The sequence below is a fragment of the Triticum aestivum genome, chromosome 5B (genome assembly GCF_018294505.1).
Source record: "Triticum aestivum cultivar Chinese Spring chromosome 5B, IWGSC CS RefSeq v2.1, whole genome shotgun sequence".
Lineage (NCBI taxonomy): Eukaryota > Viridiplantae > Streptophyta > Magnoliopsida > Poales > Poaceae > Triticum > Triticum aestivum.
Window position 1 is genome coordinate 467,022,907 of NC_057807.1, and position 72,089 is coordinate 467,094,995.

Consider the following 72,089-nt stretch of genomic DNA (forward strand, 5'->3'; position numbering starts at 1 on the left):
TCAGGTCTGGTTCATCTGGGTGATGGGCTAGAGTGAAATGTTAATGTCGGTAATGAGAGTGGTGTGGTGAACACGATTTGGTAAAGGTATCGATGAGAGGCCATGTAGGAGTACATGGTGGGTTGTTTCATTAAAGCCGACCTTAAGCACTGAGATCTGTATGTGTGATTTAAGAATCAGCTACTACCATGCATTGGGCCCGAAACCAATGGACCCTCTCGGCTTCTTATTCACCCTAGTTCTCCGTCCAGGAGTTGCAAGTAGTTTCTGGTGTTTGTAGCCTACTGGAGGCCGTGGACAGCGCTGACCGTAGGGGTGGGCTGTGATGCGGTAGGTACGTGGCCGGGTGTACCGAATACCCGTTAGGTATCTCGGGAACCCTGTTCACATCGTTCGGGGCCGTATGGGAAACCTCGGCCGGACTCCCTGCGGATGGAACCTGAATAGGCGATAAACCTGGACTGGAGGCTTAGGTGATTAGGTAGGTCGTGGCCGACACCCACGTTGGGCTTCCGCTTGAAGGTTGCCGAGTACATGTCGTGTAAACGACGGTAAGTGGTGAGAGCGTGTATGAAGAAGTACACCCCTGCAGGGTTAACATGATCTATTCGAATAGCCGCGTCCGCGGTAAAGGACTACTTGGTTGCCTATACAGTTCATAGACAAGTAAATGGAAACTACTAAAAGCCTCAAGATAAGTGTGAGTGCCGAGGATGGCTCTTCCGTAGGAAGACGGAGGTGGATCCTCGGTAGTGTATTGAAGTGGTGAGTAGTGGACTCGTGTGCGCAAAACCATTTCAAGTTGGAGTATCGTAGGATAGCCTAGCCAAGAGTCAAAGCTGGCTTGCTGCAATAACTCCACCAACCCTTCTTGATACTATGCATGTATGTAGGATCTGATGTAAGTCTTGCTGAGTACCTTTGTACTCATGTTGCTACAATCTACATTTTTACAGAAGACACTGCAACCCCTTCTGATGGGTTCTATGTAGACGTTGACATCAACGAGTAGGCTAAAGACCCAGGTGGTGACCCTGAGCTTGTGAAGGACCACGTAGTATAGCTAGGCTTTCCAAGCCTCTTTTATTTTACTAGTTGTCTGTACTCAGACAAGTTACTTCCGCTGCTGGTTTGTATGATTGTATGACTTATATGTTGGGTCATGAGACCCGTACCTTTGTGTATGTTGTGTATGGCTCCCTGAGCCCTAAATAAAGTACTTGTGTCATAGAGTCATGTTGTGATGCTTCGTTGTATTTGCACATATCGAGCATATTGTGTGTATGATTGAAATGCTTGGTATGTGTGGGATCTGACTATCTAGTTGTTTATCTTTAGTAGCCTCTCTTACCGGGAAATGTCTCCTAGTGTTACCGCTGAGCCATGGTAGCTTGCTACTGCTCTGGAACACTTAGGCTGGCCGGCATGTGTCCTTCTTCGTTCCTGTGTCTGTCCCTTCGGGGAAATGTCACGCTTTGAGTACCGGAGTCCTGCTAGCCCAGTGCTACAGCCCGGACCCACTTGCTGATGACCGACACGTTCGAAGCTGGGTCATGGATGCCTGTCCCTATAAGTCTGTGCCACTATGGGTTTACGACTAGTCATGTCAGCCCGGGCTCTTTATCATATGGATGCTAGCGACACTATCATATACGTGAGCCAAAAGGCGCAAACGGTCCCGGGAAAAGGTAAGACGACACCCGTGGGAATACCGTGCGTGAGGCCTCAAAGTGATATGAGGTGTTACCAGCTAGATCAATGTGACATCGAGTCGGGGTCCTGACAGCGTTGGCATCAGAGCCGGACTGCCTGTAGGTTCTCCAAGCCAAACTGGTCGATGTTGAGTCTAGAAATTCTTTAGTTATATGTAGGGGAATTGTTTGTGGGTTGGAACGTAAGGCTCTTTTTACTCCTTATACCTTATGACATTCTGATCTGAGTCAGTCCATTCTTCCACCGGGGATAAGGAATTAGGATCTATTCTTTCTATCAGGATCACGTGTTACTAATCAGTAGTACCTTATAAGTTTGATGGTTACAAGCCTAGTTCAGTTCTACTACCACATTATGTAGCCAGAATGGTTCAGAACTTTGATATGATGATGTTGAGTGTGTACGAAATCCTTTGTCAAATGTCTCAAAATCCTTTTTGAGCATTTACAGCTGTTATGCTGCCGAAATTTTGCTAGAAATTCTAATGCCTTTGCATTATGATTGTGCTTTCAGATGGCCACTCGCGACCTCAATCAAGTGGTTCGCCTGACTCGATGCCTAGATGTACCCGGCCATACTACCAAGTTGGTCAGGGTAATGACTGAGGCTGGATATCGCTGGTATCCTGAGTACACGGTCGAAGAGCAATTCCGAGATTTTAATCAAAGCCAGTATCTCTGCACTGTCAGGATATTTCCATCTTATCCTGGATCCACCGAGCCTCTTCACTGTTCCTATGGACTCGGGGTTACCATTGAGATGGCTATGCAGGACGCCGCCTACTCTATGATGACCATTATGCGAGTCAGATCTGGGTTATTTCGGGACTTTGATTTCCGGTATATGCCAGGATCACTTCCGGGAGCACAAGGGTATCTCCAGGCTATCTATGCTGACCCCACTCAAGAGGATCCCAACGTCGTTCTCGGTACGCTTCTTGTTAATTGCCACCCGGCATCTGTTCTTTTCGATACAGGAGCCTCTCATTCTTTTATATCGAAAAATTATGCTCGTTTGCATAACGTTGCATTCTGTGACATGCCATCCACTATGGAAATTTCTACCCCTGGTTCTAGATGGCAGACCTCTAGGGTAAGTTATGGAAATGAAATCCAAGTCGACAGACTTGTTTTCCTCGCATCTTTGATAGCCCTTAAATCTTCAGATATTAATATCATTCTGGGTATGGACTGGATGTCAGCTCATCATGCCCAAATTGATTGCTTCTCTAGGACTGTTCAACTCACCCATCCTTCGGGGAAGATAGTCAATGTCTTGACCCGAATAGCCAAGCGACAATTATATTCTCTTAACGCCAGCCCTTTGCCAGACCTTGAGGACGTGCCGGTAGTCCGTGACTTCCCGGATGTCTTTCCAGAGGAATTGCCAGGTGTTCCACCTGACAGGGATGTTGAGTTCGTAATCGACCTCATCCCCGGAACCGTTCCGATTGCTAGAAGACCTTATAAGATGGCACCACTAGAACTAGCCGAGCTTAAGAAGCAACTCGATGAATCCTTGAAAAAGGGTTTCATCCGCCCTAGTTCATCTCCGTGGGCTTGCCCCGTCCTGTTCGTCAAGAAGAAGGATGGTACGGACCGGATGGTTGTAGATTACCGACCTGTCAATTTGGTCACAATCAAGAACAAATATCCACTTCCCACGATCAATGATCTGTATGATCAGCTCGCTGGATCCTCAGTCTTCTCCAAGATGGATTTGAGGTTGGGCTACCATCAAATCAAAATCAGAAACGGGGACATTCCTAAAACGGCCTTTGTTACTCGTTATGGCCAATACGAGTACACCGTCATGTCCTTCGGATTAACCAACGCTCCAGCCACCTTTTCTCGGTTAATGAACTCAATCTTCATGGAGTTTTTGGATAAATTCGTCGTAGTTTATCTCGATGATATACTCATCTACTCCAAGAACGAGGAAGAACATGCCGAACATTTAAGGCTAGTGTTGAAGAAACTTCGAGAGCATCGCCTTTATGCCAAATTTTCAAAATGTGAATTCTGGTTGTCAGAAGTGACCTATCTGGGTCATGTAATATCTGGTAAAGGTATTGCTGTTAACCCTGAGCGAGTTCAAGCCGTCCTTAATTGGACTCCACCCGAATCGGTCAAGCAAGTTCGGAGTTTTCTAGGCTTAGCGAGCTATTGCCGTCGCTTTGTCGAGAACTTCTCCAAAGTTGCTAAACCTCTAACCGAACTCCTCAAGAAAGATAAGAAGTTCGAATGGACTCCACAATGTGAGCACAGCTTTCAGGAACTGAAAAGACGCCTGACCTCTGCTCCCGTGCTGGTACCGCCAGACTTCTCCAAGGACTTTGTTATCTACTGCGACGCCTCGCGACAAGGACTAGGTTGCATTCTCATGCAAGATCGACACGTAATTGCTTACGCTTCACGGCAATTGCACCCACATGAGGAGAATTATCCTACTCATGATCTAGAGCTTGCAGCCGTAGTCTATGCACTTAAGACCTGGCGACATTACCTCCTCGGTAATCGTTGCGAAATATTCACTGATCACCAAAGTCTGAAGTATATTTTCACCCAACCGGATTTGAATCTCAGGCAGAGACGTTGGGTTGAATTGATCACAGACTTCGACTTAGGAATAACCTATACCCCAGGGAAAGCCAACGTCATGGCTGATGCGCTAAGTCGTAAATCTTATTGTAACAACCTGATGTTACAACAAAGTCAACCGCTCCTCCATGAGGAATTTCGGAAGCTTAACCTTCACATTATACCTCAAGGTTTTCTTTCCACCTTGGTGGCAAAACCTACCCTTACGGATCAAATTATCAAAGCACAGAAGGTAGATCCGGGAATCTCCCGCATCAAGAGAAACATTCAGAAAGGAATTGCGAATTGCTTCTCCATTAATGATCAAGGGGTCGTATACTTCGGGGATCGACTAGTGGTTCCCAAAGTGCGCAACCTGAGGCGATTGATCCTTAAGGAAGCTCATGAATCTCCTCTCACCATTCATCCCGGTAGTACTAAGATGTATCAGGACCTACGCCAGAGGTTCTGGTGGACTAGGATGAAGAGAGAAATTGCTCAGTATATTGCAAATTGCGACGTCTGTCGTCGTGTAAAAGCAGAGCATCAACGGCCTGCTGGCACCCTTCAACCCTTAGCTATTCCTGAATGGAAATGGGATAAAATTGGTATGGATTTCATTACCGGTTTTCCCAGGACCAAGAGAGGGAATAATGCTATTTTCGTCGTGGTCGATCGTCTTTCCAAGGTAGCTCATTTCTTACCTGTTCGTGAGAGTATAACCGCTAGTCAGCTGGCAGATTTGTACATCTCCCGAATAGTGTCTCTCCATGGTGTTCCTTTGGAAATTAACTCGGATCGAGGAAGTCTTTTCACCTCTCGATTTTGGGAAAGTTTCCAAAATGCTATGGGAACTCGTCTCTCCTTTAGCACCGCTTTCCACCCTCAGTCGAGTGGTCAAGTGGAACGCGTCAATCAGATTCTAGAAGACATGCTTCGAGCCTCCGTTATCTCTTTCGGAATGGACTGGGAGAAGTGCCTTCCATTTGCCGAATTCGCTTACAACAACAGCTATCAATCTAGCTTGGGTAAAGCCCCTTTTGAAGTTCTCTATGGACGACGATGTCGAACACCCCTTAACTGGTCAGAGACCGGGGAAAGACAATTCTTTGGCCCGGATATGATTCAGGAAGCAGAAGAACAAGTTCGTATCGTTCGTGAAAAGTTGAAAACAGCCCAATCTCGTCAAAAGAGTCAATATGACCGAAAACATAAGGCTATGACTTTCGAGGTTGACGAGAAGGCTTATCTTCGGGTCACCCCTCTGAAGGGAACCCATCGTTTCGGTATCAAAGGCAAATTGGCTCCTCGTTACATTGGACCTTTTCGCATTCTTGCCAAACGAGGAGAAGTTGCCTACCAGTTGGAACTACCTCCGCACCTCTCCAGAGTTCACGATGTCTTCCACGTTTCTCAACTCAGGCGTTGCTTCTCGGATCCTATCCGTGAAGTGGACCACGAAACGCTTGATCTCCAAGATGATCTTACATATCGAGAGTACCCCATTCGTATCCTCGATCAAGCCGAACGTACCACGCGACGTCATAATATCAAGTTTCTCAAGGTTCAATGGTCGCACCATTCTGAGGATGAAGCAACTTGGGAAAGGGAGGATCGTCTTCGACTTGAATATCCCGCCTTCTTCTCGGAGGAACCCAAATCTCGGGACGAGATTCTTTTGAGTGGGGGTGAGTTGTCACACCCTAGCTAGTCATGCATTAGAGTGTTGCATCATGTTTACTCTTTCATCAGAAACTTGAAATGGGGATGACAGAACCCCCAGTCCCCTCTGAAACCAACTAGGGTTACTAAAATAATTTTTCAATGAACCTGAAATGCCCTTCTAAAATGCCCATCATTTTTGTCTTGGTTCAGAACCTCTGCCAAAAGTGGTGCACATTTTCCTAGGCCATCCTAGGGTTTTTGAATTAAATCATAAATATTTGAATTTGGGCATTTAAAATAATATAAAATATTTAAATGCTCAAATATCTCCAAACTAAAATGTTTCATGTTGGAAATAATCCAACTATGGGCAGGAATAGTTTGGTGATTTTTGAAGTTGCCTAGGGTATTTTATTTAATTCAACAAAGTTGCAGATATATTAAATAAAAACAGAAATAGAAAAAAAGGGGGAAAACTTACCTGGGCTCCTCCCTGTGCGGCCCAGCCAGCTGGCCGGCCCAGCAAGCCAGCCCAGCCCACCACCGCCGTCGTCCTCCTGGCGCCAGTCGGCCAGGCGTGTGGCCGGCGCGCGCGCACGGCCGGAGCGCCACGCCACCAGCTCGTCTGCCTGCCTCCCTCGCCAGCGCGACGCCGCGGCGCTTCTTCTCGGTGCCGCCCCGATCCCCTGGCCTTATCCCTCTCTCTCCCGTGCTGCTCCCTCCCTCTCTCTCACGGCCGAACACCACCGTCGCCGCTGTTCGCCATAGCCGCCGTCTCCGACCACCCCTCGCTCCCCCGACTAGCTCAGGAGCTCCGCCTCGACTCCCTCTTCCTCCCCACCACTCCACGGGCCTCCGGAAGCCCTGCATCGCCGCCACGTCGCCGTTCCCCTCTTCGGGCTCCGACCATCGTCGCCGTCGAATTCGTCGTCTCCAGCGCGTCCCCGAGCCCGCTAACCATCCCTGCAGCTCCGCGGTGAGCCCCCGGATCGTTTCCCCCTCCTCCCCTGGTCTCTCCCGACCTCTAGGCCCTAGCCCCACCTTGGCCGAGAGCTCCACGCCGCCGGCGATGTCGCCGTCGTGGCCACGGTCACCGTAGCACCCAACCGAGCGCACTATCGTGCTCCCCACCTCACCAGGAGCACGCAGCACGCACCAACGCCTCCCCAAACCCCCTGCAACACTGATCCCGACCGCACCCGAACTCCGGCCGCCGCAGCCGAGCTCGCCGTCGTCAACTCCGGCCACCCCGAGCCCAACCACCACCACCAATAGTCGCGGCTCAACCTCAGCAACACGTAGATGCCTTCCGCCGTCCATTTGGTTGCCGGAATGGCAAAAAGCACTTTCGCCGCCGTCTCGGACCTCGCCGGCGTCATGTCGCCGGTGGGGTTTGACTTGTCCGACCTGGGGTTTGACCCCCCAGGGTCACTGACGCGTGGGCCCTGTCGGCCAGGTGGTTAGGTTAGCGCTAACTACTGTTAGTCAACCCCCCCTGACACTGACAGTGGGCCCCAGCGCCACTAATCCCTAATTAGGATTAAATTAAACCTGTTAAACCCCCCCTGTCACTGACGTGTGGCCCCCACACGTCAGGTTTGACTCCAGCCAGTCGCAGTTGACCACTGACGTCATGCTGGCGCAATATTTATATTTCTGGATTTAAATTAAATCAGGAAATTCCAGAATATTATTTAAACTTCAAAAATTCATAACTTTTATTCTGTAACTCCAAATTGGACAAATTATATATGAAAAATGATCAGAAAAATCCAATCTATCCATCTGTACTATTTTCATGCATGATCAAACAAGTTAAATTGATGTTTTAAGCAGAACAAGGAAAAGCACTTTAAAAGGCCATGTTTGAGTTTGAAATTTGAATCTATGATTCAAATTTGTTCAAACCCTTCTGGTTTTAGTTGCATTAGCCCAACACACTCATATTGCCATGTTTCATGCATGCATCATATTGTTGCACATTGTTTGGTGATGCTTGTGTATCGATGTCCTTTGCGACAGGTTCTGCCCCCGAGGAGTACCGTGATTACCCTAACGAAGAACCGTATCAGTGCATCGAACCATCAGGCAAGCAACCAACCATTTGATCATATCGATACAATCCCATGTTCTCGCTCCTGCTCTCTTTTACTGCATTAAGACAACGCGTTTCAAACTGCTGTGTGCCACGGTAGTTGAACCCATTTCCTCTGCATGACCTGTCATTGCCACAGTAACTAGATGAAACCCACTAGCATGTGTAGGAGTTGATTGAGCCATGTGTATGTGTTGTTCCTACCTTGCTATGCCTGCTATGCTTAGAGTCGTGTCAGGTCTGGTTCATCTGGGTGATGGGCTAGAGTGAAATGTTAATGTCGGTAATGAGAGTGGTGTGGTGAACACGATTTGGTAAAGGTATCGATGAGAGGCCATGTAGGAGTACATGGTGGGTTGTTTCATTGAAGCCGACCTTAAGCACTGAGATCTGTATGTGTGATTTAAGAATCAGCTACTACCATGCATTGGGCCCGAAACCAATGGACCCTCTCGGCTTCTTATTCACCCTAGTTCTCCGTCCAGGAGTTGCAAGTAGTTTCTGGTGTTTGTAGCCTACTGGAGGCCGTGGACAGCGCTGACCGTAGGGGTGGGCTGTGATGCGGTAGGTACGTGGCCGGGTGTACCGAATACCCGTTAGGTATCTCGGGAACCCTGTTCACATCGTTCGGGGCCGTATGGGAAACCTCGGCCGGACTCCCTGCGGATGGAACCTGAATAGGCGATAAACCTGGACTGGAGGCTTAGGTGATTAGGTAGGTCGTGGCCGACACCCACGTTGGGCTTCCGCTTGAAGGTTGCCGAGTACATGTCGTGTAAACGACGGTAAGTGGTGAGAGCGTGTATGAAGAAGTACACCCCTGCAGGGTTAACATGATCTATTCGAATAGCCGCGTCCGCGGTAAAGGACTACTTGGTTGCCTATACAGTTCATAGACAAGTAAATGGAAACTACTAAAAGCCTCAAGATAAGTGTGAGTGCCGAGGATGGCTCTTCCGTAGGAAGACGGAGGTGGATCCTCGGTAGTGTATTGAAGTGGTGAGTAGTGGACTCGTGTGCGCAAAACCATTTCAAGTTGGAGTATCGTAGGATAGCCTAGCCAAGAGTCAAAGCTGGCTTGCTGCAATAACTCCACCAACCCTTCTTGATACTATGCATGTATGTAGGATCTGATGTAAGTCTTGCTGAGTACCTTTGTACTCATGTTGCTACAATCTACATTTTTACAGAAGACGCTGCAACCCCTTCTGATGGGTTCTATGTAGACATTGACATCAACGAGTAGGCTAAAGACCCAGGTGGTGACCCTGAGCTTGTGAAGGACCACGTAGTATAGCTAGGCTTTCCAAGCCTCTTTTATTTTACTAGTTGTCTGTACTCAGACAAGTTACTTCCGCTGCTGGTTTGTATGATTGTATGACTTGTATGTTGGGTCATGAGACCCGTACCTTTGTGTATGTTGTGTATGGCTCCCTGAGCCCTAAATAAAGCACTTGTGTCATAGAGTCATGTTGTGATGCTTCGTTGTATTTGCACATATCGAGCATATTGTGTGTATGATTGAAATGCTTGGTATGTGTGGGATCTGACTATCTAGTTGTTTATCTTTAGTAGCCTCTCTTACCGGGAAATGTCTCCTAGTGTTACCGCTGAGCCATGGTAGCTTGCTACTGCTCTGGAACACTTAGGCTGGCCGGCATGTGTCCTTCTTCGTTCCTGTGTCTGTCCCTTCGGGGAAATGTCACGCTTTGAGTACCGGAGTCCTGCTAGCCCAGTGCTACAGCCCGGACCCACTTGCTGATGACCGACACGTTCGAAGCTGGGTCATGGATGCCTGTCCCTGTAAGTCTGTGCCACTATGGGTTTACGACTAGTCATGTCAGCCCGGGCTCTTTATCATATGGATGCTAGCGACACTATCATATACGTGAGCCAAAAGGCGCAAACGGTCCCGGGAAAAGGTAAGACGACACCCGTGGGAATACCGTGCGTGAGGCCGCAAAGTGATATGAGGTGTTACCAGCTAGATCAATGTGACATCGAGTCGGGGTCCTGACACACTTGCACTAGAGTCAATAATCTAGATTACACTGTAATGATTCTAACACCCATGGAGCCTTGGATCTGATCATGTTTTGCTCGTGGAAGAGGCTTAGTCAACGGGTCTGCAACATTCAGATCCGTATGTATCTTGCAAATCTCTATGTCTCCCACCTGGACTAGATCCCGGATGGAGTTGAAGCGTCTCTTGATGTGTTTGGTCCTTTTGTGAAATCTGGATTCCTTTGCCAAGGCAATTGCACCAGTATTGTCACAAAAGATTTTCATTGGACCCGATGCACTAGGTATGACACCTAGATCGGATATGAACTCCTTCATCCAGACTCCTTCATTTGCTGCTTCCGAAGCAGCTATGTATTCCGCTTCACATGTAGATCCCGCTACGACGCTTTGTTTAGAACTGCACCAACTGACAGCTCCACCGTTTAATGTAAACACGTATCCGGTTTGCGATTTAGAATCGTCCGGATCAGTGTCAAAGCTTGCATCAACGTAACCTTTTACGATGAGCTCTTTGTCACCTCCATATACGAGAAACATATCCTTAGTCCTTTTCAGGTATTTCAGGATGTTCTTGACCGCTGTCCAGTGATCCACTCCTGGATTACTTTGGTACCTCCCTGCTAAACTTATAGCAAGGCACACATCAGGTCTGGTACACAGCATTGCATACATGATAAAGCCTATGGCTGATGCATAGGGAACATCTTTCATATTCTCTCTATCTTCTGCAGTGGTCGGGCATTGAGTCTTACTCAATTTCACACCTTGTAATACAGGCAAGAATCCTTTCTTTGCTTGATCCATTTTGAATTTCTTCAAAATCTTGTCAAGGTATGTGCTTTGTGAAAGTCCAATTAAGCGTCTTGATCTATCTCTATAGATCTTAATGCCTAATATGTAAGCAGCTTCACCGAGGTCTTTCATTGAAAAACTTTTATTCAAGTATCCCTTTATGCTATCCAGAAATTCTATATCATTTCCAATCAGTAATATGTCATCCACATATAATATCAGAAATGCTACAGAGCTCCCACTCACTTTCTTGTAAATACAGGCTTCTCCGAAAGTCTGTATAAAACCAAATGCTTTGATCACACTATCAAAACGTTTATTCCAACTCCGAGAGGCTTGCACCAGTCCATAAATGGATCGCTGGAGCTTGCACACTTTGTTAGCTCCCTTTGGATCGACAAAACCTTCTGGTTGCATCATATACAACTCTTCTTCCAGAAATCCATTCAGGAATGCAGTTTTGACATCCATTTGCCAAATTTCACAATCATAAAATGCGGCAATTGCTAACATGATTCGGACGGACTTAAGCATCGCTACGGGTGAGAAGGTCTCATCGTAGTCAATCCCTTGAACTTGCCGAAAACCTTTTGCGACAAGTCGAGCTTTGTAGACAGTAACATTACCATCAGCGTCAGTCTTCTTCTTAAAGATCCATTTATTCTCAATTGCTTGCCGATCATCGGGCAAGTCAACCAAAGTCCATACTTTGTTCTCATACATGGATCCCATCTCGGATTTCATGGCTTCAAGCCACTTTGCGGAATCTGGGCTCACCATCGCTTCTTCATAGTTCGTAGGTTCATCATGATCTAGTAGCATGACCTCCAGAACAGGATTACCGTACCACTCTGGTGCGGATCTTACTCTGGTTGATCTACGAGGTTCAGCAGTATCTTGATCTGAAGTTTCATGATCATTATCATTGGCTTCCTCACTAACTGGTGTAGGTGTCACTGAAACAGTTTTCTGTGATGAACTACTTTCCAGTAAGGGAGCAGGTACAGTTACCTCGTCAAGTTCTACTTTCCTCCCACTCACTTCTTTCGAGAGAAACTCCTTCTCTAGAAATGATCCATTCTTAGCAACGAATGTCTTGCCTTCGGATCTGTGATAGAAGTTGTACCCAACAGTTTCCTTTGGGTATCCTATGAAGACACATTTCTCCGATTTGGGTTCGAGCTTATCAGGTTGAAGCTTTTTCACATAAGCATCGCAGCCCCAAACTTTAAGAAACGACAACTTTGGTTTCTTGCCAAACCACAGTTCATAAGGCGTCGTCTCAACGGATTTTGATGGTGCCCTATTTAACGTGAATGCGGCCGTCTCTAAAGCATATCCCCAAAAAGATAGCGGTAAATCAGTAAGAGACATCATAGATCGCACCATATCTAGTAAAGTACGATTACGACGTTCGGACACACCATTACGCTGTGGTGTTCCGGGTGGCGTGAGTTGCGAAACTATTCCACAGTTTTTCAAATGTACACCAAACTCGTAACTCAAATATTCTCCTCCACGATCAGATCGTAGAAACTTTATTTTCTTGTTACGATGATTTTCAACTTCACTCTGAAATTCTTTGAACTTTTCAAATGTTTCAGACTTATGTTTCATTAAGTAGATATACCCATATCTGCTTAAATCATCTGTGAAGGTGAGAAAATAACGATATCCGCCACGAGCCTCAGTATTCATCGGGCCACATACATCGGTATGTATGATTTCCAACAAATCTGTTGCTCTCTCCATAGTACCGGAGAACGGTGTTTTAGTCATCTTGCCCATGAGGCACGGTTCGCAAGTACCAAGTGATTCATAATCAAGTGGTTCCAAAAGTCCATCAGCATGGAGTTTCTTCATGCGCTTTATACCGATATGACCTAAACGACAGTGCCACAAATAAGTTGCACTTTCATTATCAACTCTGCATCTTTTGGCTTCAATATTATGAATATGTGTATTACTACTATCGAGATTCAATAAGAATAGACCACTCTTCAAGGGTGCATGACCATAAAAGATATTACTCATATAAATAGAACAACCATTATTCTCTGATTTAAATGAATAACCGTCTCGCATTAAACAAGATCCAGATATAATGTTCATGCTCAATGCTGGCACCAAATAACAATTATTTAGGTCTAATATTAATCCCGAAGGTAGATGTAGAGGTAGCGTGCCGACTGCGATCACATCGACTTTGGAACCGTTTCCCACGCGCATCGTCACCTCGTCCTTTGCCAGTGCCCGCTTATTCTGTAGTCCCTGTTTCGAGTTGCAAATATTAGCAACAGAACCAGTATCAAATACCCAGGTGCTACTGCGAGCTCTAGTAAGGTACACATCAATAACATGTATATCACATATACCTTTGTTCACCTTGCCATCCTTCTTATCCGCCAAATACTGGGGGCAGTTCCGCTTCCAGTGACCAGTCTGCTTGCAGTAGAAGCACTCAGTTTCAGGCTTAGGTCCAGACTTGGGTTTCTTCTCTTGAGCAGCAACTTGCTTGCCGTTCTTCTTGAAGTTCCCCTTTTTCTTCCCTTTGCCCTTTTTCTTGAAACTAGTGGTCTTGTTAACCATCAACACTTGATGCTCCTTCTTGATTTCTACCTCCGCAGCTTTCAGCATTGCGAAGAGCTCGGGAATAGTCTTGTTCATCCCTTGCATATTATAGTTCATCACGAAGCTCTTGTAGCTTGGTGGCAGTGATTGGAGAATTCTGTCAATGACGCAATCATCCGGAAGATTAACTCCCAATTGAATCAAGTGATTATTATACCCAAACATTTTGAGTATATGCTCACTGACAGAACTGTTCTCCTCCATCTTGCAGCTATAGAACTTATTGGAGACTTCATATCTCTCAATTCGGGCATTTGCTTGAAATATTAACTTCAACTCCTGGAACATCTCATATGCTCCATGACGTTCAAAACGTCGTTGAAGTCCCGATTCTAAGCCGTAAAGCATGGCACACTGAACTATCGAGTAGTAATCAGCTTTGCTCTGCCAGACGTTCATAACATCTGGTGTTGCTCCAGCAGCAGGCCTGGCACCCAGCGGTGCTTCCAGGATGTAATTTTTCTGTGCAGCAATGAGGATAATCCTCAAGTTACGGACCCAGTCCGTGTAATTGCTACCATCATCTTTCAACTTTGCTTTCTCAAGGAACGCATTAAAATTCAACGGAACAACAGCACGAGCCATCTATCTACAATCAACATAAACAAGCAAGATACTATCAGGTACTAAGTTCATGATAAATTTAAGTTCAATTAATCATATTATTTAAGAACTCCCACTTAGATAGACATCCCTCTAATCCTCTAAGTGATTACGTGATCCAAATCAACTAAACCATGACCGATCATCACATGAGATGGAGTAGTTTTCAATGGTGAACATCGTTATGTTGATCATATCTACTATATGATTCACGCTCGACCTTTCGGTCTCCGTGTTCCGAGGCCATATCTGCATATGCTAGGCTCGTCAAGTTTAACCTGAGTATTCTGCGTGTGCAAAACTGGCTTGCACCCGTTGTAGATGGACGTAGAGCTTATCACACCCGATCATCACGTGGTGTCTGGGCACGACGAACTTTGGCAACGGTGCATACTCAGGGAGAACACTTCTTGATAATTTAGTGAGAGATCATCTTATAATGCTACCGTCAATCAAAGCAAGATAAGATGCATAAAAAGATAAACATCACATGCAATCAATATAAGTGATATGATATGGTCATCATCATCTTGTGCTTGTGATCTCCATCTCCGAAGCACCGTCATGATCACCATCGTCACCGGCGCGACACCTTGATCTCCATCGTAGCATCGTTGTCGTCTCGCCAATCTTATGCTTCCACGACTATCACTACCGTTTAGTAATAAAGTAAAGCATTACATCGCGATTGCATTGCATACAATAAAGCGACAACCATATGGCTCCTGCCAGTTGCCGATAACTCGGTTACAAAACATGATCATCTCATACAATAAAATTCAGCATCATGCTTTGACCATATCACATCACAACATGCCCTGCAAAAACAAGTTAGACGTCCTCTACTTTGTTGTTGCTTGTTTTACGTGGCTGCTACGGGCTTAACTAAGAACCAATCTCACCTACGCATCAAAACCACAACGATAGTTTGTCAAATAGACTCCGTTTTAACCTTCGCAAGGACCGGGCGTAGCCATACTTGGTTCAACTAAAGTTGGAGAGACAGTCGCCTGCAAGCCATCTCTGTGCAAAGCACGTCGAGGGAACCGGTCTCACGTAAGCGTACGCGTAAGGTTGGTCCGGGTCGTCTCGTCCAACAATACCGCCGAACCAAAGTATGACATGCTGGTAGGCAGTATGACTTGTATCGTCCACAACTCACTTGTGTTCTACTCGTGCATATAACATCAACATAAATAACCTAGGCTCGGATGCAACTGTTGGATTTCGTAGTAATTTCAAAATTTTTCCTACGCACACATAGGATCATGTGATGCATAGCAACGAGGGGAGAGTATTGTCTACGTACCCAACGCAGACCGACTGCGGAAGCGATGACACGACGTAGAGGAAATAGTCGTACGTCTTCACGATCCAACCGATCAAGTACCGAAACTACGGCACCTCCGAGTTCGAGCACACGTTCAGCTCGATGACGACCCCCGGACTCCGATCCGGCAAAGTGTCGGGGAAGAGTTTCGTCAGCACGACGGCGTGGTGACGATCTTGATGAACTACAGCAGCAGGGCTTCGCCTAAACTCCGCTACAGTATTATCGAGGAATATGGTGGCAGGGGGCACCGCACACGGCTAAGGAATAGATCACGTGGATCAACTTGTGTCAACTTGTGTGTTTAGAGGTGCCCCTGCCTCCATATATAAAGGAGCCAAAGGGGGAGGGGGCGCCGGCCAAGAGAGAGAGGCGCAGGAGGAGTCCTACTCCTACCGGGAGTAGGACTCCCCCCCCCAATCCTATTCCAACTAGGATTCCCAAGGGGGAACGAGGGAGAGGGGTGGCCGGCCACCTCTCCTAGTCCTAATAGGACTAGGGGAAGGGGGGAGGCGCGCAGCCCCCTTGGGCTGCCCCTTTCTCCTTTCCACTAAGGCCCATGATGGCCCATATGGCTCCCGGGGGGTTCCGGTAACCTCCCGGTAACCCGGTAAAATCCCGATTTCACCCGGAACACTTCCGATGTCCAAACATAGGCTTCCAATATATCAATCTTTATGTCTCGACCATTTCGAGACTCCTCGTCATGTCCGTGATCACATCCGGGACTCCGAACAACCTTCGGTACATCAAAATGCATAAACTCATAATATAACTGTCATCATAACCTTAAGCGTGCGGACCCTACGGGTTCGAGAACAATGTAGACATGACCGAGACACGTCTCCGGTCAATAACCAATAGCGGGACCTGGATGCCCATATTGGCTCCTACATATTCTACGAAGATCTTTATCGGTCAGACCGCATAACAACATACGTTGTTCCCTTTGTCATCGGTATGTTACTTGCCCGAGATTCGATCGTCGGTATCCAATACCTAGTTCAATCTCGTTACTGGCAAGTCTCTTTACTCGTTCCGTAATACATCATATCACAACTAACATATTAGTTGTAATGCTTGCAAGGCTTATGTGATGTGTATTACCGAGAGGGCCCAGAGATACCTCTCCGACAATCGGAGTGACAAATCCTAATCTCGAAATACGCCAACCCAACATCGACCATTGGAGACACCTGTAGTACTCCTTTATAATCACCCAGTTACGTTGTGACATTTGGTAGTACCCAAAGTGTTCCTCCGGTAAACGGGAGTTGCATAATCTCATAGTTATAGGAACATGTATAAGTCATGAAGAAAGCAATAGCAACATACTAAACGATCGGGTGCTAAGCTAATGGAATGGGTCATGTCAATCAGATCATTCTGCTAATGATGTGACCTCGTTAATCAAATAACAACTCATTGTTCATGGTTAGGAAACATAACCATCTTTGATTAACGAGCTAGTCAAGTAGAGGCATACTAGTGACACTTTGTTTGTCTATGTATTCACACATGTATTATGTTTCCGGTAAATACAATTCTAGCATGAATAATAAACATTTATCATGATTATAAGGAAATAAATAATAACTTTATTATTGCCTCTAGGGCATATTTCCTTCAGGTCAACAAGACCACTAGTTTCAAGAAAAAGGGCAAAGGGAAGAAGAAGGGGAACTTCAAGAAGAACAACAAGCAAGTTGCTGCTCAAGAGAAGAAACCCAAGTGCGGACCTAAGCCTGAAACTGAGTGCTTCTACTGCAAGCAGACTGGTCACTGGAAGCGGAACTGCCCCAAGTATTTGGCGGATAAGAAGGATGGCAAAGTGAACAAAGGTATATGTGATATACATGTTATTGATGTGTACCTAACTAGAGCTCGTAGTAGCACCTGGGTATTTGATACTGGTTCTGTTGCTAATATTTGCAACTCGAAACAGGGACTACGGAATAAGCGAGCACTGGCCAAGGACGAGGTGACGATGCGCGTGGGAAACGGTTCCAAAGTCGATGTGATCGCGGTCGGCACGCTACCTCTACATCTACCTTCGGGATTAGTTTTAGACCTGAATAATTGTTATTTGGTGCCAGCGTTGAGCATGAACATTATATCTGGATCTTGTTTGATGTGAGACGGTTATTCATTTAAATCAGAGAATAATGGTTGTTCTATTTATATGAGTAATATCTTTTAGGTCATGCACCCTTGAAGAGTGGTCTATTTTTATTAAATCTCGATAGTAGTGATACACATATTCATAGTGTTGAAACCAAAAGATGCAGAGTTAATAATGATAGTGCAACTTATTTGTGGCACTGCCGTTTGGGTCATATCGGTGTAAAGCGCATGAAGAAACTCCATACTGATGGACTTTTGGAATCACTTGATTATGAATCACTTCGTACTTGCGAACCGTGCCTTATGGGCAAGATGACTAAAACGCCGTTCTCCGGAACTATGGAGCGAGCAACTGATTTGTTGGAAATCATACATACTGATGTTTGTGGCCCAATGAATGTTGAGGCTCGCGGCGGGTATCGTTATTTTCTCACCTTCACAGATGATTTGAGCAGATATGGGTATATCTACTTGATGAAACACAAGTCTGAAACATTTGAAAAGTTCAAAGAATTTCAGAGTGAAGTGGAAAATCATCGTAACAAGAAAATAAAGTTTCTACGATCTGATCGTGGAGGAGAATATTTGAGTTATGAGTTTGGCCTACACTTGAAACAATGTGGAATAGTTTCGTAACTCACACCACCTGGAACACCACAACGAAATGGTGTGTCCGAACGTCGTAATCGTACTTTACTTGATATGGTGCGATCTATGATGTCTCTTACTAATTTACCGCTATCATTTTGGGGTTATGCTTTAGAGACGACCGCATTCACGTTAAATAGGGCACCATCAAAATCCGTTGAAACGACGCCTTATGAACTGTGGTTTGGCAAGAAACCAAAGTTGTCGTTTCTTAAAGTTTGGGGCTGCGATGCTTATGTGAAGAAACTTCAACCAGATAAGCTCGAACCTAAATCGGAGAAATGTGTCTTCATAGGATACCCAAAAGAGACTATTGGGTACACCTTCTATCACAGATCCGAAGGCAAGACATTCGTTGCTAAGAATGGATCCTTTCTAGAGAAGGAGTTTCTCTCGAAAGAAGTGAGTGGGAGGAAAGTAGAACTTGATGAGATAACTGTATCTACTCCCTTATTGGAAAGTAGTTCATCACGAGAACCAGTTCCTGTGACAACTACACCAATTAGTGAGGAAGCTAATGATAATGATCATGAAACTTCAGATCAAGTTTCTACTGAACCTCGTAGGTCTACCAGAGTAAGATCCGCACCAGAGTGGTACGGTAATCCTATTCTGGAAGTCATGTTACTTGACCATGATGAACCTTCGAACTATGAGGAAGCGATGATGAGCCCGGATTCCGCAAAATGGCTAGAAGCCATGAAATCTGAGATGGGATCCATGTATGAAAACAAAGTATGGACTTTGGTTGACTAGCCCGATGATCGGCAAGCCATTGAGAATAAATGGATCTTTAAGAAGAAGACTGACGCTAATGGTAATATAACTGTCTATAAAGCTCGACTTGTTGCAAAAGGTTTTCGACAAGTTCAAGGGGTTGACTACGATGAGACTTTCTCACCCGTAGCGATGCTTAAGTCCGTCCGAATCATGTTAGCTATTGCTGCATTTCATGATTATGAAATTTGGCAAATGGATGTCAAGACCGCATTCTTGAATGGATTTCTAGAAGAAGAGTTGTATATGATGCAGTCGGAAGGTTTTGTTGATCCAAAAGGTGCTGACAAAGTGTGCAAGCTCCAGCGTTCCATTTATGGACTGGTGCAAGCATCTCGGAGTTGGAATAAACGCTTTGATAGTGTGATCAAAGCATATGGTTTTATACAGACTTTTGGAGAAGCCTGTATTTACAAGAAAGTGAGTGGGAGCTCTGTAGCATTTCTAATTTTATATGTAGATGACATATTATTAATTGGAAATGATATAGAATTTCTGGATAGCATAAAAGGATACTTGAATAAAAGTTTTTCAATGAAAGACCTCGGTGAAGCTGCTTACATATTGGGCATCAAGATCTATAGAGATAGATCAAGACGCTTAATAGGACTTTCACAAAGCACGTACCTTGACAAAATTTTGAAAAAGTTCAAAATGGATCAGGCAAAGAAAGGATTCTTGCGTGTGCTACAAGGTGTGAAGTTGAGTCAAACTCAATGCCCGACCACAGCAGAAGATAGAGAGAAAATGAAAAATGTTCCCTATGCTTCAGCCATAGGCTCTATCATGTATGCAATGCTGTGTACCAGACCTGACGTATGCTTAGCAATAAGCTTGGCAGGAAGGTACCAAAGTAATCCAGGAGTGGATCACTGGACAGCGGTCAAGAACATCCTGAAATACCTAAAAAGGACTAAGGATATGTTTCTCGTATATGGAGGTGACAAAGAGCTAGTCGTAAACGGTTACATCGATGTAAGCTTTGACACTGATCCAGACGATTCCAAATCGCAAACCGGATACGTGTTTTTATTAAACGGTGGAGCTGTAAGTTGGTGCAGTTCTAAACAAAGCATCGTAGCAGGATCTACATGTGAAGTGGAGTACATAGCTGCTTCGGAAGCAGAAAATGAAGGAGTCTGGATGAAGGAGTTCATTTCCGATCTAGGTGTCATACCTAGTGCATCGGGACCAATGAAGATCTTCTGTGACAATACTGGTGCAATTGCCTTGGCAAAGGAATCCAGATTTCACAAGAGGACCAAGCACATCAAGAGACGCTTCAATTCCATTCGGGACCAAGTCCAAGTGGGAGACATAGAGATTTGCAAGATACATACGGATCTGAATGTTGCAGACCCGTTGACTAAGCCTCTCTCACGAGCAAAACATGATCAGCACCAAGACTCCATGGGTGTTAGAATCATTACTATGTAATCTAGATTATTGACTCTAGTGCAAGTGGGAGACTGAAGGAAATATGCCCTAGAGGCCATAATAAAGTTATTATTTATTTCCTCATATCATGATAAATGTTTGTTATTCATGCTAGAATTGTATTAACCGGAAACATGATACACGTGTGAATACATAGACAAACGTAAATTCACTAGTATGCCTCTACTTGACTAGCTCATTAATCAAAGATGGTTATGTTTCCTAACCATAGACATGTGTTGTCATTTGATTAATGGGATCACATCATTAGGAGAATGATGTGATTGACATGACCCATTCCGTTAGCCTAGCACTTGATCTTTTAGTATGTTGCTATTGCTTTCTTCATGACTTATACAAAGTTCCTACAACTATGAGATTGTGCAACTCACGTTTACCGGAAGAACACTTTGTGTGCTACCAAACGTCACAACATAACTGGGTGATTATAAAGGTGCTCTACAGGTGTTTCCAAAGGTACATGTTGGGTTGGCATAATTCGAGATTAGTTTTTGTCACTCCGATTGTCGGAGAGGTATCCCTGGGCCCTCTCGGTAATACTCATCACCTAAGCCTTGCAAGCATTGTAACTAATGAGTTAGTTATAATATGATGTGTTACAGAACGAGTAAAGAGACTTGCCGGTAACGAGATTGAACTAGGTATTGGATACCGACGATCAAATCTCGGGCAAGTAACATACCGATGACAAAGGGAACAACGTATGTTCTTATGCGGTTTGACCAATAAAGATCTTCGTAGAATATGTAGGAACCAATATGGGCATCCAGGTTCCGCTATTGGTTATTGACCGAGAATAGTTCTAGGTCATGTCTGCATAGTTCTCGAACCTGTAGGGTCCGCACGCTTAACATTACGATGACAGTTTTATTATGAGTTTACAAGTTTTGATGTATCGAAGTTTGTTCGGAGTCCCGGATGTGATCACGGACATGACGAGGAGTCTCGAAATGGTCGAGACATAAAGATTGATATATTGGACGACTATATTCGGACACCGGAAGTGTTCCGGGTGATTTCGGAGAAAACCGGAGTGCCGGAGGGTTACCGGAACCCCCCCGGAGAGTTAATGGGCCACATGGGCCTTAGTGGGAAGAGAGAGGGGTGGCCAGGAAGGGCCGCGCGCCCCCTCTCCCTCTGGTCCGAATTGGACTAGGAGGGGGGGGGGGCGGCGCCCCCCTCTTTCCTTCCCCTCCTCTCCCCCTTCCTTCCCCTCCTAGTAGGAGTAGGAAAGGAGGAGTCCTACTCCTACTAGGAGGAGGACTCCTCCTCCTGGCACGCCCAACAAGGGCCGGCCGGCCTCCCCCTTCCTCCTTTATATACGGGGGCAGGGGGTACCCCATAGACACAAGTTGATCTACGAATCGTTCCTTAGCCGTGTGTGGTGCCCCCCTCCACCATATTCCACCTCAGTCATATCGTCGCGGAGCTTAGGCGAAGCCCTGCGCCAGTAGAACATCATCATCGTCACCACACCGTCGTGCTGACGGAACTCATCCCCGAAGCTTTGCTGGATCGGAGCCCGAGGATCGTCATCGAGCTGAACGTGTGCTGAACTCGGAGGTGCCGTACGTTCGGTGCTTGGATCGGTCGGATCGTGAAGACGTACGACTACATCAACCGCGTTGTCATAAGGCTTCCGCTTACGGTCTACGAGGGTACGCGGACGAACACTCTCCCCTCTCGTTGCTATGCATCACCATGATCTTGCATGTGCGTAGGAATTTTTTTGAAATTACTACGTTCCCCAACACGATAGTCGTAGAAGCAATAGATGGCGTAACGACAACGATGCTACGATGGAGATCAAGGTGCCGCGCCGGTGACGATGGTGATCACGACAGTGCCTCGGAGATGGAGATCCCAAGCACAAGATGATGATGGCCATATCATATCACTTATATTGATTGCATCTGATGTTTATCCTTTATGCATCTTATCTTGCTTTGATTGACGGTAGCATTTTAAGATGATCTCTCATTAATTATCAAGAAGTGTTCTCCCTGAGTATGCACCGTTGTGAAAGTTCTTCGTGCTGAGACACCACGTGATGATCGGGTGTGATAGGCTACGTTCAAATACAACGGGTGCAAAACAGTTGCACACGTGGAATACTCAGGTTAAACTTGACGAGCCTAGCATATACATATATGGCCTCGGAACACAGAGACCGAAAGGTCGAACGTGAATCATATAGTAGATATGATCAACATAGTGATGTTCACCATTGAAAACTACTCCATCTCACGTGATGATCGGACATGGTTTAGTTGATTTGGATCACGTGATCACTTAGATGACTAGATAGATGTCTGTCTAAGTGGGAGTTCTTAAGTAATATGATTAATTGAACTTAAATTTATCATGAACTTAGTCCTGGTAGTATTTTGCAAATTATGTTGTAGATCAATAGCTCGCGTTGTTGCTTCCCTATGTTTTTGCTTCCCTATGTTTTTATATGTGTTCCTAGAGAAAACTAAGTTGAAAATGTTAGTAGCAATGATGCAGACTTGGTCTGTGATATGAGGTTTATCCTCATTGCTGCACAGAAGAATTATGTCCTTGATGCACCGCTAGGTGACAGACCTATTGCAGGAGCAGATGCAGACGTTATGAACATTTGGCTAGCTCAATATGATGACTACTTGATAGTTTTGTGCACCATGCTTTATGGCTTAGAACCGGGACTACAAAAACGTTTTTGAAACGTCATGGAACATATAAGATGTTTCAAGAGATGAAATTGGTATTTTAGACTCATGCCCGTGTCAAGAGGTATGAGACCTCTGACAAATACTTCGCCTAAAAGATGGAGGAGAATTGCTCAACTAGTGAGCAAGTACTTAGATTATCTGAGTACTACAATCGCTTGAATCAAGTGGGAGTTAATCTTCCAGATAAGATAGTGATTGGCAGAATTCTCTAGTCACCATCACCAAGTTACTGGAACTTCATGATGAACTATATGTTGGGGAACGTAGCAGAAATTCAAAATTTTCCTACGTGTCACCAAGATCTATCTATGGAGAAACCAGCAACGAGGGGAAGGAGAGTGCATCTACATACCCTTGTAGATCGCTAAGCGGAAGCGTTCAAGAGAACGGGGTTGAAGGAGCCGTACTCGCCCTGATCCAAATCACCGAAGATCCTAGTGCCGAACGGACGGCACCTCCGCGTTCAACACACGTACAGCCCGGTGACGTCTCCCACGCCTTGATCCAGCAAGGAGAGAGGGAGAGGTTGAGGAAGACTCTGTCCAGCAGCAGCACAACGGCGTGGTGCTGGTGGAAGAGCGTGGCAATCCTGCAGGGCTTCGCCAAGCACCGCGGGAGAGGAGAAGGGAGAGAGGTAGGGCTGCGCCAAGGAGAGGTGAAAAACTCATGTGTTGGCAGCCCCAAAACCCTCAAGTATATATAGGGGAGAGGGAAGGGGGTGCGCCCCCTCTAGGGTTTCCACCCCAAGGGGTGCGGCAGCCCCAATCCCATCTAAGGGTGGCGGCCAAGGGGGGAGAGGGGGGAAACTTGCCCCCCAAGTTAGGTGGAAGCACCCCCTCCCCAAACCCTAGGCACCTTGGGCCCTTGTGGGGGGGCGCACCAGCCCACCTGGGGCTGGTCCCCTCCCACACTTGGCCCATGCAGCCCTCCGGGGCCGGTGGCCGCCCTCCCGGTGGTCCCGGTACATTACCGATAAAACCCGAAACTTTTCCGGTGACCAAAACAGGACTTCCCATATATAAATCTTTACCTCCGGACCATTCCAGAACTCCTCGTGACGTCCAGGATCTCATCTGGGACTCCGAACAACATTCGGTAACCACATACAAACTTCCTTTATAACCCTAGCGTCATCGAACCTTAAGTGTGTAGACCCTACGGGTTCGGGAACCATGCAGACATGACCGAGATGTTCTCCGGTCAATAACCAACAGCAGGATCTGGATACCCATGTTGGCTCCCACATGTTCCACGATTATCTCATCGGATGAACCACGATGTCAAGGACTCAATCAACCCCGTATACAATTCCCTTTGTCTAGCGGTATTGTACTTGCCCGAGATTCGATCGTCGGTATGCCGATACCTTGTTCAATCTCGTTACTGGCAAGTCTCTTTACTCGTTCCGTAACACATCATCCCGCGATCAACTCTTTGATCACATTGTGCACATTATGATGATGTCCTACTGAGTGGGCCCAGAGATACCTCTCCGTTTACACGGAGTGACAAATCCCAGTCTCGATTCGTGCCAACCCAACAGACACTTTCGGAGATACCTGTAGTGCAACTTTATAGTCACCCAGTTACGTTGTGATGTTTGGTACACCCAAAGCATTCCTACGGTATCCGGGAGTTGCACAATCTCATGGTCTAAGGAAATGATACTTGACATTAGAAAAGCTTTAGCATACGAACTACACGATCTTTGTGCTAGGCTTAGGATTGGGTCTTGTCCATCACATCATTCTCCTAATGATGTGATCCCGTTATCAACGACATCCAATGTCCATGGTCAGGAAACTGTAACCATCGGTTAATCAACGAGCTAGTCAACTAGAGGCTTACTAGGGACATGGTGTTGTCTATGTATCCACACATGTATCTGAGTTTCCTATCAATACAATTATAGCATGGATAATAAACGATTATCATGAACAAGGAAATATAATAATAACTAATTTATTATTGCCTCTAGGGCATATTTCCAACAGTCTCCCACTTGCACTAGAGTCAATAATCTAGTTCACATCGCCATGTGATTAACACTCACACGTCACATCGCCATGTGACCAACATCCAAAGAGTTTACTAGAGTCATTAAACTAGTTCACATCATCATGTGATTAAGACTCAATGAGTTCTGGAGTTTGATCATGTTTTGCTTGTGAGAGAAGTTTTAGTCAACGGGTCTGCAACATTCAGATCCATATGTACTTTGCAAATCTCTAGGTCATATTGTAAATGCTGCTTCCACGCTCCACTTGGAGCTATTCCAAATGGTCGCTCCACTATACGTATGCGGTTTGCTACTCAGAGTCATTCGGATAGGTGTTAAGCTTGCATCGTCATAACCCTTTACGCCGAACTCTTTATCACCTCCATAATCGAGAAACAAATCCTTATTCCTCTAAGGATAATTTTGACCGCTATCTGGTGATCTACTCCTTGATCACCTTTGTACCCTCTTGCCAGACATGTGGCAAGCCACACATCAGGTGCGGTACTTAGCTTAGCATACTGTAGAGCCTACGTCTAAAGCATAGGGGACGACCTTCGTCCTTTCTCTCCTTTCTGCCGTGGTCGAGCTTTAAGTCTTAACTTCGTACCTTACAACTCAGGAAAGAACTCCTTCTTTGACTGATCCATCTTGAACACCTTCAAGATCATGTCAAGGTATATGCTCATTTGAAAGTACCATTAAGCGGTTTTTGATCTATCCTCATAGATCTTGATGCTCAATGTTCAAGTAGCTTAATCCAGGTTTTCTATTGAAAAACACTTTTCAAATAACTCTATATGCTTTCCAGAAAATTCTACATCATTTCTGATCATCAATATGTCAACAACATATACTCATCAGAAATTCTATAGTGCTCCCACTCACTTCTTTGGAAATACAAGTTTCTCATAAAACCTTGTATAAACCTAAAATCTTTGATCATCTTATCAAAGTGTATATTCCAACTCTGAGATGCTTACTCCAGTCCATGTTATGATACATGGATCCTATCTCGGATTTCATGGCTTCTAACCATTTGTCGGAATATGGGCCCACCATCGCTTCTCCATAGCTCGTAGGTTCATTGTTGTCTAGCAACATGACCTTCAAGATAGGATCACCGTACCACTCCGAAGCAGTACGCGTCCTTGTCGTCCTATGAGGTTCGGTAGTGACTTGATCCGATGCTTCATGATCACTATCATAAGCTTCCACTTTAATTGGTGTAGGTGCCACAGGAACAACTTCCTGTGCCCTGCTACACACTGGTTGAAGTGATGGTTCAATAACCTCATCAAGTCTCCACCATCCTCCCACTCAACTTCTCGAGACAAACTTTTCCCCGAGAAAGGACCCGATTCAAGAAACAATCTCTATTGCTTTCGGATCTGAATTAGGAGGTATACCCAACTATTTTGGGTGTCCTATGAAGATGCATTTTATCCGCTTTGGGTTCGAGCTTATCAACCTGAAACTTTTTCACATAAGCATCGCAGCCCCAAACTTTTAAGAAACGACAACTTAGGTTTCTCAAAACCATAGTTCTTACGGTGTCATCTCAACGGAATTACGTTGTGCCCTATTAAAGTGAGTGCGGTTGTCTCTAATGCCTAACCCATGAACGATAGTGGTAATTCGATAAGAGACATCATGGTACGCACCATATCCAATAGGGTGCAACTATGATGTTCAGACACACCATCACACTATGGTGTTCCAGGCAGTATTAATTGTGAAACAATTTCCACAAAGTCTTAATTGCGTGCCAAAGCTCGTAACTCAGATACTCATCTCTATGATCATATCATAGAAATTTTATCCTCTTGTCACAGTGATCTTCAACTTCACTCTGAAATTACTTGAACCATTCAATAATTCAGACTTGTATTTCATCAAGTAAATATACTCAACATCTACTCGAATCATCTGTGAAGTGAGAACATAACGATATTCACTGCATGCCTCATCACTCATTGGACTGCACACATCAAAATGTGTTACTTCCAACAAGTTGCTATCTTGTTCCATCTCACTGAAAACAAGGCTTTTCAGTCATCTTGTCCATGTGGTATGATTTGCATATCTCAAGTGATTCAAAATCAAGTGAGTCCAAACGATCCATCTGCATGGAGTTTCTTCATGCGTATACACCAATAGACATGGTTTGCATGTCTCAAACTTTTCAAAAATGAGTGAGTCCAAAGATCCATCAACATGGAGCTTCTTCATGCGTTTTATACCAATATGACTTACATGGCAGTGCCACAAGTAAGTGGTACTATCATTACTATCTTATATCTTTTGGCATGAAAATGTGTATCACTACTATCGAGATTCAATAAACCATTCCTTTAGGTGCAAGACCATTGAAGGTATTATTCAAATAAATAGAGTAACCATTATTCTCCTTAAATGAATAACCGTATTGCGATAGACATAATCCAATCATGTCTATGCTCAACGCAAACACCAAACAACAATTATTTAGGTTTAAAACCAATCTTGATGGTAGAGGGAGCGTGCGATGCTTGATCACATCAACCTTGGAAACACTTCCAACACATATCGTCAGCTCACCTTTAGCTAGTCTCTGTCTATTCCATAGCTTTTATTTTGAGTTACTAACACTTAGCAACCGAATCGGTATCTAATACCCTGGTGCTACTAGGAGTACTAGTAAAGTACACATTAACATAATGTATATCTAATATACTTCTGTCAACCTTGCCTGCCTTCTTATCTACCAAGTATATAGGGTAATTCTGCTCCAGTGGCTGTTCCCCTTATTACAGAAGCACTTAGTCTCAGGTTTGGGTTCAACCTTGGGTTTCTTCACTGGAGCAGCAGCTGATTTGCCGTTTCATGAAGTATCCCTTCTTGCCCTTGCCCTTCTTGAAACTAGTGGTTTCACTAACCATCAACAATTGATGCTCCTTCTTGATTTCTACTTTCGCGGTGTCGAACATCACGAATAGCTCAAGGATCATTATATCTATCCCTGTTAAGTTATAGTTCATCACGAAGCTCTAGTAGCTTGGTGGCAATGTCTTTGGAGAAACATCACTATCTCATCTGGAAGATTAACTCCCACTCGATTCAAGTGATTGTCGTACCCAGACAATCTGAGTACAAGCTCAATGATTGAGATCTTCTCCCTCAGCTTGTAGGCTAGAAAACTCGTTGGAGGTCTCATACCTCTTGACGTGGGCACGAGCCTGAAATCCCAATTTCAGCTCTTGGAACATCTCATATGTTCTGCGACATTTCAAAAATGTCTTCGGTGCCTCAATTCTAAACCATTTAACATTACCGAACTATCATGTAGTCATCAATATCAATCAAGCAGGAGTAGGGTTTTACCTCCATCGAGAGAGCCCGAACCTGGGTAAACATTGTGTCCCTTGCCTCCTGTTACCATTGATCCTAAGACGCACTTCTTGGGACCCCCTACCCGAGATCCGCCGGTTTTAACACCGACAAAGACCATTGAAGGTATTATTCAAATAAATAGAGTAACCATTATTCTCCTTAAATGAATAACCATATTGCGATAGACATAATCCAATCATGTCTATGCTCAACGCAAACACCAAATGACAATTATTCAGGTTTAATACTAATCTTGATGGTAGAGGGAGCGTGCGATGTTTGATCACATCAAACTTGGAAACACTTCCAACACATATCGTCAGCTCACCTTTAGCTAGTCTCCATTTATTCTGAAGCCTTTTATTTCAAGTTACTAACACTTAGCAACCGAACCGGTATCTTAATACCCTGGTGCTACTAGGAGTACTAGTAAAGTACACATTAACATAATGTATATCCAATATACTTCTATCGACCTTGCCAGCCTTCTCATCTACCAAGTATCTAGGGTAATTCTGCTCTAGTGACTGTTCCCCTTATCATAGAAGCACTTAGTTTCGGGTTTGGGTTCAACCTTGGGTTTCTTCACTAGAGCAGCAGCTGATTTGTCGGTTCATGAAGTATCCCTTCTTGCCCTTGCCCTTCTTGAAACTAGTGGTTTCACCAACCATCAAAATTGATGCTCCTTCTTGATTTCTACTTTCGCGGTGTCAAACATCGCGAATACCTGAAGGATCATCATATCTATCCTTGATATGTTATAGTTCATCACAAAGCTCTAGCAGCTTGGTGGCAATGACTTTGGAGAAACATCACTATCTCATCTGGAAGATCAACTCCCACTTGATTGAAGTGATTGTTGCACTCAAACAATCTGAGCACAAGCTCAACGATTGGGCTTTTCTCCCTTAGTTTGCAAGCTAAGAAAATCGTCGGAGGTCTTATACCTCTTGACGTGGGCACGAGCCTGAAATCCCAATTTCAGCCCTCGAAACATCTCATATGTCCCGCGATGTTTCGAAAACATCTTTGGTGCCTCTACTCTAAACCATTTAACTGAACTATCACATAGTTATCAAAACGTGCATGTCCGATGTTCGCAACATCCACAAACGACGTTTGGGGTTCAGCACACTGAGCGGTGCATTAAGGACATAAGCTTTCTACTGTCCGCATAATCGCTACTTTCAACTTTCAACTATATTTTCTCTAGGAACATATATAAACAGTGGAACTAAAGCACGAGCTTACGACATAATTTGCAAAGATCTTTTGACTATGTTCAGGATAATTAAGTTCATCTAATGAACTCCCACTCAGATAGACATCCCTCTAGTCATCTAAGTGATTACATGATCCAAGTCAACTAGGCCGTGAACGATCATCACGTGAAACGGACTAGTCATCATCGGTGAACATCTTCATGTTGATCGTATCTACTATACGACTCATGCTCGACCTTTCGGTCTCTTGTGTTCCGAGGCCATGTCTGTACATGCTAGGCTCGTCAAGTCAACCTAAGTGTTTCGCATGTGTAAATCTGGCTTACACCCGTTGTATGTGAACGTAAGAATCTATCACACCCGATCATCACGTGGTGCTTCGAAACGACGAACTTTCGCAACGGTGCACAGTTAGGGGGAACACTTTCTTGAAATTTTAATGAGGGATCATCTTATTTACTACCGTCGTTCTTAAGCAAATAAGATGCATAAACATGATAAACATCACATGCAATCAAATAGTGACATGATATGGCCAATATCATTTTGCTCCTTTTGATCTCCATCTTCGGGGCTCCATGATCATCATCATCACCGGCATGACACCATGATCTCCATCATCGTGTCTCCATGAAGTTGTCTCGCCAACTTATTACTTCTACTACTATGGCTACCGGTTAGCAATAAAGTAAAGTAATTACATGGCATTGTTCAATGACACGCAGGTCATACAATAAATAAAGACAACTCCTATGGCTCCTGTCGGTTGTCATACTCATCGACATGCAAGTGGTGATTCCTATTACAAGAACATGATCAATCTCATACATCACATATCATTCATCACATTCTTCTTGGCCATATCACATCACATAGCATACCCTGCAAAAACAAGTTAGACGTCCTCTAATTGTTGTTTGCTTGTTTTACGTGGCTGCTATGGGTTTCTAGCAAGAACGTTTCTTACCTACGCAAAAGACACAACGTGATATGCCAATTGCTATTTACCCTTCATAAGGACCCTTTTCATCGAATCCGATTCGACTAAAGTGGGAGAGACTGGCACCCGCTAGCCACCTTATGCAACAAGTGCATGTCAGTCGGTGGAACCTGTCTTACGTAAGTGTACGTGTAAGGTCGGTCCGGGCCGCTTCATCCCACAATACCGTCGAAACAAGATTGGACTAGTAACGGTAAGCATATTGAACAAAATCAACGCCCACAACTACTTTGTGTTCTACTCGTGCAAAGAATCTACGCAATAGACCTAGCTCATGATGCCACTGTTGGGGAACGTAGCAGAAATTCAAAATTTTCCTACGTGTCACCAAGATCTATCTATGGAGAAACCAGCAACGAGGGGAAGGAGAGTGCATCTACATACCCTTGTAGATCGCTAAGCAGAAGCGTTCAAGAGAACGGGGTTGAAGGAGTTGTACTCGTCGTGATCCAAATCACCGGAGATCCTAGTGCCGAACGGACGGCACCTCCGCGTTCAACACACGTACAGCCCGGTGACATCTCCCACGCCTTGATCCAGCAAGGAGAGAGGGATAGGTTGAGGAAGACTCCGTCCAGCAGCAGCACAACGGCGTGGTGGTGGTGGAGGAGCGTGGCAATCCTGCAGGGCTTCGCCAAGCACCGCGGGAGAGGAGAAGGGAGAGAGGTAGGGCTGCACCAAGGAGAGGTGAAAACTCATGTGTTGGCAGCCCCAAAACCCTCAAGTATATATAGGGGAGAGGGAAGGGGGTGCGCCCCCTCTAGGGTTTCCACCCCAAGGGGTGCGTCAGCCCCAATCCCATCTAAGGGTGGCGGCCAAGGGGGGGGAGGGGGGAAACTTGCCCCCCAAGTTAGGTGGAAGCACCCCCTCCCCAAACCCTAGGCGCCTTGGGCCCTTGTGGGGGGGGGGGCGCACCAGCCCACCTGGGGCTGGTCCCCTCCCACACTTGGCCCATGCAGCCCTCCGGGGCCGGTCCCCACTTGGTGGACCCCCGGGACCCTCCCGGTGGTCCCGGTACGTTACCGATAAAACCTGAAACTTTTCCGATGACCAAAACAGGACTTCCCATATATAAATCTTTACCTTCGGACCATTCCGGAACTCCTCGTGACGTCCGGGATCTCATCCGTGACTCCGAACAACATTCGGTAACCACATACAAACTTCCTTTATAACCCTAGCATCATCGAACCTTAAGTGTGTAGACCCTACGGGTTCGGGAACCATGCAGACATGACCGAGACGTTCTCTGGTCAATAACCAACAGCAGGATCTGGATACCCATGTTGGCTCCCACATGTTCTACGATGATCTCATTGGATGAACCACGATGTCAAGGACTCAATCAATCCCGTATACAATTCCCTTTGTCTAGTGGTATTGTACTTGCCCGAGATTCGATCGTCGGTATGCCGATACCTTGTTCAATCTCGTTACCGGCAAGTCTCTTTACTCGTTCCGTAACACATCATCCCGCGATCAACTCTTTGATCACATTGTGCACATTGTGATGATGTCCTACCGAGTGGGCCCAGAGATACCTCTCCGTTTACATGGAGTGACAAATCCCAGTCTCGATTCGTGCCAACCCAACAGACACTTTTGGAGATAGCTGTAGTGCACCTTTATAGTCACCCAGTTACGTTGTGACGTTTGGTACACCCAAAGCATTCCTACGGTATCCGTGAGTTGCACAATCTCATGGTCTAAGGAAATGATACTTGACATTAGAAAAGCTTTAGCATACGAACTACACGATCTTTGTGCTAGGCTTAGGATTGGGTCTTGTCCATCACATCATTCTCCTAATGATGTGATCCCGTTATCAACGACATCCAATGTCCATGGTCAGGAAACCGTAACCATCTGTTGATCAACGAGCTAGTCAACTAGAGGCTTACTAGGGACATGGTGTTGTCTATGTATCCACACATGTATCTGAGTTTCCTATCAATACAATTATAGCATGGATAATAAACGATTATCATGAACAAGGAAATATAATAATGACTAATTTATTATTGCCTCTAGGGCATATTTCCAACATTATAATGCAAGGGATGACGAGAATGATTCCCAAGCTCTTCGTGATGCTGAAATCGACGAAGGTAGAAATCAAGAAAAGAGCATCAAGTGTTGATGATTGACAAGACCACTAATTTCAAGAAAAGGTCAAAGGAAAAGAAAGGGAACTTCAAGTAGAATGGCAAGCAAGTTGTCACTCCTGCGATGAAGCCCAAAGCTGGACCAAAGCCTGAAACTGAGTGATTATACTGCAAAGGAAATGGTCGCTAGAAGCGGAAATTCCCTGAATATTTGGTGGATAAGAAGGATGGCAAACTGAACAAGGGTATATTTGATATACATGTTGTTGATGTGTACCTTACTAGTGTTTATAGTAGCCCCTGAGTATTTGATACTTGTTCGGTTGCTAAAGATTAGTAATTCAAAACAGGAGTTACAGAATAAACAGAAACTAGTTGAGGGTGAAGTGACGATGTATGTTGGAAGTGGTTCCAAGATTGATATGATCATCGTCGCACACTCCCTATACTTTCGGGATTAGTGTTGAACCTAAATAAATGTTATTTGGCATTTGCGTTGAGCATGAATATGATTTGATCATGTTTATTGCAATATGGTTATTCATTTAAAATCAGAGAATAATTGTTGTTTTGTTTAAATGAATAAAACCTTTGATTGGCATACACCCAATGAAAATATTTTGTTGGATCTTGATCGTAGTGATATACATATTCATAATATTGATGCCAAAAGATGCAAAGTTGATAATGATAGTGCAACTTATTTGTGGCACTGCCGTTTGGGTCATATCGGTGTAAAGCGCATGAAGAAACTCCATAAAGATGGATTTTTGGAATATCTTGGTTATGAATCATTTGATGCTTGCAAACCATGCCTCATGGGCAAGATGACTAAAACGCCGTTCTCCGGAACTATGGAGCTAGCAACTGATTTATTGGAAATCATACATGCTGATGTATGTGGTCCAATGAATATTGAAGCTCGCGGCGGGTATCGTTATTTTCTCACCTTCACAGATGATTTGAGCAGATATGGGTATATCTACTTAATGAAACACAAGTCTGAAACATTTGAAATGTTCAAAGAAATTCAGAGTGAAGTGAAGAATCATCGTAATAAGAAAATAAAGTTTCTACGATCTGATTGTGGAGAAGAATATTTGAGTTACGAGTTTGGCCTTCATATAAAACAATGCAGAATAGTTTCACAGCTCACGCCAAATGGAACACCACAACATTATGGTGTGTCCGAATGTCGTAACCGCACTTTATTGGATATGGTGCGATCTATGATGTCTCTTATCGGTTTACCACTATCATTTTGGGGTTATGCATTAGAGACAGCTGCATTCATGTTAAATAAGGCACCATCTAAATCCATTGAGATGACACCGTATGAACTATGGTTTAGCAATAAACCTAAGCTGTTGTTTCTTAAAGTTTGGGGCTGCGATGCTTATGTGAAAAAGTTTCAACCTGATAAGTTCGAACCCAAATCGGAGAAGTGCGTCTTCATAGAATACCCAAAGGTAACTATTGGGTACACCTTCTATCACAGATCCGAAGGCAAGTTATTCGTTGCTAAGATGGATCCTTTCTAGAGAAGAAGTTTCTCTCGAAAGAAGTGAGTGGGAGGAAAGTAGAACTTGATGAGGTAATTGTACCTTCTCCTGAATTGGAAAGTAGTTCATCACAGAAATCAGTTCCAGTGATTCCTACACCAATTAGTGAGGAAGCTAATGATGATGATCATGAAACTTCAGATCAAGTTACTACAAAAACATCGTAGGTCTTCCAGAGTAAGATCCGCACTAGAATGGTACGGTAATCCTGTTCTGGAAGTCATGTTACTAGACCATGATAAACTTACAAACTATGAGGAAGCGATGATGAGCCCAGATTCCGCGAAATGGCTTGAGGCCATGAAATCTGAGATGGGATCCATGTATGAGAACAAAGTATGGACTTTAGTGAACTTGCCCGATGATCGGCAAGCCATAGAAAATAAATGGATCTTCAAGAGGAAGACGGACACTGATAGTAGTGTTACTATCTACAAAGCTCGACTTGTTGTGAAAGGTTTTTTCGACAAGTTCAAGGTGTTGAATATGATGAGATTTTCTCACTCGTATCGATGCTTAAGTCTGTCTGAATCATGTTAGCAATTGCCACATTTTATGAAATCTGGCAAATGGATGTCAAAACTGCATTCCTTAATGGATTTTTTAAAGATGAGTTGTATATGATGCAACCAGAAGGTTTTGTTAATCCTAAAAGTGCTAACAAAATGTGCAAGCTCCAGCGATCCATCAATGGACTTGTGCAAGCATCTTGGAGTTGGAATATACGCTTTGATGAGTTGATCAAAGCATATGGTTTTATATAGACTTTTGGAAAGGCCTGTATTTACAAGAAAGTGAGTGGGAGCACTACAGCCTTTCTGATAAGTATATGTGAATGACATATTATTAATTGGAAATGATGTAGAATTTTCTGGAAAGCATAAAGGAGTGTTTGAAAGGAGTTTTTCAAAGAAAGACCTCGGTGAAGCTGCTTACACATTGAGCATCAAGATCTATATAGATATATCAAGACGCTTGATAAGTTTTTTCAATGAGTACATACCTTGATAAGATTTTGAAGTAGTTCAAAATGGAACAGTCAAAGAAGGAGTTCTTGCCTGTGTTGCAAGGTGTGAAATTGAGTAAGACTCAAATCCCGACCACGGCAGAAAATAGAAAGAGAATGAAAAGTCATTCCCCATGCCTCAGTCAGAGGTTCTATAAAGTATGCTATGCTGTGTATCAGACCTATTGTATACCTTGCTCTGAGTTTGGCAAAGGAATACAATTTTGATCTAATAGTAGATCACTGGACAACGGTCAAGAATATCCTTAGTGAGGACTAAGGAGATGTTTCTCGATTATGGAGGTGATAAAAGAGTTCGTCGTAAAAGTTACATCGGTGCAAACTTTTACATTGATCCAGATGACTCTAAGTCTCAATCTGGATACATATTGAAAGTGGGAGCAATTAGCTAGAGTAGCTCCGTGTAGAGAATTGAAGACATAAAATATTTGCAAAATACACATGGCTCTGAATGTGACAGACCTGTAGACTAAACTTCTCTCACGAGCAAAACATGATCATACCTTAGTACTCTTTTGGGTGTTAATCACATAGCGATGTGAACTAGATTATTGACTCTAGTAAACCCTTTGGGTGTTGATCACATGACGATGTGAACTATGGGTATTAATCATATACAGATGCGAATATTGGTGTTGAATCCCATGCTGATGTGAACTAGATTATTGACTCTAGTGCAAGTGGAAGACTGAAGGAAATATGCCCTAGAGGCAATAATAAAGTTATTATTTATTTCCTTATTTCATGATAAATGTTTATTATTCATGCTAGAATTGTATTAATCGGAAACATAATACATGTGTGAATACATAGACAAAGATAGTGGTCACTAGTATGCCTCTACTTGACTAGCTCATGAATCAAAAATGGTTAAGTTTCCTAGCCATGGACAAAAGAGTTGTCATTTGATTAACGGGATCACATCATTAGGAGAATGATGTGATTGACTTGACCCATTCCATTAGCTTAGCACACGATCATTTAGTATGTTGCTACTGCTTTCTTCATGACTTATACATGTTCCTGTGACTATGAGATTATGCAACTCCCGTTTACCGGAGGAACACTTTGTGTGCTACCAAACGTCACAACGTAACTGGGTGATTATAAAGGTGCTCTACAGGTGTCTCCGAAGGTACATGTTGAGTTGGCGTATTTCGAGATTAGGATTTGTCACTCCAATTGTGAGAGAGGTATCTCTGGGCCCACTCGGTATTGCACATCACTATAAGCCTTGCAAGCATTGCAACTAATTAGTTAGTTGCGGGATGATGTATTACGGAATGAGTAAAGAGACTTGCCAGTAACGCGATTGAACTAGGTATTGAGATACCGACGATCGAATCTCGGGCAAGTAAGATACCGATGACAAAGGGAACAACGTATGTTGTTATGCGGTTTGACCGATAAAGATCTTCGTAGAATATGTGGGAGCCAATATGAGCATCCAGGTTCCACTATTGGTTATTGACCGGAAACGTGTTTCGGTCATGTCTACATTGTTCTCGAACCCGTAGGGTCCGCACGCTTAAGGTTTCGATGACAGTTATATTATGAGTTTATAAGTTTTGATGTACCGAAGGAGTTTGGAGTCCTGGATGAGATCGGGGACATGAAGAGGAGTCACGAAATGGTTGAGATGTAAAGATCGATATATTGGACGACTATATTTGGACTTTGGAAAGGTTCCGAGTGATTCAGGTATTTTTTGGAGTACCGGAGAGTTACGGGAATTCGCCGGGGAGTATATGGGCCTTATTGGGCCATACGGGAATAGAGGAGAGAGGCCAAAAGGAAGGAGGCCTGCGCCCCCCCTCTGGTCCGAATTGGACAAGGGGTGCAGCCCCCTTTTCCTTCTCCCTCTCCTCCTCTTTCCTTCTCTCCTACTCCAACAAGGGAAGGAGGAGTCCTACTCCCGGTGGGAGTAGGACTCCCCCCTTGGCACGCCTCCTCCCTAGGACGGCCGCCTCCCCCCTTGCTCCTTTATATACGGGGGCAGGGGGTGTTGGAAATATGCCCTAGAGGCAATAATAAATTAGTTATTATTAATATATTTCCTTGTTCATGATAATCATTTATTATCCATGCTATAATTCTATTGATAGGAAACTTAGATACATGTGTGGGTACATAGACAACACCATGTCCCTAGTAAGCCTCTAATTGACTAGCTCGTTGATCAATAGATGGTTACGGTTTCCTGACCATGGACATTGGATGTCGTTGATAACGGGATCACATCATTAGGAGAATGATGTGATGGACAAGACCCAATCCTAAGCCTAGCACAAAGATCGTGTAGTTCGTATGCTAAAGCTTTTCTAATGTCAAGTATCATTTCCTTAGACCATGAGATTGTGCAACTCCCGGATACCGTAGGAATGCTTTGGGTGTACCAAACGTCACAACATAACTGGGTGGCTATAAAGGTGCACTACGGGTATCTTCGAAAGTGTCTGTTGGGTTGGCACGAATCGAGACTGGGATTTGTCACTCCGTGTAACGGAGAGGTATCTCTGGGCCCACTCGATAGGACATCATCATAATGTGCACACTGTGACCAAGGGGTTGATCATGGGATGATGTGTTATGGAATGAGTAAAGAGACTTGCCGGTAACGAGATTGAACAAGGTATCGAGATACCGACGATCGAATCTCGGGCAAGTATAATACCGCTGGACAAAGGGAATTGTATACATGATCAATTGAGTCCTTGACATCGTGATTCACCCGATGAGATCATCAAGGAACATGTGGGAGCCAACATGGGTATCTAGATCCCGCTGTTGGTTATTGACCGGAGAACGTCTCGGTCATGTCTGCATGGTTCCCGAACCCGTAGGGTCTACACACTTAAGGTTCGATGACGCTAGGGTTATAAAGGAAGTTTGTATGTGGTTACCGAATGTTGTTCGGAGTCCCCGATGATATCCCGGACGTCACGAGGAGTTCTTGAATGGTCCGGAGGTAAAGATTTATATATGGGAAGTCCTGTTTTGGTCACCAGAAAATTTCGGGTGTTATCGGTAATGTACCGGGACCACCGGGAGGGTCCCGGGGGTCCACCAAATGGGGCCACCAGCCCCAAAGGGCAGCATGGGCCAAGTGTGGGAGGGGACCAGCCCCAGGTGGGCTGGTGCGCCCCCACAAGGGCCCAAGGCACCTAGGGTTTTGGGAAGGGGCGCACCCACCTTACTTGAGGGGGAAGTTTTCCCACTTCCCCCCCCTTGGCCGCCACCCTAGATGGGTTTGGGGCTGCCGCACCCCTTGGGGTGGGAACCCTAGAGGGGGGCGCAACCCCCTGTTGGAAATATGCCCTAGAGGCAATAATAAAATGATTATTATTATATTTCCTTGTTCATGATAATTGTCTTTATTCATGCTATAATTGTATTATCCGGAAATCGTAATACACGTGTGAATACATAGACCATAATATGTCCCTAGTGAGCCTCTAGTTGACTAGCTCGTTGATCAACAGATAGTCATGGTTTCCTGACTATGGACATTAGATGTCGTTCATAACGGGATCACATCATTAGGAGAATGATGTGATGGACAAGACCCAATCCTAAGCATAGCACAAGATCGTGTAGTTCGTTTTGCTAGAGCTTTTTCAATGTCAAGTATCTTTTCCTTAGACCATGAGATCGTGTAACTCCCGGATACCGTAGTTGTGCTTTGGGTGTACCAAACGTCACAACGTAACTGGGTGACTATAAATATGCACTACAGGTATCTCCGAAAGTGTCTATTGGGTTGACATGGATCGAGACTGGGATTTGTCACTCCGTATGACGGAGAGGTATCTCTGGGCCCACTCGGTAATGCATCATCATAATGAGCTCAAAGTGACCAAGTGTCTGGTCACGGGATCATGCATTACTGTACGAGTAAAGTGACTTGCTAGTAACGGGACTGAACGAGGTATTAGGATACCGACGATCGAGTCTCAGGCAAGTAACGTACCGATTGACAAAGGGAATTGTATACGGGGTTGATTGAATCCTCGACATCGTGGTTCATCCGATGAGATCATCGAGGAGCATTTGGGAGCCAACATGGGTATCCAGATCCCGCTGTTGGTTATTGACCGGAGAGCCGTCTCGGTCATGTCTACGTGTCTCCCGAACCCGTAGGGTCTACACACTTAAGGTTCGGTGACGCTAGGGTTGAATGAATATGAGTATGCAGCAAACCGAAAGTTGTTCGGAGTCCCGGATGAGATCCCGGATGTCACGAGGAGTTTCGGAATGGTCCGGAGGTAAAGAATTATATATGGGAAGTCGAGTTTCGGCCATCGGGAAAGTTTCGGGGTCCACCGGTGTTGTACCGGGACCACCGGAAGGGTCCCGGGGGTCCACCGGGTGGGGCCACCTATCCCGGAGGGCCCCGTGGGCTGAAGTGGGGAGGGGACCAGCCCCTGGTGGGCTGGTGCGCCCCCCATGGGACCCCTCTGCGCCTAGGGTTGGGAACCCTAGGGGAGGGGGCGCCTCCACTTGCCTTGGGGGGCACTCCACCCCCCTTGGCCGCCCCCTAGAGATCCCATCTCTAGGGCCGGCGCCCCCCTTGGGGCCTATATAAAGGAGGGGGGAGGGAGGGCAGCCTCACCCTGAAGTCTTGGCGCCTCCCTCTCCCCTTGCTACACCTCCTCCTCCCGTAGTTGCTTGGCGAAGCCCTGCCGGAACTCTGCTGCATCCACCACCACGCCATCTGCTGCTGGATCTTCATCAACCTCTCCTTCCCCCTTGTTGGATCAAGAAGGAGGAGACGTCATCCGCTCCATATGTGTGTTGAACGCGGAGGTGCTGTCCGTTCGACACTTGGTCATCGGTGATTTGGATCATGGCGAGTATGACTCCATCAACCCCGTTCTCTTGAACGCTTCCGCTCGTGATCTACAAAGGTATGTAAATGCACTCCTATCACTCGTTGATTAGATGAACTCATAGATGGATCTTGGTGAAACCATAGGAAGTGTTTTATTTTCTGCAACGTTCCCCAATAGTGGCATCATGACCTAGGTCTATGCGTAGTTCTCTATTGCACGAGTAGAACACAAATCTGTTGTGGGCGTAGATCTTGTCAACTTGCTTGCCGCTACTATTCTTATTTTGCTTCAGCGGTATTGTGGGATGAAGCGGCCCGGACCGACCTTACACGTACGCTTATGTGAGACAGGTTCCACCGACTGACATGCACTAGTTGCATAAGGTGGCTAGCGGGTGTCTGTCTCTCCCACTTCAGTTGGAGCGGATTCGATGAAAAGGGTCCTTATGAAGGGTAAATATAAGTTGACAAAATCACGTTGTGGTTATTCATAGGTAAGAAAACGTTCTTGCTAGAACCCAATTGCAGCCACGTAAAAGATGCAACAACAATTAGAGGACGTCTAACTTGTTTTTGCAGCAATTGTCTTGTGATATGATATGGCCAAAAGTTGTGATGAATGATGAATGATATATTGCGATGTATGAGATCATGTTCTTGTAATAGGAATCACGACTTGCATGTCAATGAGTATGACAACCGGCAGGAGCCATAGGAGTTGTCTTAATTATTGTATGACCTGTGTGTCAATGATTTAACGCCATGTAATTACTTTACTTTATTGCTAAATCGTTAGCCATAGTAGTAGAAGTAATAGTTGGCGAGCAACATCATGGAGACACGATGATGGAGATCATGATGATGGAGATCATGGTGTCATGTCAGCGACGAAGATGATCATGGAGCCCCGAAGATGGAGATCAAAGGAGCTATATGATATTGGCCATATCATGTCACTACTATATAATTGCATGTGATGTTTAATATGTTTATGCATCTTGTTTACTTAGAACGACGGTAGTAAATAAGATGATCCCTTATAACAATTTCAAGAAAGTGTTCTCCCCTAACTGTGCGCCGTTGCTAAAGTTCGTCGTTTCGAAGCACCACGTGATGATCGGGTGTGATAGATTCTTACGTTCACATACAACGGGTATAAGACAGCTTTACACATGCAAAAACACTTAGGGTTAACTTGACGAGCCTAGCATGTACAGACATGGCCTCGGAACACAGAGACCGAAAGGTCGCACATGAGTCGTATGGAAGATACGATCAACACGGAGATGTTCACCGATGATGACTAGTCCGTCTCACGTGATGATCGGACACAGCCTAGTCGACTCGGATCGTGTAACACTTAGATGACTAGAGGGATGTCTAATCTGAGTGGGAGTTCATTAAATAATTTGATTAGATGAACTTAATTATCATGAACTTAGTCTAAAATCTTTGCAAAATATGTCTTGTAGATCAAATGGCTAATGCTCGTGTCAACATGAACTTCAACGCGTTCCTAGAGAAAACCAAGCTGAAAGATGATGGCAGCAACTATACGGACTGGGTCCGAAACCTGAGGATCATCCTCATAGCTGCCAAGAAAGCATATGTCCTAGAAGGACCGCTAGGTGAAGCACCCATCCCAGAAAACCAAGACGTTATGAACGCTTGGCAGTCATGTGCTGATGATTACTCCCTCGTTCAGTGCGGCATGCTTTACAGCTTAGAACCGGGACTCCAAAAGTGTTTTGGGCAACACGGAGCATATGAGATGTTCGAGGAGCTGAAAATGGTTTTCCAAGCTCATGCCCGGGTCGAGAGATATGAAGTCTCCAACAAGTTCTATAGTTGTAAGATGGAGGAAAATAGTTCTGTCAGTGAGCACATACTCAAAATGTCTGGGTTGCACAACCGCCTGTCCCAGCTGGACATTAACCTCCCAGACGAGGCGGTCATTGACAGAATCTTCAGTCGCTCCCATCGAGCTACAAGAGCTTTGTGATGAACTACAATATGCAGGGGATGGTGAAAACTATTCCTGAAGTATTTTCAATGCTGAAGTCAGCAGAGGTAGAAATCAAGAAAGAACATCAAGTGTTGATGGTCAATAAAACCACTAAGTTCAAGAAGGGCAAGGGTACGAAGAACTTCAAGAAGGACGGCAAGGATGTTGCCGCGCCCGGTAAGCCAGTTGCCGGGAAGAAGTCAAAGAATGGACCCAAGCCTGAGACTGAGTGCTTTTATTGCAAAGGGAAGGGTCACTGGAAGCGGAACTGCCCCAAATACTTAGCGGACAAGAAGGCCGGCAACACTAAAGCAGGAGCTGCGGAAATAAGCGGAGACTGGCGAAGGACGAGGTGATGATGCGCGTCGGGAATGGTTCCAAGGTCGATGTGATCGCCGTCGGCATGCTGCCTCTACATTTACCCACGGGATTAGTTTTAAACCTCAATAATTGTTATTTAGTACCAAGTTTGAGCATGAACATCGTATCTGGATCTGTTTTGATACGAGATGGCTACTCATTTAAATCCGAGAATAATGGTTGTTCTATTTATATGAGAGATATGTTTTATGGTCATGCCCCGATGGTCAATGGTTTATTCTTAATGAATCTCGAACGTAATGTTACACAAATTCATAGTGTGAATACCAAAAGATGTAAAGTTGATAACGATAGTCCCACATACTTGTGGCACTGCCGCCTTGGTCACATTGGTGTCAAGCGCATGAAGAAGCTCCATGCTGATGGACTTTTAGAGTCTCTCGATTATGAATCATTTGACACATGCGAACCATGCCTCATGGGCAAAATGACCAAGACTCCATTCTCCGGAACAATGGAGCGAGCAACCAACTTATTGGAAATCATACATACCGATGTGTGCGGTCCAATGAGCGTTGAGGCTCGCGGGGGATATCGTTATGTTCTCACTCTCACTGATGACTTGAGTAGATATGGGTATGTCTACTTGATGAAACACAAGTCCGAGACCTTTTAAAAGTTCAAGGAATTTCAAAATGAGGTAGAGAATCAACATGACCGAAAGATAAAGTCCTACGATCAGATCGTGGAGGAGAATATTTAAGTCACGAATTTGGTACACACTTAAGGAAATGTGGAATCGTTTCACAACTCACACCGCCTGGAACACCTCAGCATAATGGTGTGTCCGAACGTCGTAATCGCACTCTATTGGATATGGTGCGGTCTATGACGTCTCTTACCGATTTACCGCTATCATTTTGGGGATACGCTCTAGAGACAGCTACATTCACTTTAAATAGGGCTCCATCTAAATCCGTTGAGACGACACCGTATGAATTATGGTTTGAGAAGAAACCTAAGCTGTCGTTTCTAAAAGTTTGGGGATGCGATGCTTATGTCAAGAAACTTCAACCTAAAAAGCTCGAACCCAAGTCGGAAAAATGTGTCTTCATAGGATACCCTAAGGAAACCATTGGGTATACCTTCTACTTAAGATCCGAGGGAAAGATCTTTGTTGCCAAGAATGGATCCTTTCTGGAAAAAGAGTTTCTCTCGAAAGAAGTAAGTGGGAGGAAAGTAGAACTCGATGAGGTACTACCTCTTGAACCGGAAAGTAGTGCAGCTCAGGAAAATGTTCCTGTGGTGCCTACACCAACTGGAGAGGAAATTAATGATGATGATCAAGGTACTTTGGATCAAGTTGCTACTGAACTTTGTAGGTCCACAAGGACACGTTCCACACCAGAGTGGTATGGCAACCCTGTCCTGGAAATCATGTTGTTAGACAACGGTGAACCTTCGAACTATGAAGAAGCGATGGCGGGCCCAGATTCCAACAAATGGCTTGAAGCCATGCAATCCAATATAGAATCCATGTATGAAAACAAAGTATGGACTTTGAAAGACTTGCCCGATGATCGGCGAGCGATATAAAACAAATGGATCTTTAAGAAGAAGACGGACACGGATGGTAATATTACTATCTATAAGGCTCGACTTGTCGCTAAGGGTTATCGGCAAGTTCAAGGGGTTGACTACGATGAGACTTTCTCTCCCGTAGCAAAGCTGAAGTCCGTCTGAATCATGTTAGCAATTGCCGCATACTATGATTATGAGATATGGCAGATGGACGTCAAAACGGCATTCCTTAACGGGCATCTTAAGGAAGAACTGTATATGATGCAGCCGGAGGGTTTTGTCGATCCTAAGAATGCTAACAAAGTATGCAAGCTCCAGCGATCCATTTATGGGCTAGTGCAAGCATCTCGGAGTTGGAGCATTCGCTTTGATGAGATGATCAAAGCGTTTGGGTTTATGCAGACTTATGGAGAAGCCTGCGTTTATAGGAAAGTGAGTGGGAGCTCTGTAGCATTTCTCATATTATATGTAGATGACATACTCTTGATGGGAAATGATATAGAACTTTTGGACAGCATTAAGGCCTACTTGAATAAGTGTTTTTCAATGAAGGACCTTGGAGAAGCTGCTTACATATTAGGCATCAAGATCTAAAGGGATAGATCAAGACGCCTGATCATAGGTCTTTCACAAAGCACCTACCTTGATAAAATTTTGAAGAAGTTCAAAATGGATCAGTCCAAGAAAGGGTTCTTGCCTGTATTGCAAGGTGTGAGATTGAGCTCGGCTCAATGCCCGACCACGGCAAAAGATAAAGAAGAGATGAGTGTCATCCCCTATGCTTCAGCCATAGGATCTATTATGTATTCCATGTTGTGTACCAGACCTGATGTAAACCTTGCCGTAAGTTTGGTAGGAAGGTACCAAAGTAATCCCGGCAAGGAACACTGGACAGCGGTCAAGAATATCCTGAAGTACCTGAAAAGGACAAAGGACATGTTTCTCGTTTATGGAGGTGACGAAGAGCTCGTCGTAAAGGGTTACGTCGACGCTAGCTTCGACAGATATCTGGATGACTCTAAGTCACAAACCGGATACGTGTATATGTTGAATGGTGGAGCAGTAAGCTGGTGCAGCTGCAAGCAGAGCGTCGTGGTGGGATCTACATGTGAAGCGGAGTACATGGCAGCCTCGGAGGCAGCGCATGAAGCAATTTGGGTGAAGGAGTTCATCACCGACCTAGGAGTCATACCCAATGCGTCGGGGCCGATCAAACTCTTCTGTGACAACACTAGAGCTATTGCCCTTGCTAAGGAGCCCAGGTTTCACAAGAAGACCAGACACATCAAGCGTCGTTTCAACTGCATTCGTGAAAATGTTCAAGATGGAGCCATAGATATTTGCAAAGTACATACGGATCTGAATGTCGCAGATTCGTTGACTAAACCTCTTTCGCGAGCAAAACATGATCAACACCAGAACTCTATGGGTGTTTGATTCATCACAATGTAACTAGATTATTGACTCTAGTGCAAGTGGGAGACTGTTGGAAATATGCCCTAGAGGCAATAAGAAAAGGATTATTATTATATTTCCTTGTTCATCATAATTGTCTTTATTCATGCTATAATTGTATTATCCGGAAATCGTAATACACGTGTGAATACATAGACCATAATATGTCCCTAGTGAGCCTCTAGTTGACTAGCTTGTTGATCAACAGATAGTCATGGTTTCCTGACTATGGACATTAGATGTCATTGATAACGGGATCACATCATTAGGAGAATGATGTGATGGGCAAGACCCAATCCTAAGCATAGCACAAGATCGTGTAGTTCGTTTTGCTAGAGCTTTTTCATTGTCAAGTATGTTTTCCTTAGACCATGAGATCGTGTAACTCCCGGATACCGTAGGAGTGCTTTGGGTGTACCAAACGTCACAACGTAACTAGGTGACTATAAAGATGCACTACAGGTATCTCCGAAAGTGTCTATTGGGTTGACACGGATCGAGACTGGGATTTGTCACTCCGTATGACGGAGAGGTATCTCTGGGACCACTCGGTAATGCATCATCATAATGAGCTCAAAGTGTCCAAGTGTCTAGTCACGGGATCATGCATTATGGTACGAGTAAAGTGACTTGCCGGTAACGAGACTGAACGAGGTATTGGGATACCGACGATCGAGTCTCGGGCAAGTAACGTACCGATTGACAAAGGGAATTGTATACGGGGTTGATTGAATCCTCCACATCGTGGTTCATCCGATGAGATCATCGAGGAGCATGTGGGAGCCAACATGGGTATCCGGATCCTGCTGTTGGTTATTGACCGGAGAGCCGTCTCGGTCATGTCTACGTGTCTCCCGAACCCGTAGGGTCTACACACTTAAGGTTCGGTGACGCTAGGGTTGAATGAATATGAGTATGCAGCAAACCAAAAGTTGTTCGGAGTCCCGCATGAGATCCTGGACGTCACAAGGAGTTCCGGAATGGTCCAGAGATAAAGAATTATATATGGGAAGTCGAGTTTCGGCCATCGGGAAAGTTTCGGGGTCCACCGGTGTTGTACCGGGACCACCGGAAGGGTCCCGGGGGTCCATCGGGTGGGGCCACCTATCCCGGAGGGCCCCGTGGGCTGAAGTGGGGAGGGGACCAGCCTCTGGTGGGCTGGTGCGCCCCCCCTGGGCCCCCTCTGCGCCTAGGGTTGGGAACCCTAGGGGAGGGGGCGCCTCCACTTGCCTTGGGGGGCACTCCACCCCCCTTGGCCGCCGCCCCTCCTAGAGATCCCATATTTAGGGCCGGCGCCCCCCCTGGGGGCCTATATAAAGGAGGGGGGAGGGAGGGCAGCCGCACCCTGAAGTCTTGGCGCCTCCCTCTCCCCTTGTTACACCTCCTCCTCCCATAGTTGCTTGGCGAAGCCCTGCCGGAACTCTGCTGCATCCACCACCACGCCGTCGTGCTGCTGGATCTTCATCAACCTCTCCTTCCCTCTTGCTGGATCAAGAAGGAGGAGACGTCATCCGCTCCGTACGTGTGTTGAACGCGGAGGTGCTGTCCGTTCGGCACTTGGTCATCGGTGATTTGGATCACGACGAGTACGACTCCATCAACCCCGTTCTCTTGAACGCTTCCGCTCGCGATCTACAAAGGTATGTAGATGCACTCCTATCACTCGTTGATTAGATGAACTCATAGATGGATCTTGGTGAAACCGTAGGAAATTTTTTATTTTCTGCAACGTTCCCCAACACCCCCTCCCTCTCCCCTATATATACTTGAGGTTTTGGGCTGCCAGAGATAAGAGTTTCCACCTCTCCCTGGCGCGGCCCTACCTCTCTTTCTCCTTGTCTCTCGCGGTGCTTGGCGAAGCCCTTCTGGATTACCACGCTCCTCCATCACCACCACGCCATTGTGCTGCTGCTGGATGGAGTCTTCCTCAACCTCTCCCTCTCTCCTTGCTGGATCAAGGCATGGGAGACGTCACCGGGCTGCACGTGTGTTGAACGCGGAGGTGCCGTCCGTTCGGCACTAGGATCTCCGGTGATTTGGATCACGATGAGTACGACTCCTTCAACCCCGTTCTCTTGAACGCTTCCGCTTAGCGATCTACAAGGGTATGTAGATGCACTCTCCTTCTCCTCGTTGCTAGTCTCTCCATAGATAGATCTTGGTGACTCGTAGGAAAATTTTGAATTTCTGCTACGTTCCCCAACAGTGGCATCATGAGCTAGGTCTATTGCGTAGATTCTTTGAACGAGTAGAACACAAAGTAGTTGTGGGCATTGATTTTGTTCAATATGCTTACCGTTACTAGTCCAATCTTGTTTCGACGGTATTCTGGGATGAACGGCCCGAACCGACCTTACACGTACACTTACGTGAGACAGGTTCCACCGACTGACATGCACTTGTTGCATAAGGTGGCTAGCGGGTGCCAGTCTCTCCCACTTTAGTCAGAACGGATTCGATGAAAAGGGTCCTTATGAAGGGTAAATAGCAATTGGCATATCACGTTGTGGGTTTTGCGTAGGTAAGAAACGTTCTTGCTAGAAACCCATAGCAGCCACGTAAAACATGCAAACAATAATTAGAGGACGTCTAACTTGTTTTTGCAGGGTATGCTATGTGATGTGATATGGCCAAAAGAATGTGATGTATGAGATTGATCATGTTCTTGTAATAGGAGACTTGCATGTCGATGAGTATGACAACCGGCAGGAGCCATAGGAGTTGTCTTTATTTATTGTATGACCTGCGTGTCATTGAACAACACCATGTAATTACTTTACTTTATTGCTAACCGGTAGCCATAGTAGTAGAAGTAATAGTTGGCGAGATAACTTCATGAAGACATGATGATGGAGATCATGATGATGGAGATCATGGTGTCATGCCGGTGATGATGATGATCGTGGAGCCCCGAAGATGGAGATCAAAAGGAGAAAAATGATATTGGCCATATCATGTCACCTTTTGATTGCATGTGATGTTTATCATGTTTATGCATCTTATTTGCTTAGAACGATGGTAGTAAATAAGATGATCCCTCATTAAAATTTCAAGAAAGTGTTCCCCCTAACTGTGCACCGTTGCAAAAGTTCATCGTTTCGAAGCACCACGTGATGATCGGGTGTGATAGATTCTAACATTCACATACAACGGGTGTAAGCCAGATTTACACACGCGAAACACTTAGGTTGACTTGACGAGCCTAGCATTTACAGACATGGCCTCGTAACACAAGAGACCGAAAGGTCGAGCATGAGTCGTATAGTAGATACGATCAACATGAAGATGTTCACCGATGATGACTAGTCCGTCTCACGTGATGATAGGACACGGCCTAGTTGATTCGGATCATGTAATCACTTAGATGACTAGAGGGATGTCTATCTGAGTGGGAGTTCATTAGATGACCTTAATTATCCTGAACATAGTCAAAAGCCCTTTGCAAATTATGTCATAGCTCGCGCTTTAGTTCTACTGTTTTAGATATGTTCCTAGAGAAAATATAGTTGAAAGTTGATGGTAGCAATTATGCGGACAGTAGAAGGCTTATGTCCTTAATGCACCGCTCGGTGTGCTGGACCTCGAACGTGGTCTGTGGATGTTGCGAACATCTGACATACACGTTTTGATGACTACATGATAGTTCGGTAATGTTAAATGGTTTAGAATTGAGGCACCGAAGACATTTTTGAAATGTCGCAGAACATATGAGATGTTCCAAGAGCTGAAATTGGGATTTCAGGCTCGTGCCCACGTCAAGAGGTATGAGACCTCCGACGAGTTTTCTAGCCTACAAGCTGAGGGAGAAGATCTCAATCGTTGAGCTTGTACTCAGATTGTCTGGGTACGACAATCACTTGAATCGAGTGGGAGTTAATCTTCCAGATGAGATAGTGATGTTTCTCCAAAGACATTGCCACCAAGCTACTAGAGCTTCGTGATGAACTATAACTTAACAGGGATAGATATAATGATCCTTGAGCTATTCGTGATGTTCGACACCGCGAAAGTAGAAATCAAGAAGGAGCATCAATTGTTGATGGTTAGTGAAACCACTAGTTTCAAGAAGGGCAAGGGCAAGAAGGGATACTTCATGAAACGGCAAATCAGCTGCTGCTCCAGTGAAGAAACCCAAGGTTGAACCCAAACCCGAGACTAAGTGCTTCTGTAATAAGGGGAACAGCCACTGGAGCAGAATTACCCTAGATACTTGGTAGATAAGAAGGCAGGCAAGGTTGACAGAAGTATATTAGATATACATTATGTTAATGTGTACTTTACTAGTACTCCTAGTAGCACCAGGGTATTAGATACCGATTCGGTTGCTAAGTGTTAGTAACTCAAAATAAAAGCTATGGAATAGACGGAGACTAGCTAAAGGTGAGCTGACGATATGTGTTGGAAGTGTTTCCAAGGTTGATGTGATCAAGCATCGCACGCTCCCTCTACCATCAAGATTGGTGTTAAACCTAAATAATTGTTGTTTGGTGTTTGCCTTGAGCATAGACATGATTGGATTATGTCTATCGCAATACGGTTATTCATTTAAGGAGAATAATGGTTACTCTATTTATTTGAATAATACCTTCAATGGTCTTTGTCGGTGTTAAAACCGGCGGATCTCGGGTAGGGGGTCCCAAGAAGTGCGTCTTAGGATCAATGGTAACAGGAGGCAAGGGACACAATGTTTACCCAGGTTTGGGCTCTCTCGATGGAAGTAAAACCCTACTCCTGCTTGATTGATATTGATGATATGTGTATTACAAGAGTTGATCTACCACGAGATCAGAGAGGCTAAACCCTAGAAGCTAGCTTATGGTATGATTGTTGTTGTATATGTCTATCGACTAGCCTGGCCCCGGTTTATATAATGCACCAGTGGCCTAGGATAACATGAGTCCTAGCCGAATACACCGGTGGGGGTGGAGTCCTTGTCTTGGTCGCCAAGTCTTGTGGATTCTTCCTTGTATGCGGGAGCTGTCCGGACTGGCCCATGAGTATACAGCCATGGGGGTCCTCGGCCCAATCCAACTGATCAGGAGACGACATGTTGAGTACCCCCTAGTCCAGGACACCGTCAGTAGCCCCCTGAACCGGTCTTCAAGTTAGGGACGCTCCTCGATTCTTCCGAACTGTTCTTCATCTTCGGTTGCCGGTCTTGAAAACTGGTTCAACAAATCTTCTCATCTTCTATCTTGAGGATCGCCGAATTGCATTCGACGAGTTTATACGTCGGGTATCCGAGGAGCCCCTTTAAGTTTCCGGCCTTTATCAATGCCTTATTATTTTTATGCCACACCTCGGGTTCGAAGTTGTTCCCGGGAGGCAGTGTCCTCTTGCGTCCGAGCTCTAACGCCGGACTGCATTCAAGGTATCTCTTGCAGCCGAGTACCAATGCCGGACTGCTTTCGAGCTCCAACGCCGAAATTTATCCGAACTCCAACGCCGGACTATGTCCCAGCTCCAACGCCGGACTATATCCAAGATATCATAGATCATCTTGGTCCAAAAAAGTTGAAGGAGTTTAGCCGAGCTTAATGCCGGAAATGCCCTCTAAGGAGCCAGCCACTTGCTTCCGAGCTATATGCTGAACTGCTTCCGAGGTGGTTAAGAACCTCGGTTATGGGCTGCTTTTTGTCAATATTTTTGATTGGTGCAATTTATTCTCTGCCGAGATACATAGCCAGTAGCCCTCAAGGTGGGTATCGGTCTAAAACCCGAGATGCACATGAAGGATGACATAAGACCGTTGATCCCCGTAGCCGCTGAGACTCAGGTTGATTTGCAAAATCGGTCTGAGGATCAAGTCCTAGCTCGGCAGAATACTTCGGGACACAAAAAGTGGCGTGCTCAGTCCTCGAGACTCAGGTTGGGTGTGGCCGACCAACCTGAGGATCAAAATCTCCTCGGAAACTATATTGCACTTAAAATTTTCTGCATAGAACAGGCAATGCAGTAGCCCCCGAGACACTGGTCGGGTGGCAACACCAGATCAGGGGATCGATGTGCCCCTTTAATATTTGTAAATAATAAGCCCGAAGCCCTGTAGCCCCCGAGCCTTAATGCAGGCATGAGAGGCCGAATTAAGGATCAATATCCATAGTAAAATCACAAATTATGTGTAATGACTCTATGTATCCAAGTACTTTACGTCATTAATGCTCAGATCCGCATTGTACAAAACTTTGTTGACCGACCATCGGCTTCCACCTCCTCGGCCAATAGCCGAGGAGTGTTTGTCCTACTTTATAAAGCTTTTATGAGGGCAAAGATTTACAACAAACAAGGCAATCTGGCCATATGGTTTTATAAACAAAGGTACGCAGAGAGACATGTTATATTACTGTTTAATAGAAGAAACAAGGCAAAGATTTTATGAGGGCAAAGATGTTATATTACTGTTTACAACAAACAAGGAGTGTTTGTCCTACTTTATAAAGCTTTTATGAGGGCAAAGATTTACAACAAACAAGGCAATCTGGCCATACGGTTTTATAAACAAAGGTACGCAGAGAGACATGTTATATTACTGTTTAATAGAAGAAATGTCTTCCAAAGAAAATAGTCCCGCTATCGGTTCCTTTCTTTGGGTTGTCATGCTAAGCATGATCATGAAACCTCAGCTCCAATGTAAGAGCAAAATATCGAGGATTTAGTTTGGGAGTCCAGTTAATAGCCCCGGTAGTGTTCGGCGACAGTCAAGGTCAAGCCGTAAACACTTCGGCCATTGTTATGAATGGCCCGTCGTTTGACGCTGTCGTCGGATCGCCGACCAGTTTACGCTTATTGTGACAGTCAGTTTTCGGCTTTCTCCACTGAGGTGCTTAACCATGTGAGCTGGAAGCACAATCGCAGTGGTTCTCCCTTTGCACACCTAGCCGAACAAAGCGGAACATAGGAGGCAAGCGCAGGAGCCGGGCAACCCAACTATTGACCGAAGACACAATTCGAAACCGATGCATATATAGCAATATTCGAGAATGTTTTTGCCGAATCTCTAAAGGTGTCCGACGTTGCACTACGAGACTTGTGCTGATAACATAGTTTAGAAGTGCCATCGGCTCGAAAAGACAAAAAACTTATTCAAAAGGTTAATGTCCAAACTAGATCAAGTGTTCGGTGCCAATCCAAAAATTGGACTTTAGAAAAAAAGATGCTTCTGCCGTGCTTTAACATGACACATCCTATCTCAAAACTTCAAGCGGGTCAGCCCACGGCTTACTAGGCCAGTTTAGCAAACTAAACTCTAGCGGCTTTGAGAGAGAAATTAGGCTCCCCGCTAGTGACCGCACACTTGTGTTGAAAAAAGGAGTGATAAATAATAATAAAAAGTTTGCAACGACTAAGAAGAAAAACATTTATCATAAAACGGCTCATATAAATTTAAGAGCCCCCAAGTGACTTGGGTAAAAGAATGATTGCATGTACCGAAGTACTTATATCATATCTATGTTCAACCGAACTTTAAGCGCGTCTTAACCGACCGTCGACTTCTCCCTCTTCGGTCAAGGACTGCAAAGTTTTATGTACTCCATCTGTCGAGAATATCGACGGTGTTTCCAATAACCAGGCAATCAGGCCATAAGGCTGTAATAGACAAAGCGCGCTCAGGGAACTTATGCTATATTACTGCGAAGAGTAAGAAGCATCTTCGAAGAAAATAGTACCCCCACCGATACCTTTCTTCGGTGCTCATTGTTATTATGAGACTTGTGCAATAGATTTTTTGTACTCATGAGTTCCGTTGTGTGCCGACCATGATTGAAAACAATAAGAGCGCTAGCTTTCGGCTTCACCCAGTCTGAGGTCCGGCTCGGTTGACCCAATTGTGACAATCGCAGAGGTGCTCCCTTTACTCCCTAGCCGAACAATCAGGAACGTAGGGGTAAGCACAGGAGCCAGGCAACCCAGCTTGAAAATTGCTTAAGTTAATATGGTGCATATTGTGGCGTAATACACGAACAAGGAACGAAGCCATACAAGTATAATCATATGCAAGAGGAAAAAGCTTCATGAAGGAAGCCCCCAAGTAAACGGGGTATTTGAATTTGCGCGTCATAAACAAAGTTTGGACAAGGAAATTTTTACAAGCAACTTTTTTCCAAAAAAGTATAATGCTTCGCCGAGCCAAACACAAGTTAAAACTTTAAAGCTTTGAGCATGAAGACAACTTAGCTGGTTAATGTGTTCGGTATTGATGACGCGGTCCGAGCTTGATGCGGGACAAGGTTCCATCCCAGAGCCGGTCCCGAGGTGGCGGAGCAAAGAGCTCGGCACTCCGAAGTGGTGAGATAGCACGGTCAATGCAGGACGGCAGGGTGATGCCGAAGTCCCCGGCATGGGGTAATGAAGTGTTGCCGAAGCCCCCCGTCTAGCCGAGGTGACGCCAAAGGATATAGTCCGGCTGGATCATTTTCCTGTGCACAAAAAATAGTGCAAACTGGAGATAATAGTAATAAAAAAATCATTGTATAACAAATAATTTATGCAGAGTGAGTAATAAAAGAAATATGGCCTGGCGCCGAAGTCAATGTCGATGCAGGGCGGCGGCGTGATGCGGTAAAGGCATGGCAATGCCTGAATTCACAGGTCGGTTCGAGTTCCGGATGTGGCGTTCGCCGGACTATGTACGGAAAATGACCGAACCACCATGTGACCGTTGTTAATGCGGCCACCATTTGATAGACCTACGTACATATGATGGACAAACCAGAGTAATAATTCATTGGGAAAAATGAACCCTAATAAGCAAAAATACTAGGATTAATAGCACCTGGCTTATTTGTTGTAGCAATCTGAAGAAAGGTGATTCCCAAAATTGGGACTCGATCCGCACACCTATCGCCTGATGGGCGATAAAGCAATGACATGGCGATGCTGGCAAAGGTTGGCTCGCCGAGGCAAAGCCCTCGGTCTAGCTAATGTGACGGAGCTGGTCGGCCAGCGACGCCGAAGTCTCCGGAGTAGGTTGATGAAGAGATGATGAAGCCCCCGGTCCAGCGATGCAGGTCGTGACGCGGTCGATGCCGGCTTGATGTAGTGACCGTGTGGCGATGCAGGTGTGCCCGCTCCGTGTAATCCGTGGGGCGGTGATGTTGGTGACGATTTATCCTTCGCAATGCCGAACTATTGTTCGGCTGGCCGAGATGATGATCCGAAGAAATTGAGCTCGGCTCAACAAAGTGACGACGTGTCTAACGCAGGTCGGCCGCCGTGGAGTAATGTTGTCAGGCTGGTTTGACACCGGCGCGACGGTGAAGTTTGTATTGCAAGAATACTTTTAATACTACTGGGATGTGTTTGAGAATAAAACAGAACACCCCATACGAAAACTTCCTTCAAAAAGGATGCACGAGATCCCGTTCATAAAGAAGATGAATTCGGGTCGGATTCGTTCTCGCACAGAAAACAGATCCAAAAAGTGATGCACTAATCGGAAGTTTCCCGGAGTTTGGACGGTCGGATCGAGCTGAATGTTTGGCAGGTGGTAGATATGGGAATTCCGCAGCAAATCAACGGTTGGATCCTCCAAAGGACATCCGAGCTAGATGCTGGATACCACACCCTAAACTCGTTCGGATTCTCGTCCAGATTCAACAGGGCTCCCGTATATCGGAGATTGCCAGAGATTCCTCCATAGGAACTTGACGAAATTTTTGCAGGGTTGTTGTAGACTTAATTCCGCATAATTTCACCGAAGTAATCGTTTAGGCGACACTCGAGGAGGCGGTGGCGGCGGATACAAGTTTGTTGTCCACAAAAACAGCACGGTCGCCTGAGGGCAATGTTGACGTTGAGCCCCCGAGCTCCATGGATGACTCCTCCATGATCTTGATAGAGATCGGAGTTGTTGTTGTTGAAGGCCTCCATCCGAACATGACGATCGGAGGTAGGGCGCAGTCCTCGGTCAAGCCAAGGTGACCAGTGGAGCTGGTAACGAAGAAGCTGACGTTGCAGTTGACCTGCAGTCGAGCCATTGATCCTTTTGCCGATCACACAGCGGAACTCTCAATGAAAGCACCAATGTCGGTGTTAAAACCGGTGGATCTCGGGTAGGGGGTCCCAAGCAGTGCGTCTTAGGATCAATGGTAACAGGAGGCAAGGGACACAATGTTTACCCAGGTTCGGGCCCTCTCGATGGAGGTAAAACCCTACTCGTGCTTGATTGATATTGATGATATGGGTATTACAAGAGTTGATCTACCACGAGATCATAGAGGCTAAACCCTAGAAGCTAGCCTATGGTATGATTGTTGTTGTATATGTCTATCGACTAGCCTGGCCCCAGTTTATATAATGCACCAGAGGCCTAGGATAACATGAGTCCTAGCCGAATACACCAGTGGGGGTGGAGTCCTTTTCTTGATCGCCAAGTCTTGTGGATTCTTCCTTGTATGCGGCAGCTGTCCGGACTGGCCCATGAGTATACGACCATGGGGGTCCTCGGCCCAATCCAACTGATCGGGAGACGACGCATTGAGTACCCCCTAGTCCAGGACACCGTCAGTCTTGCACCTAAAAGAATGGTTTATTGAATCTCGGTCGTAGTGATACACATTTTCATGCCAAAAGATAGTAATGATGGTACCACCTACTTGTGGCACTGTCATGTAAGTCATATTGGTATAAAACGCATGAAGAAGCTCCATGTTGATGGATCTTTGGACTCACTCGTTTTGAAAAGTTTGGGACATGCGAACCATGTCTATTGGTATATACGCATGGAGAAACTCCATGCAGATGGATCGTTTGGACTCACTTGATTTTGAATCACTTGAGACATGCAAATCATACCACATGGGCAAGATGACTGAAAAGCCTCGTTTTCAGTAAGATGGAACAAGAAAGCAACTTGTTGGAAGTTATACATTTTGATGTGTGCAGTCCAATGAGTGCTGACGCACGCAGTGGATGTCGTCATGTTCTTACTTCACGGATGATTTGAGTAGATACTGTATATTTACTTCATGAAACACAAGTCTGAATTATTGAATGGTTCAAGTAATGTTAGAGTGAAGTTGAAGATCATCGTGACAAGAGGATAAAATGTCTATGATATGATCATAGAGATGAGTATCTGAGTTACGAGCTTTGGCACGCAATTAAGACATTGTGGAAATTGTTTCACAACTAACACCGCCTGGAACACCATAATGTGATGGTGTGTCCGAACATCATAGATGCACCCTATTGGATATGGGGCATACCATGATGTCTCTTATCGAATTACCACTATCGTTCATGGGTTAGGCATTAGAGACAACCGCACTCACTTTAATAGGGCGCCACGTAATTCCGTTGAGACGACACCGTTTGAACTATGGTTTAGAGAAACCTAAGATGTCGTTTCTTGAAAGTTTGGGGATGCGACGCTTATGTGAAAAAGTTTCATCGTGATAAGCTCGAACCCAAAACAGATAAATACATCTTCATAGGATACCCAAAATGGTTGGGTATACCTCCTATCTCAGATCCGGAAGCAAAAGTAATTGTTTCTGGAAACAGGTCCTTTCTCGAGGAAAAGTTTCTCTAGAAAGAATTGAGTGGGAGGATGGTGGAGACTTGATGAGGTTATTGAACCATCACTTCAACCAGTGTGTAGCAGGGCACAGGAAGTTGTTCATGTGGCACCTACACCAATTGCAGTGGAAGCTAATGATAGTGATCATGATGCTTCGGATCAAGTCAGTACCGAACCTCGTAGGTCGACAAGGACGCGTACTACTTCAGAGTGGTATGCAATCCTGTCTTAGAGGTCATGTTGCTAGACAACAATGAACCTACGAGCTATGGAGAAGCGATGGTGGGCCCGGATTCCGATGAATGGCTCGAGGCCATAAAATCCAAGAGAGGATCCATGACTTTGGAAGAAATACTTGATGGTCGTAAGGCCGTTGGGTACAAACGGATTTTAAAAGGAAGACATACAATGATGGTAAGTATCACCATTAAGAAAGCTCGACTTGTCGTAAAGATGTTTTCCGACAAGTTCAAGGAGTTGACTACGATGAGACTTTCTCACTCGTAGCGATGCTAAGAGTCTGTTGGAATTAGCAATTACTGCATGTTTTATGAAATCTTGCCGATAGGATGCAAAAACATTGTTTCCTCGATGATATCCTTGAGGAAAGGTTGTATGTGATACAACCAGAAGGTTTTGTCAATCCTGAAGAACGCTAACAAATATGCAAAGCTCTAGCAATCCTTCTAAGGACTGGAGTAAGCATCTTGAAGTTGGAATGTACGCTTTGATGAGATGATCAAAGATTTTGGGTTTATACAAAGTTTATGAGAAACTTGTATTTCCAAAGAAGTGAGTGGGAGCACTATAGAATTTCTGATGAGTATATGTTGTTGATATATTGTTGATCAGAAATGATGTAGAATTTCTGGAAAGCATATAGGGTTGTTTGAAAGGTATTTTTCAATAGAAAACCTGGAATAAGCTGCTTGAACATTGAGCATCAAGATCTATGAGGATAGATCAAAAACGCTAAATGGTACTTTCAAATGAGCACATACCTTGACATGATCTTGAAGGTGTTCAAGATGGATCAGTCAAAGAAGGAGTTCTTGCCTGAGTTGTAAGGTATGAAGTTAAGAGTTAAAACCCGACCACGGCAGAAGAGACAGAAAGGACGAAGGTCGTCCCCTATGCTTCAGACGTAGGCTCTATAGTATGCTATGCTGTGTACCGCACCGGAAGTGTGCCTTGCCATGAGTCAGTCAAGGGGTACAAGAATGATCTAGGAATGGATCATTGGACAGCGGTCAAAATTTTCCATGGAGTAAATAAAGGACATGTTTCTCGATTATGGAGGTGATAAAGAGTTCGGCGTAAAGGGTTACGTCGATGCAAGCTTTAACACCTATCCGAATGACTCTCAGTAGCAAACCGGATACGTATAGTGGAGCGACCATTTGGAATAGCTCCAAATGGAACGTGGAAGCAGCATTTACAATATGACCTAGAGACTTGCAAAATACATACGGATCTGAATGTTGCAGACCCGTTGACTAAAACCTCTCTCAAAAGAAAAACATGATCAAACCTAAAAGATCGTGGATGTCGCCTAGAGGGGGGGTGAATAGGCGTTTTAAAATAATTACGGTAGAGGCTTGAATAAATGCGGAATAAACAGGGCGGTTAATTTGTCAAGCAAAAAACCTACAACAACTAGGCTCACCTATGTGCACCAACAACTTATGCTAAGCAAGATAAGCAACTATGTGATAGCAAGATATATGACAAAGAACAATATGGCTATCACAAAGTAAAGTGCATAAGTAAAGGGGCTCGGGTAAGAGATAACCGAGGCACGCGGAGACGACGATGTATCCTGAAGTTCACACCCTTGCGGATGATAATCTCCGTTTGGAGCGGTGTGGAGGCACAATGCTCCCCAAGAAGCCACTAGGGCCACCGTAATCTCCTCACGCCCTCGCACAATGCAAGATGCCGTGATTCCACTAAGGGACCCTTGAGGGCGGTCACCGAACCCATACAAATGGCGACCCTTGGGGGCGGTCACCGAACCCGTCAAATTGCTCGGGGCGATCTCCACAACCTAATTGGAGACCCCGACGCTTGCCCGGAGCTTTACACCACAATGATTGAGCTCTGAACACCACCAACCATCTAGGGCACCAAGGCACCCAAGAGGAACAAGCTCTAGGGTGCCCAAACACCCAAGAGTAATAAGCTTCTCAAACTTCACTTCCACGTATCACCGTGGAGAACTCAAACCGATGCACCAAATGCAATGGCAAGGGCACACGGAGTACCCAAGTCCTTCTCTCCCAAATCCCACCAAAGCAACTAATGCTAGGGAGGAAAATGAGAGGAAGAACGAAAGAAGAACACGAAGAACTCCAAGATCTAGATCCAAGGGGTTCCCCTCACATAGAGGATAAAGTGATTGGTGGAAACGTGGATCTAGATCTCCTCTCTCTTTTCCCTCAAGAACTAGCAAGAATCCATGGAGGGATTGAGAGTTAGCAAGCTCGAAGAAGGTCAACAATGGGGGAAGAACACGAGCTCAAAGGATAAGGTTCATTGGGGAAGAAGACCCCCTTTTATAGGACCTCCCGAATCCAACCGTTATGTGTTCACGTCGTGCACAAGCGGTACTACCGCTTGGAGGAACGGTACTACCGCTCAGCACGATCAAAACAGCCCAATGAGAGAGAAAACACGAGTTTTTGGTCCGGAGCGGTACTACCGCTTAGGAGACACGGTAGTAATGCTATGGAGCGGTACTACTGCTCAGGAGCCGTGGTAGTACCGCTCTGGAGCGGTAGTAAAAAATTACATCCGCTCTAGAGCGGTAGTACCGCTGCAGCCTTTACCGAAACAGCCACAAGTTTTGCAAACGGACTCTGAATTCAATGAAACCAAGTTTGTTGGAAAGCTAACGACATGGGCTAACACAATATTGATAGAAATATCAAGAATAAGCAAATGAGAAAAGTCCCATAAGAAAATGGTGAGAACCCTTCATCGGATAAGACCGGTAAAACCTCCAACACCGAAAACATCATAGAAGACGCATGCGAACTCCGTTTTGGATGAACTCAAGCTTGTCATCAAGATGACCATAAGCTCTAAGACTCACAAATATAACCAAACAAGAACCAAGAAACATGATGCAAGGATGCAATGGTTTGAGCTCTCTACTAACGATACGATCAAGCTACCAACTTGAGAGCCCCCCTTGATAGTACGGCAAACGATCCTATAACTCGGTCTCCCAACTACCACCACGAGACCGGTAAAATAGAAAACCTATCAAGGGCAAACCTTTGCCTTGCACATGGTCTACTTGAGCTAGATGAAGACGATCTTGACTCCCTCAAGTTGGACCACCTTTCCTGATTGCGTTGGCTCGATGAAGACTAGATGATTGCTCCCCCATAGTTCACTATGGGTGAGCCACTCTCCGGCACATCTTCACAAGTCCATTGACACCACAATGGATGGCAAGATTCAAGCACTTGATCTCTTCGTGATGCTCCACTTGAACTTGCACACGGCAATCTTGATGGCGATCACCACTTGATGTCATCCTTTCCATGGGTTGTATGATATCTCCCTCTTGACGCAAGCCCATGGATACGTACCTAACCCCACATACAACTCTCACATAGACCATGGGTTAGTACATAAAGTGCAATGGACAATGCTTACCATACCATGGGATCACTTGATACCTCTCGGCACATCTTCTTTGCTTTGTGAGTTGATCAACTTGATTCACTCTTGACTTAGTCTTGATCAACCTTGAATCTTTGCAACTCTCTTCATTTGGATGATGTATTGAAGGTAAACATGAATGATCACACAACCTTCTTCTTCAAGACATGTTTGCAATAAGCTCAACACTCATATGACCAATCTTTGGATAATTCCTTAATAGCACCTTGGTCATCACAAACTCTCATTAAAACCAACAAATGGAATCCAAGAAAAGCCTATGGGCAAACCCTTCAAATATAACTCAAGGCAACCATTAGTCCATAGAGATTGTCATCAATTACCAAAACTACACATGGAGGCACCGCATGTCCTTTCAATCTCCCCCATTTTGGTAATTGATGCCAATCACTTTCAAGAGAGTTTATACAAGGAATTATGCATCACCATGCAATGCACCAACCAATAATGCATGCAAATGAGATGCAAATGCTAAGGAAACAAAAACCAAAGCTACTCCACAAAACTCTCTGGAACTTCTCCCCCATTGGCATCGATTGCCAAAATGGGCGAAAAGCTTAGAAGGCCAATATAAATTGTGGTCCTCCATAAATTGTGTATTTCTCAACAAGAGAGTGGAATGCAATACACATATCCAACTGCCAATACTTGGAGGAAGACAAACTATATTGATGCCCAAAGATTGCAATAGAAAGATATGCCACAAAGACATAACAAAGAGAGACACAGGCAATCAGAAGATACCAATTGAAGCAAGCAATCAACGGATATCAATTGAACCAACTAGACCAATGATCCTACATGCCACAAGAATAAAGATATTATGAAAAGCGCAAAGGAGTGTTCTAAAGAAACTAGAGAAGCTCCCCATGATTTGTGCACACATAAGAATTTTTGTATTTGAATACAAAGTGCACAAAATAGGATCATAGCTCCCCCAAAATCAATAGAAACTCACATCCAGTGCAAGTGAGCATATAGGAAACAAAGCCTAGCGCTTGCAACAAGCACATGGTTGAGCAACATGTAAAAGAGGCAACTTAAGAATAGGCTCAACCAAAATGATGTGTGTGAGTCATGGCGAAGCACTTGAGAAGACTAAAATTAGGATGAGCATTAAGCATCAACATAGTCTTGAAAGAATGAGGCACACGGTGCAAGGCCTATCATTCCCACACACAACTGGCAAATGGGTTCACAAGCTTACTAATAAGCAAAAGAGAACCTATGCTTGTGACAACCCGTGGTGAAGATAGATGAGGGGAGGCTCATCAAGACGAGGGATACCAATTAAGATGGCAAAAACCTCGTAAAGATAAGCAAGAGGAAAATAATCTTCACCACACAAGAGTGCAATCAAGATGCAACGATAGAGGACACGCACTCAAGGCAAAAGCTTTCACGGAGCCACCAAAGAAATAACATAAGAAAGACAAGGTGGACGTGAAAGAAAGGATATCAACTAGAGATGTAATTTCTCTCAAGTGTATAAGGTTCTATGTAGACGAAATCATGATGATATATATATCTACAAAGAAGGATGTACACCCGAAATAGTTACAACACGAAGGAACAAGATATCCACAAGGAAGTCATAAATATACCAATACGATATTTGCTTGAAAGCATAGCACTATGGCTAGATATGGTCTTATTGTATATAAATGAAGTCCAAACACACATCCATCAAAGGAATCACAACTAGCAACAAGAGATCATCGTTGGGATGCTTTGAGAAAGGAAACAAGTATCACAAGATATGAAATGAATATCATGCCAAGATGCAACCTACACAAGGTTGAATGCAAGAGGAGAAAGCATGAATAGATACTTGTTACCGAGATATCATTGGAAGGATGTAGTAGATACCGATTGAAGGTAGATAGTAGTTCATTGATCATCCTAGCTTGACTCCAATAAGCACATGGTGACAACACCTTCCTTGTGAGTGAGCCGAGCATCGAATGCATCTCCAACCGTTCCTACAAGAACAACACAAACTAAACGGTACCCAAACTCATTGGGACCAAATAGTTAGAAACACCAATACATAGGACAAACTCCACATAAATATGTGCATATAGATATGGAAATGAATTTCATGCACATCTCATCCAATTGAGACTAGGTGGAGTTTCCCCTATATATTGAGTCAAAGAAAGAAAGCATGCCAAATAGAATACATGAAGTAAATATGCATGCTCAAGACTTTCAAAACCCGAAACCAAAAGACAAAGAAATGCCAAGTGAAAAGGATACCAAATGGAGAAATCATCACTTGGAAGATATCATTAAATATACATCAAGGAATGAGATATCCATTGATACACACTAAATTAAAGATGTCAAACTCCCAAAGAGAGGATGGTTCCAAACAAACCAAGCTCTCAACAAAGTTTCATGATGGCACAAGTACCAAAAGAAAACGGACTTGCCTTCCACCAAACCACACTTGATAAGGATCACAAGAAGAGTGTTCTAAAGAAAATAGGATAGCTCCCCCACGAGTTGTGCATTATAGAGAATTTGCTTTTGAATACAAAATGCACAAGGTGGGATCACCACTTTCACTATATCTAGAAAACACTAGACAAGAACAAGAAATAAACAAGATCCACAAGTGGTACGGAAGACAACGGGAGTTGACACAAACCTTGGCAAGAGAAAAGGCAAATAAAAACAAAAGCCAATGTAAAGATGATCAATTAAATTCTACCACACATAAGTGATTACCAATTGTCAAAAGACAAGAAGTATTTGGAAATAATTCCCGGTGGTAGATAGCAAGGATATCCGACATCATCTTCACTCCAAACAAAAGCAAATTGCAACTTGTAGAGCTAACATGCCACCTAGGAACAAGATAATCTACAATATCAATTCTAGGTGACAATATCTCAAATGTACACATTTTCTAGGCTTGTAATATGCACTTAGCATATTACTCCCCCATAATGTGATACCAATAAGAACTTAACAAGAGGCAATAAGAGGAACAAACAAGAGATAATTAATGGACTATTTAGAATTTGAATTTCTCATGAGAGATATACCACCTAGCGACTAGATAATCTTGTAATATCAATACTAGATGGTATTCCTCATGTACACACATTTATAGGATTGTGAGGTGCACAAAGCACATCACTCCCCCAAAATGGGATGTTCCATTAATCTCTCACACGAGCCAACTAGGATACAAACAAGAAGCATAAAGGCTCAACGCACGACACACACGTACATGGTGTGCAAACCAACACACACATACTTGATTGCTCAAGATAAGCAAGTTGGAATCACAACATATACAAACACATGCAAGGAACAAAACCAAAACATGCAAGGGGGCAAGTAACTTTCAATGTAAGCAATTTTAAGTACAAGTTACCGCAAGGAGGCACATTGGATATAAGAATAAACTTGATGATTCAATTGACTTGGCTTGAGACAATAAGAGTGATGAAGTCCCCTTAATTCTTCATAATGAAGCCAAGTCTCCAATGCCCTCCAACAACACCTATTGATCAAGTTTGAGCTAGTTGGTCCCCAACCAAGTTGGGTCCTAAGAGGTTAGTCACAATAGGCTTGGCTACCCAAATGGTTCTTTGCTTCAAACCACTTTGAGTACCAACAAACTTGGCAACCACATTGCCAACCTTATCCTTCCCAAGAGAATAGACATCATCAACAATAATTGGGTTGGATAAGTTACCACTAGTGCATGAAGAAGCGAGGTGACCTTTCTCACGGCATAGGTAGCAACGTCTACTCTTCACTTTCTTCTCACTTGATTTGTCAACTTGAGAAGCATTAACTTGAGTCTTCTTGGGAAGCGACCTTTCTTCAACTAGAGGTTGAGCATGTGATTGAACTTGTGCCCTCTTCCCTTGTTGCTTGACACTAATGGCCTTCTTCTTCAATGGGCAAGATCTAACATGATGCCCTTTGAATTTGCACTTGAAGCAAACAATCTTGGCTGAATTCTTGACTTGTTCTTGGCCCTTCTTCTTGTTCAACTTTGACTTCTTCTTCTTGTTGGAGTTGAATCCAAGTCCACCTTTGTCATTGGGGGATTTTTGCACACTCAAGATATTGTTGAGTGTGGCCTTCCCTTCATGACACTTTTCCAAGTCTTTCTTCAAAGAAGTGACTTGGGCCTTGAGCTCTTTGATTTCCTCTACATGGTTAGTCTCAACACAAGTACTAGAGGAAGTATAAGCTCCATCGTTAGAGCAACAAGGCAAGGAAAGCAATTCATCACAAGATGTACCAACATTGTGAGTAGATGAATTACAAGGACTAGCACATGGCAATATACTATTTTGACTAGAAGTAGTGCTAGTATCCACATGAGGCTCACTAGATGTTACCTTAGCAATCATGGCCTCATGAGCTATCTTTAGCACACTATGGGATACTAGAAGATCATCATGAGAGCTTGAGAGCTTTTCATGACTTTCTTCCAATTTCCCATAATTGCTAGATAGCACCTCAAGTTGAGCCCGTAGCTCAACATTCTCCTTCAAAATGGATGCTTCACAAGTAATAGAATTAGTAGCACAAGCATCATCATTAACAACAAGAGGAGAAGGCAACTTGGCAAGCTCTTTTAAATAAGAAGCTTCAAGTTGGGCATGAGACTCGGTGAGTTTGATGAGCTCACCCTTGATGACCCTTGAGCCATTTTCGAGGTGCTCAAAATCCTCAAGGAGTCTAGCATGAGAAACTTTAAGCTTAGCATTTTTAGTTTTGAAATCGTTGGCCACCTCAAGAGCTCTATCATGAGATTCCCTCACTCTAGATAATTCTAGAGCAAAAGTCTCCTCAAGAGATTCAGAGGTGGTTTGTTCATGTTCAAGATCTTGAGATAGCTCCGCGATCTCATTTGCGTAATCACGCCCATGAGCTTCCATTTTCTCAATGGTGACCTCATGCTCCTCGAGATGAGATTCCAACTCCTCAATATATTTCTTGCCCTCAATGGCAATGGACATAATTTCCATGAAGTTGGAACGAGCAATTTTATTTTTATGAAGAGCTTGAAAAATCATCTCCCCCTTAGTTTTTAAGGAGGCAACATTATCATTCTCTTCATCATTATCCTCATCATCATTAGCATCAACATCATCATCAAGAGACATATTGGGGTACAAAGTAGGAGATACCTTTGATGCCTTAGCCATAAGGCAAAAAGCAATAGATGATGATGTAGGATCCCTTGAGGCACCATTAAACACCACATATTGTTCCATGGAGTGTTCGGTTTCCTCTACATTGTTAGCACAATAATTCGAGGAAATAGATGCATTTTTATCATGGCAACAAGACATAGCAAGCATATCATCATGCAATTTAGTCAAGCAATTTCTACATGATATGCAAGGACTATCAACACAAGCATGTGAAACATTTGGAGTGCTCGAAGTGTTAAAGCCCAAAGAAGGAGCATTGCAATAATATAGTGATGAAGGATCATCCACAATAAGCATACTATCACCATTGCAATGACCAACACTACTCACCATATCATTACCTTGTGGCAAACCACATGTAGGTGAAGTAGAAGAAGTTGAGAAGACTATACGACCGGAGGTGGAGGGAGAACAATCATCCCCACAAATCTTGGACACACCATATTTATCTTGAAGCTTTGTCCACAACTCATGAGCATCCCAGAACGACATGAGTTCAAATATAACTACATTGCTCAAAGCATCGAAAAGGACATTAGAAGCTTGAGAATTGAGATAATAGTTTTTCTCATCCTCTAAATATAATATTTGGGGATCCTTTGGAGGAGAAAATCCATATCTACAATTCGTTCTAAATTTGGGTCCATGACCCTAAAGATATTAAGCATGCGAATTACCCAAACATCAAAATTTGTGCCATTGAAACTAAGAGTGTCAGAGAATCCTAATCCCCTAGTCGACATCTTTACTCTCTAGGCGGTAAAGCCAAATAAAGAGAGACGAGTCTCTGATACCAATTGAAAGATCGTGGATGTAGCCTAGAGGGGGGGTGAATAGGCATTTTAAAATAATTACGGTAGAGGCTTGAACAAATGCGGAATAAACCTAGCGGTTAATTTGTCAAGCACAAAACCTACAACAACTAGGCTCACCTATGTGCACCAACAACTTATGCTAAGCAAGATAAGCAACTATGTGATAACAAGATATATGACAAAGAACAATATGGCTATCACAAAGTAAAGTGCAGAAGTAAAGGGGCTCAGGTAAGAGATAACCGAGGCACGCGGAGATGACGATGTATCCCGAGGTTCACACCCTTGCGGATGCTAATCTCCGTTTGGAGCGGTGTGGAGGCACAATGCTCCCCAAGAAGCCACTAGGGCCACCGTAATCTCCTCACGCCCTCGCACAATGCAAGATGCCGTGATTCCACTAAGGGACCCTTGAGGGAGGTCACCGAACCCGTACAAATGGTGACCCTTGGGGGCGGTCACCGAACCCGTCAAATTGCTCGGGGCGATCTCCACAACCTAATTGGAGACCCCGACGCTTGCCCGGAGCTTTACACATCAATGATTGAGCTCCGAACACCACCAACCGTCTAGGGCACCAAGGCACCCAAGAGGAACAAGCTCTAGGGTGCCCAAACACCCAAGAGTAATAAGCTTCTCAAACTTCACTTCCACGTATCACCGTGGAGAACTCAAACCGATGCACCAAATGCAATGGCAAGGGCACACGGAGTACCCAAGTCCTTCTCTCCCAAATCCCACCAAAGCAACTAATGCTAGGGAGGAAAATGAGAGGAAGAACGAAATAAGAACACGAAGAACTCCAAGATCTAGATCCAAGGGGTTCCCCTCACTTAGAGGAGAAAGTGATTGGTGGAAACGTGGATCTAGATCTCCTCTCTCTTTCCCTCAAGAACTAGCAAGAATCCATGGAGGGATTGAGAGTTAGCAAGCTCGAAGAAGGTCAACAATGGGGAAGAAAACGAGCTCAAAGGATAAGGTTCATTGGGGAAGAAGACCCCCTTTTATAGGACCTCCCGAATCCAACCGTTATGTGTTCAGGTCATGCACAAGCGGTACTACCGCTTGGAGGAATGGTACTATCGCTTAGCACGGTCAAAACAGCCCAATGAGAGAGAAAACACGAGTTTTTGGTCCGGAGCGGTACTACCGCTTAGGATACACGGTAGTACTGCTATGGAGCGGTACTACCGCTTAGGAGCCGCGGTAGTACCGCTCTGGAGCGGTAGTAAAAAATCACATCCGCTCTAGAGCGGTAGTACCGCTGCAGCCTTTACCAAAACAGCCACAACTTTTGCAAACGGACTCCGAATTCAATGAAACCAAGTTTTTTGGAAAGATAACGACATGGGCTAACACAATATTGATAGAAATATCAAGAATAAGCAAATGAGAGAAGTCCCATAAAAAATGGTGAGAACCCTTCATCGGATAAGACCGGTAAAACCTCCAACACCGAAAACATCATAGAAGACGCATGCGAACTCCGTTTTGGATGAACTCAAGCTTGACATCAAGATGACCATAAGCTCTAAGACTCACAAAGATAACCAAACAAGAACCAAGAAACATGATGCAAGGATGCAATGGTTTGAGCTCTCTACTAACGATACGATGAAGCTACCAACTTGAGAGCCCCCATGATAGTACTGCAAATGGTCCTATAACTCGGTCTCCCAACTACCACCACGAGACCGATAAAATAGAAAACCTATCAAGGGCAAACCTTTGCCTTGCACATGGTCCACTTGAGCTAGACGAAGACGATCTTGACTCCCTCAAGTTGGACCACCTTTCTTGATTGCGTTGGCTCGATGAAGACTAGATGATTGCTCCCCCATAGTTCACTATGGGTGAGCCACTCTTCGGCACATCTTCACAAGTCCATTGACACCACAATGGATGTCAAGATTCAAGCACTTGATCTCTTCGTGATGCTCCACTTGAACTTGCACACGGCAATCTTGATGACGATCACCACTTGATGTCATCCTTTCCATGGGTTGTATGATATCTCCCTCTTGACGCAAGCCCATGGATATGTACCTAACCCCACATACAACACTCACATAGACCATGGATTAGTACATATAGTGCAAAGGACAATGCTTACCATACCATGGGATCACTTGATCCCTCTCGGTACATCTTCTTCGCTTTGTGAGTTGATCAACTTGATTCACTCTTGACTTAGTCTTGATCAACCTTGAATCTTTGCAACTCTCTTCATTTGGATGATGTCTTGAAGGTAAACATGAATGATCACACAACCTTCTTATTCAAGACATGTTTGCAATAAGCTCAACACTCATATGACCAATCTTTGGATAATTCCTTAATAGCACCTTGGTCATCACAAACTCTCATTGAAACCAACAAATGGAATACAAGAAAAGCCTATGGGCAAACCCTTCAAATATAACTCAAGGCAACCATTAGTCCATAGAGATTGTCATCAATTACCAAAACCACACATGGGGATGTCCTTTCAAAACCCCAGAACTCATTGAGTCTTAATCACATGGTGATGTGAACCAGTTTAGTGACACTAGTAAACTGTTTGGATGTTGGTCACATGGTGATGTGACCTATCAGTGTTAATCACATGGCGATGTGAACTAGATTATTGACTCTAGTGCAAGTGGGAGACTGTTGGAAATATGCCCTAGAGGCAATAATACATTAGTTATTATTATTATATTTCCTTGTTCATGATAATCATTTATTATCCATGCTATAATTGTATTGATAGGAAACTCAGATACATGTGTGGGTACATAGACAACACCATGTCCCTAGTAAGCCTCTAATTGACTAGCTCGTTGATCAATAGATATTTACGGTTTCCTGACCATGGACATTGGATGTCGTTGATAACGGGATCACATCATTAGGAGAATTATGTGATGGACAAGACCCAATCCTAAGCCTAGCACAAAGATCGTGTAGTTCGTATGCTAAAGCTTTTCTAATGTCAAGTATCATTTCCTTAGACCATGAGATTGTGCAACTCCCGGATACCGTAGGAATGCTTTGGGTGTACCAAATGTCACAACGTAATTGGGTGGCTATAAAGGTGCACTACGGGTATCTCCGAAAGTGTCTGTTGGGTTGGCACGAATCGAGACTGGGATTTGTCACTCCGTGTAACGGAGAGGTATCTCTGGGCCCACTCAGTAGGACATCATCATAATGTGCACAATGTCACCAAGGGGTTGATCACGGGATGATGTGTTACGGAACGAGTAAAGAGACTTGGCGGTAACGAGATTGAACAAGGTATCGAGATACCGACGATCGAATCTCGGGCAAGTATAATACCGCTGGACAAAGGGAATTGTATACGGGATCGATTGAGTCCTTGACATCGTGGTTTATCCAATGAGATCATCGAGGAACATGTGGGAGCCAACATGGGTATCCAGATCCCGCTGTTGGTTATTGACCGGAGAACGTCTCGGTCATGTCTGCATGGTTCCCGAACCCGTAGGGTCTACACACTTAAGGTTCGATGACGCTAGGGTTATAAAGGAAGTTTGCATGTGGTTACCAAATGTTGTTAGGAGTCCTGGACGATATCCCGGACGTCACGAGGAGTTCCGGAATGGTCCAGAGGTAAAGATTTATATATGGGAAGTCCTGTTTTGTTCACCGGAAAAGTTTCGGGTGTTATCGGTAATGTATCAGGACCACCGGGAGGGTCCCGGGGGTCCACCAAGTGGGGCCACCGGCCCCAGAAGGCAGCATGGGACAAGTGTGGGAGGGGACCAGCCCCAGGTGGGCTGGTGCGTCCCCCCACAAGGTCCCAAGGCACCTAGGGTTTGGGGAGGGGGCGCACCCACCTTACTTGGGGGGCAAGTTTCCCTCTTCCCCCCCTTGGCCGCCACTCTAGATGGGTTTGGGGCTGCCGCTATCGTCATTGAGCTGAACGTGTGCTGAACTCGGAGGTGCCGTACGTTCGGTACTTGGATCGGTCGGATTGTGAAGACATATGACTACATCAACCGCATTGTCATAACGCTTCCTCTTTCGGTCTACGAGGGTACGTAGACAACACTCTCCCCTCTCGTTGCTATGCATCACCATGATCTTGCGTGTGCGTAGGAAAATTTTGAAATTACTACGTTCCCCAACACTCTTGTCACCTCCATCCATCTCTTGCTCCAAAATGATGCCCCCATGAGGGAAAGCGATACTAAGAACGCCATCATCGTCCAATCCGGGAGTCCTAGATCTAGGGTCCCCCCCGGAGCATCCCGAGCCTGATGATGCCAACTGCAACGACGATGCCTCGACAAGGAAACGACATCAAAGATGCCGCTATCGTCCGCCATGACCGTAGTCAGCGCGATTTTCATCGGCAGTTGCGCCACTGGGCATACGCCGCCGGCCTCGTGGGTCCCTTCAATCATAGAAAACTCCAAAACAATGCCTTGAAGAGGGACTATGACGCAAAAGCACCGCCATCGCTTGATCCCATGGAGATCTAGGGTTTTCCCTGGAGTTGCCCGAGTTGTCAAGAACCATTCAAGGATGGAATCCCGCAGATCAGTCCAGTTGCCGACGTGTCGCACTCGCCATCGCACCGACCGTGACCTGGAGACCAAGCTCACGCTTGGGCCCAGATCCGGCCGCGCCGCCACCGATCTGGTCACGCCGCCGCCATCCCTGGCGACAATGGCGTCCTAGATCTTGAAGCCGCCTGCCATGGGGTATGGGATCGCTGGAGCGCCGCCATCCCCCGCGTGTGACGTCCGGCCGCATGCCACGCTCTGGCCCGGGGCCGCCCGCCCGCGTCAGCTTGTTGTCTACTAAGCAACCTTCTTCTTATAGACGTTGTTGGGCCTCCAAGTGCAGAGGTTTGTAGGACAGTAGCAAATTTCCCTCAAGTGGATGACCTAAGGTTTATCAATCCGTGGGAGGCGTAGGAAGAAGATGGTCTCTCTCAAACAACCCTGCAACCAAATAACAAAGAGTCTCTTGTGTCCCCAACACACCCAATACAATGGTAAATTGTATAGGTGCACTAGTTCGGTGAAGAGATGGTGATACAAGTGCAATATGGATGGTAGATATGAGTATTTGTAATATGAAAATATGAAAGCAGCAAGGTAACAAGTGGTAAAAGTGAGCGTAAACAATATTGCAATGCTAGGAAACAAGGCCTAGGGTTCATACTTTCACTACTGCAAGTTCTCTTAACAATAATAACATAATTGGATCATATAACTAT